This window comes from Siphateles boraxobius, unplaced genomic scaffold (genome assembly GCF_051911475.1).
Source record: "Siphateles boraxobius isolate OS27281-9 unplaced genomic scaffold, OSU_SipBor_1 102, whole genome shotgun sequence".
NCBI classification, from domain to species: domain Eukaryota; kingdom Metazoa; phylum Chordata; class Actinopteri; order Cypriniformes; family Leuciscidae; genus Siphateles; species Siphateles boraxobius.
The window spans coordinates 469,291-541,379 of record NW_027508703.1 but is presented as its reverse complement, the minus strand read 5'-3'; the positions used below and the strand labels follow the sequence as shown (position 1 = coordinate 541,379).

The 72,089-nt window shown below is 39.8% G+C and overlaps 1 protein-coding gene across 2 annotated transcripts; it reads left to right on the top strand.

Moving 5' to 3' along the window:
- The first annotated feature begins 30,023 nt into the window (after positions 1 to 30,023).
- On the top strand, positions 30,024 to 60,049 carry ldlrad3 (low density lipoprotein receptor class A domain containing 3). Of its 2 annotated transcripts, none has more exons than XM_077245530.1 (6): positions 30,024 to 30,164; positions 42,983 to 43,129; positions 54,794 to 54,919; positions 55,365 to 55,499; positions 56,284 to 56,668; positions 58,928 to 60,049. In XM_077245530.1, exons 2-6 carry the CDS (start codon positions 43,042 to 43,044, stop codon positions 59,085 to 59,087), a joined length of 894 nt encoding a protein of 297 aa, XP_077101645.1. In that variant the 5' UTR covers positions 30,024 to 30,164; positions 42,983 to 43,041; the 3' UTR covers positions 59,088 to 60,049. The 2 variants fall into 2 exon arrangements, with proteins under 2 accessions (XP_077101645.1, XP_077101644.1); XM_077245529.1 differs by having other exon boundaries at positions 30,154 to 30,376.
- The last annotated feature ends 12,040 nt before the right edge of the window (positions 60,050 to 72,089 follow it).

Below are 72,089 nucleotides of genomic sequence, written 5' to 3'. Positions count from 1 at the left end.
TATTAAATAATAAATTAGTAATTGAGCAAATCCGAATAGAAATAAAAAGATATTTGGAGGAAAATAACAATGGAGAGGTGGACCCCTCTATACTATGGGATGCATTAAAAGCAGTGATTCGAGGAAAATTAATAGCTATTACAAGCACTCTTAAAAAAGAAAGGATAGCTCATTATGAGAAACTTATTTCAGAATTAAAACAATTGGAGTTAAAACATAAGCATAAATCAAATAAAGAGGTGTTGGCTCAAATGGGAGAATTGAGAAAGGAAGTTAACAGCTTGTTGCAGTCAGAAGTGGAGAAAAAGGCTAGATTCGTGAAACAAACTTACTATGAATCAGGACCGAGAGCACTTAAATTATTGGCAAGACGAATGCGGAAGCAACAAACTGATAATTTAATCTCCAAAATACGAGACCCCAAAACGAATCAAATTAAATGCGAACCGACAGATATTAGAAATATATTTAAGAAGTACTATGAAGAATTATACAAACAGACCTCTGGTATGAATGGAACCAAAACACAAGAATTCCTTAATACATTAGATATGCCCTCTATTGGTGAAGTACAAAATAAAAGTCTAACCGCAGAAATAACCACGGAGGAACTACAACAGGTCATGGGCAAATTCAAATCAGGCAAATCACCAGGGAGCGATGGTTTCCCTTCAGAGTGGTATAGAACTTACAACAAAGAACTGATGCCATTACTAAGGGACACGTTCAATTGGGTCATAAAAGAAGGGAAAACCCCTCCATCGTGGAAAGAGGCTATCATTTCTGTTATCCCCAAGGAGAAAAAAGACAGGGAATATTGTCAAAACTATAGACAATATTTTTTGTATTTTTCTATGTACATTTCCGAAATGCAATTTCCGAAATGCAAATTCCGAAATGCAATTTCCGAAATGCAATTTCTGTAAAGCTGCTTTGAGACAATGTGTATTGTGAAAAGCGCTATACAAATAAATTTGAATTGAATTGAATTGAATAGACCCATATCACTTCTTAATACAGACTATAAAATATTTAGCTCTATCTTGGCATCCAGAATACAATTGTTCTTACCAGACTTAATAGACGAAGACCAAACAGGTTTTGTTAAAGGTCGACAAACATACGACAATATACGAAGAACTCTCCATATAATAGATAAGGCTCATCGAAATAAATTACCTATAGGCCTAATCAGTCTTGATGCCGAGAAGGCCTTCGACAGGGTCAACTGGGAATTTCTTTACTTAGCATTAGAAAAGTTGGGTTTTAATGACAAATCTATCCAGTGTATCAAGTCATTATATCAGAACCCAACAGCTAGAGTAAGAGTAAACGGGTCTCTATCAGATAGATTCCTCCTGGAAAGAGGAACTAGACAGGGTTGCTGTCTTAGTCCCTCTCTATTTGCCATCTATATAGAGCCACTGGCTCAATTAATCAGACAGCACTTGTTGATTCCAGGGGTCGAAATTAACGGCATGGAACATAAAATTTGTCTTTTTGCAGACGATGTTATGATCTATTTAACTGAACCCAAAAAACATTTCATAAACCTTATGCAAGTATTAGAGCAATTTAATGAATATGCTGGATACAAATTAAATGTAACAAAACCCAAATTCTTATGCTTAATTGTAAACCAAACACGCAACTCAAACAAAACTATGACATTAATTGGGACGCAAAATGTATAAAATACCTAGGTATAAATATGACTAAAGACTTAACAAAATTGTATAGGGCCAACTACGATCTAATTACTAATAATATAAAGAGTGACATTGAGAGGTGGTCCACATATCCCATGAGCTTCAGTGATAGGATAAAAGGAATAAAAATGAATGTCTTACCACGCCTGCTGTATTTGTTTCAATCCCTCCCAGTGGAAATCCCACCAAAGCAATTCTTTGAATGGGACAAAATAATATCCAGGTATATATGGGGGGGTAAAAGACCCAGAGTGCGCTATTCAACACTCCAATTACCTAGAGAGAAAGGTGGCATGGCTCTTCCAAGTCTTAAAAATGATTACTGTGCAGCACAGTTCCCTTTCAAGGGAACTCGAGCTGCGTTGAGACGCGGTGGGAACGCTCTGCGTGATTGCGTCGTGAAGCACGTGTATAATCAGTCCAATGGAAGAGCGAGACGTCATAGGCGGTGACGTCATAGACCAGGAAGCTATAAAGCACACCAGAAAACAGACCGCGACAGCTTCTGTTGCCTTCAGCAAGCGATCTGTGTATTCTGTCCTTGTCATATTTATTGTTGTCTGTCAAGTTGCAATATATATATATTATGGCAAAAGAGAGCAAGCAGCTTTTGTGTTGTTCCCTGCCCACGTTATATCACGGGTGGGGACACACACATCAGCTTTTTGTTACTATTTGGGAGTGGAGCATGCCACAGTCAGTTCTCGAGGGGGCTGACTGTGAGCATTGCGAGAAACTGTCCGTGAGGACGCTCCGCTCCCGCCGGGCGTTCTTCGAGGAGGACGGTTCGGTTCGCGCTCCCCGCGCGGGTCCCGCTGTTGCCGATGCACGGCGGCGACTCGCATTTTGGGGTTCGCAAACGGATCTGACAGCGGGGGTTGGGACGGGCTCTGCCCTATCTCAGCTTTCACCTGCCAGATCCAGTGCTGGCGATTTCCAGTTCCGAGGAATTGGTATCGTTAGTGTTTTGTTTAGAAAAAGAGAACAAAACAAATAAAGATATTAAGAAAAGGCAGATGTTTGAGTTTTCAATAAATGAATAAATAAGTCAGCTCATAACTCTGTTGAATAAAGAGGAGCTTTAAAAGGAGGTTTATCTAGTGTTGTTGCTAGTTAAATATTTTCTGGCCAGCTGAACTTTATGAGAGTGAAAATAAGGAGTTTATTAGATGAAATAAATCTAAAAACAGAAAAACTCTGTATCTCAGCCTCCTCGTCGGGGACTGCCGTTTTTCCCTATCTCCACACCACACTGAGGTGTCAAGATCGTGGAATAAGTCGGTTTCTATTTTATGTGTTTAATGCCCTACGTCTAACTATAGTAATGCTATGGGTATTAAGTATCATGGTATGACAGTGCCTCGGGTTAAAGAGACGCTTGCAAGTTTTCTCTCTCCCGAGTCGGCGTCATAATTTTTAACCCCGACGTTACCCACCAGCCATCTAAATAAAAAATTTTTTAGGCAACGCTGGTGGGTAAATTATTAAGACATGGATGAATGTGAGGTTGTCAGCACTGACGCTATTCGAGAATTTCGTCGTGCAAAAACAGATAAACTATACTGGGGAGGGACGGTTTCGAGAAATCGTTTCTCCTCTGCGTCCTCTGGGTGGCGACTCTCTGAGGAGGGTCGCACACGGCCAGTTCGGTTGTTTTCCTGCTGGTGGCCACGGACTGATATATATATATATATATATATATATATATATACACGTTTTTCTGATTTAAAAGTAAAGAAAAATAAGATAAAATTATGTCTGTTCTTCTGATGCTCCGCTTTCAAGAAACTAAGAATAAACCGTTCAGCGGCGTTCCAGAGGTTTCTTCCTCACCAATCTATGTTCCTGAGACTGCTGGGCGGAGCAGTCTCAGTCTACTAAGCTCCTCGCAGCACAGCGAGCATCGCCATTTGGGCTCCTCCACAATCAAAGGGGACTTGGGTGGCGGTAGCAGTCTAGCCAGTTAGAGATATGCAAGATCTGAGGACTATTTTATCTCTAAAAAAGCTTGGACAATAGGAAGCCCTGATGCCGAGGCTATCAGGCTTCTAAAGGGTGGTCCCCTCCGGGGTAGGGATGGTTTTTGAGAAAATCGTTTCTCCTCGGCGCCCTCTGGGGTGCGACTCTCTGAGGAGGGTCGCAGCGCTGCCAGTTCGGTTTTCCTGCCGGTTCGCCGTTCAGGACACCAAGGTGTCAGTGTCCCCAAACGATCCTCCGAGGGGGGTCGTAGAGCAGTCAGTTCGGTTTCCCTGCCGGTTCGCCGTTTCAGGGTGCCGAGGTGCCTGCTTTTTCCAATGATCCTCCGAGGAGGGTCATTGGAACTAAGTTATTTAAAGGGAGGCAAGATCTGAGGACTGTCATCTCTAATAAAGCTTCTGAGGGCTCCTCCGGGGCAGGGACGGTTTTGAGAAATCGTTTCTCCTCGGCGCCCTCTGGGGTGCGACTCTCTGAGGAGGGTCGCAGCGCTGCCAGTTCGGTTGTTCCCTGCCGGTTCGCCGTTCAGGGCACCGAGGTGTCAGCGTCCCCATACGATCCTCCGAGGAGGGTCGTAGAACGGTCAGTTCGGTCGTTCCCTGCCGGTTCGCCGCTTCAGGGCACCGTACTGACTGTTCAACCAAATCCAGAGGCCAGTCTTGAGAGACTGGTTCCCCTAGTAGAATTTCTGGCAGCGTGGAAACTACTGCCACATATTTCTCGGTGGGTCCTGCACACTATAGAAAAGGGTTCAGAATTCGGTTCTTGTCCGCCCAGATTTCTAGGGGTCCTCCCCACTGTGGTGGACCCCGAGCAGGCTTTGGTTATGGAGCAGGAAGTACTGACACTTCTGCAAAAGGAGCTGTAGAAGGGGTTCCTCCTCCCGGCAGACAGTCAGGGTTTTACTGCCATTACTTCATTGTTCCGAAAGAGGATGAGGGGTTGCGTCCTACTCTAGACCTGCGTCAATTAAACAGCATATTATGCTTACGCTAAATATGATTGTGTCACAGATTCAGTCCGAGGACTGGTTTGTCACAATAGAGTTAAAGGACGCTTACTTATCTATCCATCCTCATCACAGGAGGTTCCTGAGGTTTGCTTTCAGGGGCGAAGCATACCAGTATCGGGTTCTTCCATTCGGCCTAGGTTATCACCCCACACCTTTTACAATATGCGTAGATGCAGCTCTGGCTCCTCTGAGATTCCAGGGCATTCGCGTATTAAATTATATCGACGATTGGTTGATTTTTAGCTCAGTCCGAGCTTTTGGCAGTTCAACATCGAGATGTCGTTCTGTCCCACATAAGGAGGTTGGGGTTGCGGCTCAACACCAAAAAGAGTGTACTCCTCCCAGCTTGAGGACCACTTTCTAGGTGTATTATGGGATTCGACAACAATGCAAGCACGTCTGTCTCCTGCACGTATTTCTGCGATTCTCACAGCCGTAAAGAATGTAAAACTAGGTCAGTCACTCACTGCAAACAGTCTCTGAGACTGTTGGGGCTCATGGTAGTTGCGTCTAACGTAGTTACTTTTGGCCTTCTGTACATGAGACCCCTGCAGTGGTGGCTCGGGACCAAGGGGTTTTCTCCGAGGGGAAATCCGTTTTTCGCATGATCAAGGTCACGCGGCTATGCCTTCGTGCCTCGGTCATGTGGAAGAAACCTTGGTTCCTCGCCCAGGGCCCAGTGCTGGGTGCTTCTTGTCGACGCGTCACGCTATCGACGGATGCTTCCCTCACAGGATGGGGGGGCGGTCATGAGTGGCCGCTCGGTGAACGGTCTTTGGCTGGGGCTCATGGCAGTTGCGTCCAACGTAGTTACTTTTGGCCTTCTGTACATGAGACCCCTGCAGTGGTGGCTCGGGACCAAGGGGTTTTCTCCGAGGGGAAATCCGTTTTCGCATGATCAAGGTCACGCGGCTATGCCTTCGTGCCTCGGTCATGTGGAAGAACCTTGGTTCCTCGCCCAGGCCCAGTGTTGGGGGCTTCTTGTCAACGCATAATGCTATCGACGGATGTTTCCCTCACAAGTCGGGGGCAATCATGAGTGGTTGGTCGGCGAAGGGTCCGGACAACACACTGATGGTCTCGTATATCAGAGCAGATATCCTGTTGAGGCAGGGGCTGTGGCCCGGGGAATGGAGACTTCACCCCGAGGTGGTGGAGCTTCTTAGGGAGAACTTCGGTCAAACTACAAGTCGACCTTTCGCATCGCTTGTACAATGCATTGCCCTTGTGTTTCTCCCTCACGCATCCAGCTCCGCTTGGACTGGATGTAAAGTAATAGGTGTGGTTGCCACTACACCTATACGCTTTTCCCGATATCTTTGCTCCTGGGAGCTCTGGAGTTGTGGATACTGTGGGCTCGGCCTCTGAGGGGGCCCAGCTCATAGATTCAGGTTTCTCGACCGAGGTCGTGGAGACCATACTCCAGTCTAGAGCTCCCTCCACGAGAAGACTAATATGCTGTTCTCTGCCTGGTGCAGAGAACGCCTTCTGAATCTCGTTTCTGCCCTTTTTGGTACAGTACTTGATTTCTGTAATGAATGTTTCTTTGCTGGGCTATCTCTGAGGAGAGATCCCTAATTTCGTCTTCTCCGTGGTACATGAGGCTGAGGCCTGCACGTACTTGGATTTGCACCTGGTTGGTGGTAGTATTTCTTCACCCCAGATCGGGTTGTATTTCTAGGTCCCTACTAAATGTGCGGTCATTTGTGCTCCAGGCCTTCTGTCCTCCACCTTTAATACCCCAGATCAGGAAAATCTTAAATGTGTTATGCCCTGTCCGGGCTTTGGATGCTTAGGTCCACAGAGCTGCTCAGTGGCGTTTATCAGAACAATTATTTGTCTGCTTTGGGTAACCTAAGATAGGTTGCCCTGCATCTAAACAGATAATGAGCAAGTGGGTAGTTGAGGCTATCTCACTTGCTTATGAAGCGGCCGGACAGCGTTCACCTGTGGCTGTTCAGGCCCATTCTACTAGGAGTATGGCTGCCTCTAGGCTCTAATTTCGGGTGTTTCCCTTCAGGATATTTGTAATGCGGCAGGCTGGTCCTCACCTCATACATTTGTCAGATTTTATGACCTTCACCTCTCCACTCCCGGGGCTAGGTTGCTTGCTTCTAGTGTGCGCAAGGACTTCACACAGAACGGGCATTTGTCTTATGGCGTAGTGGGTATGGGGTTCCCACCGCGTCTCAACGCAGCTCGAGTTCCCTTGAAAGGGAACGTCTCAGGTTACGTATGTAACCCTGGTTCCCTGAGAGGGAACGAGACGCTGCGTTCTCCCGCCATACTTCCTGTATGCCCTGATCGACTTGCTTCAGGCTTTTTCAGAAGCTGTCGCGGTCTGTTTTCTGGTGTGCTTTATAGCTTCCTGGTCTATGACGTCACCGCCTATGACGTCTCGCTCTTCCATTGGACTGATTATACACGTGCTTCACGACGCAATCACGCAGAGCGTTCCCACCGCGTCTCAACGCAGCGTCTCGTTCCCTCTCAGGGAACCAGGGTTACATACGTAACCTGAGACGTTGCGTCCCATCTTATATTGGTGTACCTCTAGTTACATAGCCAAGTGGAAAAACATAGAAACACATATACAAGATCTTCAAGTTCAGTCACTTATAGGGGAGAGTAAAATCCATGGTTATATTAAAGACAAACTGGACCCAATAACAACATTCTCATTGAAGGTATGGCATTCTATTGTTAAACAATTCAAATTGGAGAAAGAAATTGGAATACTTAGGTGGATTACTCAGGATGAGGAATTTAAGTCAGGAAGGGATGACCCAATATTTCAACAGTGGAGGGATAGGGGAATAACAGCATTGTGCTGTGTAATTACAGAGGGTGAAATTAGAAGTTTCCAGGACATAAAGGAGAACTTTGGAATAAGAAATCAGGATTTATTTAGATACTTCCAGTTAAGGGACTACTACAACAAAAAAAGGAAAGTTAAAGTAAATGATATCCATCCCCTTACTAAAATGATGATGGACGCCTATGAGCATGAGCATACACTACCCAGAATAATTTCTTATTTGTATGAAGTGTTGATGTGTAGCGGCCCGTCCTCTACATTATATATAAAATTGAAATGGGATAAAGAACTAAATATTGAAATAACAGAAACGGATTGGTATGACTTGTGGTCAATACACCAAACTACTACCAGTTCACAAATATGGAGGGAGTTTTGCTGGAAGTGCCTTATCCGCTTCTTTATAACACCTAAGATCAGAAACAAACAAGTCTCCGGACAACAAGCTTGCTGGAGGCAGTGTGGACAGTTAGAAGCGGATCACACACACATTTTTTGGAGCTGTGAGAAAATCCAGTCCTTTTGGGACGATGTGCAGGTAGTTTTGTCGGAAGTGTTTGGATTTAAAATACCTAGAACCTCTATGTTTCTACTAATGGGAAATATTAAAGGCATAGTCCCTAAAAGTGATCAATACTTATGTAAGATCCTTCTTGCGGCTTGCAAAAAAACTATAACTAGGAACTGGCTTAAAGATACTACTTTGAAGTGTAAACAATGGTTTGGAATTATTGAAGAAATCATGGTTATGGAAGAACTTACATATATTTTAAAGATGAAAAAAGGTGCTTTTAAAAGGGACTGGGAAAAGTGGTTGATATATAAAGAATGTAAAGACATCTTTAGCTAAGTAAACAGTAATGGCAGAATGGTTAACCTCACCAGTTTGGCTTTGTTGTTCAGTGTTTCCTTTTCTTTCTTTCTTTCTTTCTTTCTTTCTTTCTTTTATTTATTCTTTTTTATTTATTTATTTATTTTTTATTTATTTTTATTTTTTATAGGGGGGTTAGTGCATACATATAATTTTAGGTATGCAGGTATACAATGATTTATATTTGAGAATATGCGTGGATATTGTGACAAAGTTGTATAAGTATAAAGCTGTCTAAGCCATGTAGCATACAACTGCGATGTATTTATGCATAATTCCTTCTCCTCCCTTCTGTTTATATTGTTTTTGCTTTATTTGTCATCCTGTATTAAAAAAAAATAAAAAAATAAAATAACACACAGATACAGTCCTTAAATACAACAATGTTAAAAATACATTCAAATCATTTAGTAACACATTTAGGCTTATAGTAATTCGTGCCGAACTTGAAAAGTAATGCTAACAATATTCAGGCCTACTATTAGGCCATGTGTTGTAGCCATTAACTAAGTGCATTTAGTTTCATATTTGTTAAAAAATAATAATGTTATTTTTCCCCATCTATGTTGATTATGAAAAGTGAACATAGGCTAAGATAGAATGCGCAATATATCGGGAGACATGCTCAGACATGATTTTGGCCACTTAATTAAGTTTTGTTTTGTAGAAAGCCTTTCTTTAAAGTGAATTTCGTATCTTTCGTAAAATTGTATCTTAATTTTAATATTTTTTTCATCAACCAATTGCCTGGATTTAATAAATAAGAAGCAAATAGCAGACAATATAATCATGAGTCATGACATGGAGGCGCGGGCGCGGTCCCTTGCATTGCGCGTGAACTGGAGCGCATCTCATCACAAATTAACCGAAACTCAGTATATGCCTCACAGACATGAGAAATATATCTATAAAGAAAGCTTGAAATGTCTTTAAACAAAACAATTATAAACGAAAAGAAATAGGCTACTCTCTCTATAGGCGCGTTCACTACGGAGATGGTGATCATCAATTTCATCTTTGCAGACACAACACTAGTTTATTAATAGAAATAAAATACAAATTTATTTTTAAAAATGGCGTTTATCCCGTTTTGGAAAAGAGCTCCTCATATCTTTTAGTTTGTCAGTGCGTTTTGTGGTGTTAGGAATTGTTTTTCTGCGCATTTCCGCACTAACTCAAAACGTGCGTACATGTACACCACCTCCTGACCTGGCGTAGGATTTGAGCGTGCCATACGCCAACGTCCATATTGATAAATATCAGTCACCGTGGTTTTGGGTGTACGCCAGGTGTACGCTGGAAATTTGGTGTACGCACTTTTGATAAATGAGGGCCACTGTGTGTAAAACTGAATTTCCATTAAGTTTTCACTTGAGCTATATTTGTGCTAGTTTGTGTTTAATTTGTGTTTAGATACAGTAATTCTGTTCATTTTTCAGGATTAACAGTTCACTTCAGTTGATATGTTATTCAATATTAAGTTTTGTTTAGTTAAAAAAAATTTATTTTTTTTTTTAATTGTTTTTTTATTTTTATTATTGGGCTTATTTTTGTTAATAATAATTTTATAATGAAATATATTTTATTTATTTTGAAGATATATTTATTTTCTTTGTTTTACAAGACATTTATTGTGTTTATAAACAGACAGTTTGTTCATTATATCACATTCAGTCATACTGACTTCTGTCCCTCCAGCATCTGTCAGACGCTAAGGTGTTTTTGGCAGTTAAACTTCTCTCCTTCTGTCTTCCACTGTTAATCTAAAATTCTCATTCAAGCCATTAAACATGCCATGTTTTTTCATACATTACCAGTTTATTCATCTTTTCAATCCAATTCAAAAGAGTTAGATCCTTCACTTTTCCAAGTATTCATAGTGAATTCATTTTTCATACATTTTCAAATCTTGTCTATTGATTCATATTCCATTTAAACCTTAAGATGTTTCATATTTTTCATACATTAAGAGTTTTATTCAAAATGTAAATATCATTCATACTAATTAGATGCTTTTCCACTTTTTCTACGAATTATAACACCATGGGAGTAGAAGGGAACAAAAATATTGTCAGCCAACAATACTACAATTAAAAAAGACAATAAAACAACACCAACAGTGCTGTTAGCTACTGCCATTGTCTGGACTGGCACCCACAACTCTAGCATACCTGGCATATTTTAACAGAAAATATTAAAACTATTGAAACTAATATATTATTCAGGACAGAAATACATGCAGCCAATAAACTTTTGTCTCTGGGCTTGGAATTGGACTATACCGGAGTTTGCAAAATACTGACAATTTCAGTACAGCAAGCCTGAAATTTTATCTTTAGATCAGAAATGTGTTGGATTGCATTTTGTACAGATGTCTGTTGTTGCTGAGTGAGGATGAGTTGAGGTGGCTCTACATTAACAGCTGGGAACTCTTCTTCATCAAGTGTAGGCAGTGTTTGAATTCCATACTGCGCTAGGATGGCATCAATGTTTTGGTCGCTGTAGGGATTTTCCCCAAACACATTGTTGACAGCTGTGCTGTCTGTTGCAATGTTTTTGAGCATCCCCTCTGTCCAGAGTTGAGTTGGTGTACGATTATGTTCTGTTCGCAATGGATGGAGGTTCCAGGCCTGTCCAGTCTTTTTTGAATCTCGGGAAGATAAACAATATGCAATGAAAGTCTGTGGACATCATCATCTGGGTTTAGAATCTCTGAATCCTCTAGGGAGTACACTGTAAAAAATGATTTGTTGACACAACTTGACTTGGTCAAGTCATCTTGTTGCATTGACTCAGTTAAGTTTAGCCAACATTAGGAGTTAAGTTAACTCAACTTATATGTATTTGTTGAAATAACTTGCTGTAAATTGGGCCAACTTACCATATCAATTAATAAGCATTTGGATTTTTTTGTTAAGTAAACTTAAAAACATATTGGTTGAACTTAATTTTACATGTTTTCACAACCATTAACCAAGTCTAATTGACACAAAATAGTCATTTGTCCTCAACATCACAACTTAACTTTTTGAGTTTACTAGACTTCATTGCTTGCTTTGACAATAAGTTCTAGATATCTACCCGGAACCAGATTTTTTTATGAAATCAACACAACTGCAAAATTTAAACTCTCAGCATTTATTTTTTAAACGGATGCACTGCACCCAAAAACAGACTTGACTTGCAAAGATATGAAAACATCACAAGAAAAAGATAGTAGTACAAATAACTCTCCTTGTCATTATCAGATATTTTCATAGCAGGAACAAGTGTACATGAAGAATTCACTATAAGCTGTGTTTAACAACTTCAAATAAAACAGTGTCTTCAATTCCCAATCAAACGTCGGACATGACAAGGAAAGAGAAGCAGGACAAGGCAACAAGAAAACAGTCTGTTTGAAAAAAATTCTAAAATACCAATGTTAAAATATACAGCTCACAGAAACACGTGCGAACTTCTCTATGCACAGACCCATTTTAGAGCCAAAATAGTACAAATAACACTCCTTGTCATTATCAGATATTTTCCTTACAGGAACAAGTGTACATGAAGAATTTACTATAAGGTGTGTTTAACAACTTCAAATAAAACAGTGTCTTCAATTCCCAATCAAACGTCAAACATGATAAGGAAAGAGGAAGCAGGACAAGGTAACAAGAAAACAGTCTGTTTGAAAAAAATTAAAGAATACCAATGTTACACTTAAAACAATGAGTCTAAAATAACAATGGTCTTAAACTTTAAAACAGTGTAAGTGCTAATAGTAGCAAGAAGGAGAAAATAGTTTATCTTATCTCAGCAACTTGCTCTTCAAAGAGTGAATTCTAGCGGTGCAAGAGTCTGATCCAACTCCAATGAACAGGCGCTGTATCACTTCAAAAGTGAATTTTAATTCCTTTGGGTAGTCAAGGTTTAATGCGTACACAAGGCCCATCAGGTTCAGAAAAGCATTAGGTATGTCACTCAGGTGACGCATCACCACTTCTTCCTCAATCACCAGGGCAACATCATTGTAGAATTCTGGGAGAGGCTCCAACACATTTTCCACGACCACTAGGATTCCGATCACCACACCCTTGATCACATCCTCTTCTCGGTCACTGGGCTTTGTAGAAAGAAAACAAAATTAAGGTACTATTACTTAAAACCAATTTCACAAGCAATTTAAAGTCCCCAGACCCCTGCAAATTAAGAGATCTAATGTTCAATTTTCCCTTGTTTTGCTTTAAAGGTTTCAGCATACCTCGCACATCTTCATGAATTTTGAAGGAGTCTCTCGCATGTACCATGGCAGGCCAAGCAATGCTGCGGTCCTCATCCTTTGGTTTGTTGTCTGTAAAATATAGAATGGTTAAAGTACCTGCTTTATTGGTTCAATCCTTTGTTTTTCTTTTCATTTATCCTTTCACCCCCTCCCTCTGTCTTGAAAAATAGAAACATTAATTTCAAATATGTACTTTTTGTATACTTTTGTTGTAAATAAATCACCAGTGATGTGGTACAACAACAGTTGTTTGTTACCTTTTTGTTCAGCACCAAAATAAGATTTAATAGTAGATGTAACCAGCTCATGTCACTTAAACCAGGAGTGTCTAAGGGTGCTTTCACACTGGGCTCGTTCGCTGTGGTCTGGACTCCGAGCCCAAGCGCAAATGTTCCTGGCGACCCCCGCAGTGTTGGTCTGGTTTCACACTCAACTGGATTCTATCGAACCCTGGTGCGTTATTACGTCATCACAAACGTGCATGACGCATGATAGAAAATAACGCGGGTCAATATATAGTTTTTTTTATTAATTCGGTGCTATTATGCGCAGCTGAGTGAACAACACAGGTTTACGGTGTAAACTACAGTTTTGAAAGGGGCACCTCACTGACTCTCTCTTTTTAATGTGTGTTGTAAGATGAGCAAAATACTGTGAAATACTGCAAGCCTCTGAAAAATTACACAGGTCACAGTTCACATTTGATGTTGCTTTAAGCAATTTTGAGGACGCTTGAAGACATTGACTATGTTCGAAGGTTAAATGCTTCTTCAGAGACAGTTCACTCCTAAATGTGCATACACAATCTTTATAGATGCATGGGAGTGGACAGTGACTTGCCTGATGACAGTGTTTAAGCTTGTAGTGTGTGATTAGGGCACGCTGGTTGGGCGAGGAAAATCTGCAAATCTTGCAACACCACCTCATTGATTTCTGCTTCCACTCTGCTTGCACTATACTGATCCTGCAAATAAAAAAATAAAACAGTAAAACTCCATCCAAGTACACATACATGTTACATACAGAAATATTCACTGAACATAGGGCTGCACAACTATTCAAATATCTAATTGCGATTACGGATGCCACGATAATGTAATTGTTCAAACAAGAACGCAGCACAATAGGAACTACCAGTGATGCAAGTGTACACTGAAATAAAAAGTCTCTCCCCTTGCAGCAGTTATACTGCGCTAGTAGCGCACACTCTTTAATTGCACCCTGTGTATCACTTGCGTGATTTTTTGCCCCAAACCACTTCAGCGGAAATCCCGCCCTGCAGCCGATTTCATTGGTTTAGGTAACAGTGACGGGTAGGTTTAGGGATCAGTGTTTGGTGTAGGCGATCAGTACAGTGATTGACATGACCAATGAAAACTTTAGAATCGGCTGCAGGGCGGGATTTCCACTGAAGTGGTTTGGGGAAAAAAATCAGGTATCTATCACTTCAATACATATAAAGCACAAAAGAAACTATGAGCATGCAACGTCGATACGTTGCAAATTAGAAAGTCACAAAATAAAAGTAAAATACCACATGTTACTACCAGTACGTTGTGTTAGCTAAGAAGGATTTGCATGCAGGTAATTATGATGTTTATTATATTAATCAGGAGCAGTTTTCGTGTTGTATTAACAGTTTTTGTTAGCATTGTGTATTTACCATGGTAAGTGTTGTTTCCATAACCCCAAAATGCCAATTTATGTTCACTTTGTATATAGCCTGATATTAACTTTGTATAAAATAATAAATATTATTTTTAAAAGACTGTGGTAAATCCAACATTGTATTAACAAACTAGTTTGTGACTGCTATTAAATAGCTTAACCTTGTTAAGCGTTTATTTATCAGTATTAGTCATATTCTTACAATTTATGTTTATGTTAAGTAAAGGGGAACAGTACTTGTTTGAGTCTACAAATTTTGCGTAAATACATTTATTATAATTGGCATAAAAAATTACCATGGGAAAATGTGGGTGCCATGGGCAAACGAGTTGAGAACCACTGTGATAAAGCTAGGCTATTCAAAATATCATTCAATAATTTGTAATTAATAATCACCCATTATAATTTTAAGGGAATAGGCTAATCGACAATTATGATTTTTGTCATAATCGTGCAGCCCTAAAACATCTTAATTCCCAAATACAATTATGAGAATTTTTATTAAACTTTTTATTTCTATATCTGGTGATGTATTTAATGTTACACTTATGATGTTGCTGTCAATATAAAATTGAGCAGTGCTGTAAATATAGCTTATATTATGTGAAAATGTTTTATATAAATAACGTAATCCTGAAATTCATGATTCTTCAGGGCTTCACAGGTAACACAATAGACATAAAAGTTTAATTATGTGATTATGAACTACAAAAAGTTGACATTATATTAATACAAAATCATGGCAATATATAGGCCTACAGAAGACGCACCATTTGCATGTGCTCAAAAACATTATGCTAGCCTGTGTCATTTGAAAAAAATAACAACTGGGCGTATAACATAAGTAAATCAAGCATTTTTATTTTTATTCGTAATGGTAAACATAAATATGGACTGGTGGCGGAGCTTCAGGCATTAACGTTATCATTCTGTGTTTCTAACGATAATGAGATTCGATCAAGAACATGCTAAAAAGTAACTTATATGTACACTTTTTTTTTAATCTATTTACCAACATTAACTTATACAAGTCAAAGACGACTTCTCTTTCTGGTCACGTCTCGACAGCAGCTCGGTGTCTAACACTAAAATGTGCAACAGCAAAAATGTGCGTGCCAGTGCGTGTGGCTCCTGATTAACGTTAACTTACTTATCAAGTTGTCTTAGTTTGTCAAATGTGATAGCCTGAAATCAATACGCGGTCGGTGAGCGCAAACGAAACAAGCTTAATTTTTACATGAAAGAAAGAACAAGGTATACTTACTATGAAAATCCATCTGTAGTCGTTCAAATAAGAGCTCCTTCGTCTTCTTTTTTCTCGCATCAGCAACTCGTGTCGTGATTTCGCGGATTTCGTCCTCTCGTGCAGAAAATGGCGATGGCGCGTCTGGGGCAAATTCGTTAAAATAGTACGTCATCATGACGTAGAGATTCTGGCACATGCGCATGAGGCAGAAAATTGAAAGAACCTATGTTTTGTTGTTATATGAACACGTTATTATAAGTTTTAAATTTCCCTTCAAGTTGAGGTTGTTATAACTCATCCTATTGTGTAGTGAGACACTGCAAGTTGACAGGACATGATTTTACTTGTCCACCTGACTAAAACTCAGAATCACTTTTTACAGTGTAGAACATAAGGTAAAAGTGTTGCAACACATGCAAAAATACATCACGCCAAAGGCGTTCAATTCTCTGATTGTGAACGGATTGTCCGGTTATGAAACCTCTGTGTTCTAGTCCTTGAACTAGATGCAAACAAAGGATGCCGGCGTGTAGAAAGCCACAAGGATGTTTTCACCCCCATGGTCAGATCTGACTCTTGACGGTAGAGCATAGAGGCATGTTGCTTTCAAAAACTGAGAAAGCACTGTTGTGGCACGATTGTCTGTGCTGCAGTTGAGGTAAGTAATCAGACGGGAGTAGCCATCAATTGCACCATGAATCACAAAGCCCCATCTAGAAAGTTGAAAAACAAACATTAATTGAAAATGATGATACTATTGACAGTAGTCTGGAAACAATATAGCAGTAAACTCCAGTGTTTCACTTGCTGAAGTTCTTTTCGAAATATAAAAAAGTATGACAAGTCTGGTAATAATAACCTTATGAGACGCATGTTCCCATCAATGTGCCACAAACTATTGGGATAGGGTACATGATAAACACGTCTTGCAACTGTCCGGCTCCATCTCCTTGCAGCAGCAGTAGGATTCACCCGTGTCAACATCTCACGCACCCTGGACAGTTTAACAAGCACACCCTGTGCGCGCAACAGGGCTCTTATCATCTGAAACAGGATTTTGAAAACATCAAAGAAATTGACATGATATTCACAAAACAATGGCACACAGATGTGAATTAAATACAGCCTTTAAGATAAAGACCACCAATTACCTCATTTCCAGAATTAGGATATTGGCTCTGAAGTTGCCTCACATGTTGTTCTAGTTCACCATCATCTATTGCAGACAACATACTTCTAACAGGTATACCCAGCAACTTTGACTTATTTGAGTATTTCAGCAGTTTTTGCAATTGTATGGCCTTGCTTCAGCAGAAATTCAATGTGTTCTCTGGTAACATCAATGGCTGGTCGGCCTCTTCTCCCTACAAAAAGAAAAAGTCAACTAAGTTTAAGTGTTTAAGCAGCATTGGACTGTTTATTTTTTTGTCATTTATAGTATATATCAGCATACCAATTCTCATACATGTATTGAAATTGCATATTGTTAATGAATAGGCCAGCAGGCTACACTGGAAATGGAGAGACTTGTGGAATTGCAAAAATACAGTATTGCTGTGACCAGTGGCAGTGGTGTAAGACCAATACATTTAATGATTGCATAAATAAGCACATGGATACATAGCCTACAGTAAATCAATACATATAAAGAATTATTGCTAATAGCCATAAACCTGAATGTGCAGCATGGTTGTTTTATCGAAATGTTTAGTTTTCTGATAATATAATTCACATATTAAAGTGTGGCAATACATTATATAACAATTATATTAATACTAATTATAAAAATAACAAGAGTTGCTTGATGCAAGTAGATGGTGGTCTAATTATTGTATGGTTTCTATGCTACAATGTCATATATGACATCACTAGGTAGCCGGAAAGAAAGAAAGAAAGAAAGAAAGAAAGAAAGAGAGAGAGAGAGAGAAAAAGAAAGAAAGAGTGAGAGAAAGAAAAAAAAGAGAGAGAAAAAGAAAGAATGAAAGAAAGAGAGATAGAGAGAAAGAAAGATAGAGAGAGAGAGAAAGAAAGAGAGAGAAATAAAGAGAGGGAAAGAGAAAAAGAAGGAAAGAGAGAAAGAAAGAGAAAGAAAGAGGGAGAAAGAATGAATGAATGAATGAAAGAGAGCGAAAGAGAGATAGAGAGAGAGAGAAAGAAAGGAGAAAAAGAATGAAAGAAAGAAAGAAAGAAAGAAAATTAAAGAATGAATGAAAGAGAGAGAGAAAGAAAGAAAGATACTCAAGCGCGTTCTCTCTCGCAGCTGTTTTGGCGGCTGGCTTGATCGTGTATTTTCAAACCGCGGCTGACTTGACCGCAGTCACCGGCGAACCCTTCTACTGTCTATGGGTGAGCCTCAAGAAACCAATATAGATGTTAAAAATTGCCAGATTTCCCATTTAACGTAAATAAATATAATAGATGAATGCAATGATTGATGACTCACCTGAACTAATGCGCCTGACAGAGAAACGTCGGTCTTCCCCAGCATGGAAATTTGCATCTATTAGAGTTTTCAGTTGAGCCAAACTGCTTTTGAGTTCATTGTTTGTGTCTGGTAATAGCAAATGTTCAATTCTTCCGAGATTTCTTTCACAGTTTTCAATAGAACGACGTTCCCTCTCTCCACAAATCCCCTGTGTGAGGGCTCGTTAAATTTCATGCCATTTTCTGGTGTTTTTTTCGATTACAGCCAACGCCATGACTGCTTCTTTCTTCTCCCATTCATAGAATCGAACACACTTCTTCTTTGATTACGTATTTATATCTAAAATAGAGCAACATCATAGTCATAATGACGTTTGAGATATCTTTAACTTTCATTCTGACTAGGCAAAACTGAATTACAGATATCTGCAATTGTCATTTAAGATGTGTGACGAGTTGAATGTCGTTTTTAATTACGTCATTACAGATATCTGTAATTCAGTTTTGCCTAGTCAAAACTGAATTACAGATATCTCTATCTGTCGTTTCGACTAGTCACAATTACGTCACAGATATCTTGAATGACAATTCCAACTATCCAAAATGTAATTAGGACTAGTCAGAAAGACGTTGTTGATATCTACAATGTTAATTCCGGTTAGTCAAACTTAGCTTTTAAATGTTAAAATGGCTTGCCATAGTTCCCAGACCCACGTCTCAATTACCCCTTTTCCACCAAAGCGTTTTGAGAGCCGGTTCGGAGCCGGTGCCTGCACGCGAACCAGTTCTTTGTGTTTCGACAGCCAAAGAACCGGTTCTCGGCCAGGAAAACTGGTTCCAAAGCGGCACCAACTCTTTGCTGGACTAGAACCAGAGAACCGTTCTTTTACCACGTCATGCTTACGGCGGGGCTGGAGGCGGGTTTAGATGTGTCCTAAACATCTTTTCTGACCGCAAAGCCAGGAGAAACATTTGCAGAAACACGATGTAGTCCGCCATTGTAATTGTTATGCTTGAAGTTGGCGCAAGCGTTTCTAGCTTTTTTATTATTTTTTTATTGAAAACATTATGTAAGCAAAGAAGAAAACAGTCACAAAATAGAACAAATAAACGGAGAGAAAAAAAAGACAAGACAGGTGTACATAACTAATCAGAAAAGATTACATATCAAAGGAAAAGATTAAAAGACTTACATATTTCAATTGTTTTTAAAGCCTTCTTGGTTCACGAGTTAGAGATAATCCCAAAGTAATGTTGTACTTGCAAGCGTTTCTAGCTGAGACGTAAAGCGACGTACACAGTGACGTAACGACGTCGTTCGCTGGGCGCTCTAGAAGTGGAAAAACAAACAGGTTCTGAGGAGGTTCGCAAGTTGAACCAACTCCGAACCGACTTTGAACCAGCACCAGTTCCGAACCCGTTCTTTTTTGGTGGAAAAGGGGTAAATGAGACTCGGTCTGACGTTAGCCAGGCTAGATGACACCCAGGTTTAAAACATTCAAAACATTATGTTAATGTGGTGGCTGTGTCCTTTCTCTCTCTATGTATTTCTGAGATAAAAAAATTGGATGTCTAGAAATGTTCTATGTCTAAACAGTGACAAGACGAAGGTCTGCTCATTGGTTCACCTCACCAGCTACGTTAGGCTAGGTCTGCAACTTTAAGTGTAGATGGTTCCACACTGCAATTTTAAACAAAATAAAAAAATTTGGGGGTGATATTTGATGCTAATCTAACGTTTGTTCCTCATGTTCAGAACACTTGTCAAGACATAATTTTTTCATCTTAAAAATATTGCCAGACTACGTCCTATTGTCACTCCCAGTGGCTGAAAAGTTCATTAACGTCCTTGTACTCTCTGGCATCAATTATTGCAATGCTTTGCTGGCCGGGTTTTCAAAAGATACCCTTAATGAATTACTATTGGTTCAAAATTCTGCTGCTTGAATCCTGTCTGGAAACAGGAGAAGGGATCATATATCACTCCAGTACTGGAATCTTTACACTGGCTCCCTGTCAGATTCCGTGTTGATTTAAAATACTTATGCTTACTTGTAAGGCTTGCATGGACTGGCACCTCATTATCTCTCTGAGCCTTTAACCCTTTACACACCAGCATGTGATCTTCGCTCCTCGGAAGCTGGCCTTTAATTGTATCGCTGACTCGTTTAAAATCCATGGGTAATAGGGCTTTTTCTTCAATTGCTCCAGAACTTTGTAATTCCCTGCCAGCTGAGATTAGGCAAGCTGAATCCCTTAGTGTTTTTAAATCGTCCCTTAAAACTTATTTGTTTAGGGTAGCTTTTACATGATGGTTTGTAATTGTCATATTATTATTATTATTATTATATTGGACTTTTGATAATATGTTTTATTTGGTATTTTATTTATTTATTTATTTCATTTTTTCTTTCATTAACGCATTGTTTGTATTATTGTATGTTTTATCTTATTTCTATTCTTGTGAAGTGCTTTGAGATTTTACTTTTAAAGCCGCTATAGAAAATAAAGTTTATCATTATTATTATTATTATATAAGGTTTTATTTTTTATTTTTGAGTTGTAAAGAAATAAGGTCTCTGACCAGCATAACTGCATAAAACACTACTTTAAAACAGTAGCATAAAACAGTACTTTTTAAAACTATTTTAATTTAATAAAAACTGTTTGATAAAGCAAAATAGTCAACAAATGATAGATTAAAATACCACGTGGTAGATAAACAACAAATGGTATCTGATATTGTATCATTTGGCTTATTTATGTAGCTCTTACTTTGAAAAGACAACTTTAATTTGAAAGGAAACTGGGCACTGGGCATGATGCCAACTGTCAGTTAAAACAGTGCTTAAAAACAATTTCAGAAAAACTGTTTGATAAAGCAAAACATTCAACAAATGGTAGACAATTATAGATAAATGTATATAGATAACAAATGACATCTGAAAATTGTATTATTTGGCTTATTTTAGTAGCTCTTACGTTCGTGAAGGTGAAGCAATGGCATTGATTCAGGCAGTAGAGGTGCAAACTCAGCTGCCCCAACTGACTCGTACCGGCTCTTTAGACGAGTGTTACTTTGCAATTCGATGAGTTCCAACTCTAAGTGCTCAGACGCAGTGTCAACATAAACTGCTAATGAGACAGATTACCTTGGAGCATCTGGCCCTCCCACAGATGCAGTTTCATGTGAAACGCCTTTACGGAGTCTCGCATTTCAATGATCAGCTGTTTTCGACCCAGGAGTTTTACATTAAAGGGTTAGTTCGCTCATTTAAGACATAAGACAAGTTGTATGCAATCCTTACCAGCACTATAGTGCATACACACTGACCCACTCTGTTGTCACCTCCCTGGTCAGAGTTCTGGCCGCTGGAAGTTTTTCAATAAAGTAATCCCGGTTATTTTCCGGGGCCACAAAACTGTGCGTTTTTACGTGAAAAAATGATTTGCGTTTCAAAGCTTGATTAATTTACCACACAAAAAACACGCCGGTCAAAATGTCATACCTCAGTTTTAATCGGCACTATTTTCTATCCATTTCTATCAATCCGCGCTGCTGTCAACGTCAACAGTGCGCACGTTCCGATCAGCTGTTGGTAGCGCGACTCGCTGACAACATGTCTGACTGCGAAACTTCTGATGATGAAACCAATTTTAGCACAATGTCAGACGGATCAGGGATACCTTTATGAACCGGAGTATACAAGATCAAATCAAATGTTATTGATTGCAACAGAAAACCTCAATTGTGTGTGTGTTCAATCAAATAGTTTTCTCAGCAAATTGTACCAATATCCCTATATACTGTTTTTATATTAGACATCTTTTCACGTGTTTTATAATGGAATCTAAACATCAGCTTGTTTACCGTACAGTTTAGACATGGGATCATAAAGTTAGTAAATAGAGCTTACCCGTGGTACTGGTAGGCTACAGCAAAACATTTTTTTTCCTTTTCCTCCTTGGTTGGGGATGTAATCGTCTTCGCTGAAGTGAGCACTACACACACGAAAATCCTTTATTCTGGATATTTTAGCTCCCGCAGAGTAGCCGATGGCAGCCAGCCAAAGCTGTCTCATAGTTATATTCGAAACAGGAAAACGATGGAATCTGAACTTTGATCCCGGCACATCCTTGTGGTCACAGCCTGGGAATTAACAAGTTTGCACCAATGTTAATTTAATACTTTTTATGTCGTTGTCAATCGATTGTATAAAAAACACTATGGAACAGCTGATCGGAACGTGCGCACTGTTGACGTTGCAGCAGCGCGGATTGATAGAAATGGATAGAAAATAGTGCCGATTAAAACTGAGGTATGACATTTGACCGGCGTGTTTTTTGTGTGGTAAATTAATCAAGCTTTGAAACGCAAATCATTTTTTCACGTAAAAACGCACAGTTTTGTGGCCCCGGAAAATAACCGGGATTACTTTATTGAAAAACTTCCAGCGGCCAGAACTCTGACCAGGGAGGTGACAACAGAGTGGGTCAGTGTGTATGCACTATAGTGCTGGTAAGGATTGCATACAACTTCATGTCTTAAATGGGCGAACTAACCTTTTAAGAGTGTTGAGGTGCTCTGTTATGTCACACAAATATGACAAGTCAAACAGCCATTTTTCATCCTCAAGCGCAGGGATGACATTTTGTTTATTTTCCATGAAACTAGTGTTCTCAATGCGGCAATCATAAAATCTTTGCAACACTTTACCCCGACTAAGCCAGCGGACCTCTGTGTAGTATGGCGCATCCTCGTGCACCCAACACCTTTCCACAGAGGGCCTCCTGGTGATTGACGCAGTGGTAGACGGTGAGGTTTTCTCCCGTGTGCCTCACCTTTTCTCGTACCAAACCGACCAAACCACGGACCTCCCCGCACATGGCAGGCGCACCATCAGTTGTCAGCTCAATAGAGTTTATTCCACTGCAATTCCGTGTCATTGACGCACTGCTGAGAAGATGTCCTGTCCAGATGATGTTCCGTGAATTGCTCTTAAATCCAAAAGTTCATCAATTACGGAAAACCTATCATCTACCCCTCGAATGAATATAGAGAGCTGGCCAGTGTCCGTTCTGTCTGCACTCTCATCTATAGCCAATATATAGCCAATATGCAACAAAGTCCTTAGCTTTTTCTTTTAGCTGGATCTTTAAGTAGGAGCCCAGCTCATCCACACGACTAGCCATGGTGTTTCGGGAAAAGCTGGTGTTGGCAAAGGCTTACTTTTTGTCTGGGCTCACAACACCACATACCTTTTCAATACAGTTTTTAATAAATTCTCCCTCTGTGAACAGCCTGCATGCTCTTGCTATCTCCTCTGCAATTATGAAGCTTGCCTTCACAGCTATCTCACCTTGACTGTTCATGTGAGTAAACATGTTTTCCTGTACCTGAAGCTTGTGTTTTAGTTTTTTACTTACTCATGTTTTGTGTGTTCTGTTCTTTGACACAACAAGGACCTTTGAAATAACTGGGTGTGCGTTTCATTGAAAATGTGCACCATAGAAAATTTTGTCAACCAATCAGATTCAAGCATTCAACAGCCCCATAGTATAACTGTAAACAGCGTAAATGCTGTCTGACTTTAAAGAGGCTAGCACAATGGCTAAAAAAAGAAAAGTGGACTGCGAATATCGACAATTCCAACCAAGATGGGAAACCGAATATTTATTCTGTGAATACAAAGAAAATGTAATGTGTCTCATATGTCAAGAGTCACACGTGGCTTTTTAAAGAATATAATCTAAGAAGGCATTTCAAAACAAAACATGATCAATATGATAACGTGGACATGGAACTACGGCTGCTTAACAAGGGCAGCTTTTCCTTTAAATAACTCAGGCCTGAAGAGGGCAGATAATCCAAACACACGAGTGGAAATAACAATTGAGCCAGCATTTCTGGAGGGACTGCTTTTACCTGCGCACCTGGCAGAGAAGCATGGGTATAACATGTTTGGGGTTAGCTTTTGCTTGATTCCTCAACCTACAAACAAGAAAAAAACAGCTCATTGTTCAACCCTAAAGACGCAACTGGTATGTAATGTTTGGAATGATTTATTATGTTGCATGCAGTGCTTAGCACAAATTCCATGTTTAATTCTGGTAGGAGTGGTGGCTCCTTTTATTGTGAATTTTTCCTGACTGCAGATAATGTGGCAGTTGAAGTAATTGCTTGAAGTGCTAGATTAAATTGAAATGTTTGAACATTTACTTTATTCAAAGCCATGCTTTGTTGCTGTGTCATGCATTGTTTATTGTGTAAAGTAATTCATGTTTATTTTCTGTTTCATATTATCAACCTATTCCCCATTCCTTAGTCCCTAATCCTATGTCATTCAATTAATTTCAACTACTCTATTCAACAATTCAGCTGTTTCAACATATTCAACCAATGGTATCAAAACCATCTGGAAGAAAAATAAAGCATTAAAAAGGAATTGAGTTGTCCCTTTGCATCCTTCATGTGTTGAGCAAGCCGTTTTCAAGTTTGGGCAGAGCTGAACTAATTACAACACCTAGGCAACTTGACTTCCTTTTAGCCAACAACAGCAAAATAACCAAAACTCACAGCAATTTTATGAATTGTGATCTGTCTGTATTATGTATTTGTCTTTTATTATGGTCTGTATATTTATTTTAATGGTTGGTGAGCCAAAGACAATTTTCCACCTTGGTAGACAATAAAGATATTACAATTACAATATGTGACCAAGCAAATAAATATAGTAAACAGTAGGATAAAAAAAGACAAATTATTTCAATGTTTTTGCCACAAAATTTACGTTTTTTTATGCAGAGACAGCACATGCTCTCTCTCCCACCCAAACGTACACACACATACGGACACACACTCACACATAAACTTGTTGTTAGCACTGATCTGACGATTTTATCAGTAAAATAGTTTAACAACCTAAAAGCTACAAGATAGTTATCCTGGAGCGGATAAAAGTACAGTCTTACTATAGGAGAACCGCAGCTGCCGAACACTGTTTCTGTCAGGGGGATCTGAACAGAGGACTCAAAGGTGAACAGAGTTTATTAGAACCTTGAGAATATAACCACAAAGGTTAGTGACACAAGTGCCCAAATGGTAAGGTGAAGTGAGGGATCTCCAGAGTTGTCCGTAATGCTCCTTGGACACACAGGCTGAGAAGACCACCTCTGAAGCAGCGCCCACCTTGGACGGGAAACGAGACGAGAGAGAACAGCCAGGAAATGATCAGCTGTCACTCCTCGACTAAGCGTCCTGGGCACAGTGGTGAACAAGGTGAGACGTGAAACACAACCAGAACAGATGCAAAACAAAACCTAAAACGATCTACTGAAAACCAGGGGCAGAAACAGCAGAGAATATAAAGGAAAATAGAACAAGCGACAGGTGTGGGAAATCAGCTCGTGATCAGTGCGCAGAATGAGCACTAATTGCCCAGAACACGAGCTGCAGAAAAAGACAGGACAAACACAGACAACAGTGATGCACCCTGAACCGTAGCAGTACCCAAGCCATGGGCGGCCACCAAAACCGCTGCTTAAATAAACTGCACGTGCAAGTCGCTCCTGGGTGGCAAGCTAGTTCGGATGAGTGACCCCACTGTAGGACACTAATTCGGACCGATTCCGGCACAAACAACAGGCTCTCAGGGCAACCCGTGGGAACTGTGATGTTGCGCAGCTGTGATCGGGAGGCAGAATTGTCACTGGGAGGGTGGGTTTAGCCTCAGCCTCAAAGATCCGTGAAAGCGCGTCGGGCTTACCATTCTTGGCTCCCGGGCGATAAGAGATGTTGTAACAGTTCCAGAGTGTTTTCACTATTACTGGCTGAGTTAGAAAGCCCAAAAGGCATGACCAAATATTCAAAGTGCCCTTTGGGGTTGTTAAAGGCGGCCTTGCATTCATCCCATCCCTAATCTGAACTAGATAAGATCCTTCTTCCCCACAAAGAAGTGCCCCGTCCCAGCCGGAGAGGAAAAGAGCCGGATGATGCCAGCTACCTGAGAATCATGTATATATTTCTCCATGGCCTCCTTCTAACGTCTGGAAAGATAGTAAAGCCGCCCCCAAGGAGGAAAAGTACCAGGTAACAGATCTATAACACGGTCGTACGGGCGGTGCGGAGGAAGAGATGAAGCTCAGGACTTACTGAAAACCGCTCTCAAGTCATGGTAAGCCTCTGGTACATTCGCCAGGCTCACTGGCTCCTCCTGCAACACAGAACAAGATATAACAAGGAAAACGCAGAACCCAAACATTGGGATAAACAGAAAGGGCTCCATGCCAACACAGAGTTAAGAGCCCAGTCAATGTGAGGATTATGCTTGACCAGCCAGGTGTGTCCCAGAACCACTGGAGCTGAGGGAGAGTGAATAAGGACACAGTGAATCTCCTCAGCATGATTGCCTGAAAGAGTGAGTTTAATAAGCTTAGTGGAATGGGTAAACCTAGTGAGATGAGTGCCACAGAGAGTCCTGGCTGAAATAGGTTCGGCCAGAGGAATAGGTGAGACGCCTAGACGTGCAGCCAGTCCGGTGTCCATGAAATCGCTTCAGAAGAAGTGGAAGAGTGAATTATACAGGCTCATCTACAAATCCATGTATCAGAATGGTAATGCATTTTATGTATCGCTCTGTAACGTCGGACACATAACCATAATGTGTATGATTAGCCTTCGGCTTGACTGTTATCAAACAGCTAATCATGTGTTACTAATGTTACACAAACCATGTTTCCGTTCGCCATCTCAGAGTCAGACTAAAAATCAGCATTGAAAATCATAGAAAGTCAGTGAGAAAAGCCCCACCCCATTCGTAGGATGGGTCACATGTTTGTGACGGTAGGAAGCAGGACGGTCTCAAACTGTGTTTTTGAGACTGTCTTTGCTTCACAGCAGTTTCAAGGAGAAAATACTCAGCAACGGTGTTGACATGAATTTGCACATGATTTGTCTTGAAAACACTCCATAGACAAACAACATTAAAACTTTTTTGAAAAAATTGGGGGTCAGTAAGATTTTTAATGTTTTTAAAAGAAGTCTCTTCTGCTCACCAAGGCTGCATTTATTTGATTAAAAATACATAACAAACCCAGTAATATTGTGAAATATTATTTCAATTGTAAAACCGCTGTTTTCTATGGGAATATATTGTAAAGAGTAATTTTAAATCCAGTCTTCAGTGTCACATGATCCTTCAGAAATCATTCTAATATGATGATTTGATGCTCAAGAAACATTTCTCATTATTATCAATGTTGAAAACAGTTATTTACATTTTTATATCAGGTTTCGATGAATACGTTTCGATGTTATAGCGAAATGTTTGGATAGTATGATGGATATTATGGATGGATATTATTCAGTTCAAATCACATTTATTTATATAGCCTATGCTATACAGACTGAGTCAAAGCAGTGTCACAAAAGGCAGATTCAACAAATGTTAATGTTGAAAAAATTCAATGAAACAAATTAAATTTAAGCTGTGATGCAGCTCTACAGAAGACAGTAGTTTCATTATTCAGCTCAGTTCAGTTCACTGTTGATTCAGTTCAGTTCAATAACTGTGTGTGTGTGTGTGAGAGAGAGAGAGAGAGAGAGAGAGAGAGAGAGAGAGAGAGAGAGAGAGAGAGAGAGAGAGTGTGAGAGAGAGTGTGAGAGTGTGAGAGAGAGAGAGAGAGTGTGAGAGAGAGTGTGAGAGAGAGTGTGAGAGAGAGAGAGAGAGAGAGAGAGAGAGAGAGAGTGTGAGAGAGAGTGTGAGAGAGAGTGTGAGAGAGAGTGTGAGAGAGAGAGAGAGAGAGAGAGAGAGAGAGAGTGTGAGAGAGAGTGTGAGAGAGAGTGTGAGAGAGAGAGAGTGTGTGTGTGTGAGTAATATAAACCACTTCTATATTTAACCCCTTAAGTGTCGCCTTTTTTAAAATAGAAATTAAAATGCACATTCCCAACTTAAATGTTGTGTTTATTGTATTAATTTTACACTGCAAGTGACAACTCAGAAAGGATTAAATTAATCACAACAATTTGTGACATTTTATTTTAATAATGAAAGAAGCACAAAAAAAGTATGACAAAGCCCCAAAACAGACAATTAATTGTCAAACAAATTTCACAATCATGTCTTACCCTGTGTACAGAAGACAATATCTGATCATGTCAGTGCAGTCAGATCAATAATATTACTGTAACTGTCTTTAGCACTTTGTTTTACAGTCCTGTTTCGCATGAACATACTATGTACTTATTGTAGTAATGACACTAACTAGGTACTAACCCTGAACCTACCCCTAAACCTAAACTTAACCCATGTAGTTACCTTACACTACTCATTACTTTTGTGGTAAGAACACTGTCAGTACATTGAAAGTGCACGTACTGTAAAATGAAATGTTACCAACTAATCAAGGAACACAAACAACCCTTGTGAGAAACCAGACTCAGTCGGATCATTTCTCCTCTGGTCAACGAATGAACACTATTATGATTATGATTATGATTCAGGCAGCATCACAAGACTGTGGACTGATAGATTTACATTTTTGAATAACCTCTGGATAATAATGAGACAGACTAATATTAGCATAGATACCCCTCCTCTTAACACGGACATCGGATGTTCCTGGTTCTGGTTGATTTTAATTTTTTGGCCTAATAATCCTTTTATGGATTTGATGTAATAGTGAGCCAGGTTAAAGAGAGTGTGTCTTTAATCTAGATTTAACCTGAACAAGGCTATGACGACTGTTCTAGGCCGCTAAACAAGAAAGTGAAAAAGACAAAAAAGAATGCTATTTAAAGGCAGTTAGCATGTGAACAGGCCATCTAAAATAACCACCCCATTTTATAGCCGATTAATGTCTTTAAATACTATGTAATAACATTTAAATTAATAATTTGCCGCAATGCACTTGTTGTGTACATGTATGTTTTTGCATTGTACTTATATTTTAAAAATTTTTATTAAAAATAAAATACCTGCATGTAATTATATCTGTAATTACATCTATAATGACACTGTTAACCCCTTAAACCCACACATACAGTAAACCTGAGTAACACTTAAGAATAGTGCCGTCATGAGTAATGCACTAACATTCTAGTAACTTATATTAACTAACTAAAAACTCTGATTAACACATTAGTAGGTAGTAGCGCTCAGTTGAATGAGGTAGTTCATGATTAGCTAATCAACTATTTTTTTCATACCTCCCAGATAACTACTATATACAGGTTCATAATTAGCATGAATAATGCACAATTTGTAATAAAAGATGATGGTAACCCACTAGTAATGACTCAAGGGTTACTACATCCTTCTAAAAGAACTACTAATAATTTGGATCAGTATTGTAAAGTAAAAAACATAATAACTACCTAACATTGACTGAAGTCATTGTAAGCTTTTGAGATTTTTGTAACATTTTGAATAGTAATTCCTTCCGATGGATTTGGTAACACTTTAGTCATTACTCGTGTGTTACCATGATCTTCACTTTAGATAACTGATCCAAATAATTAGTAGTTCCTTTAGAAAGATGTAATAACACTTGAGTCATTACTAATGGGTTACCATTAACTTATCTTATACATTATGCAATATAATATTAATTATGAACCTATATAGAGTAGTTTAGTAGTCTTCAGTGAGGTATGAAAAATAGTAATTAGTTACTGATTAGCTAATTAGGCTACTTATAAGTTAATCAGAGTTTCTTGTTAGTTAATAGCAGTCACTAGAATGTTAGCCTAATAGTGCATTAGTTATTTTTTCCTGTGTAGTTATTCATTAATGAAGGAACAGTAATTACCTAAACCTGTGCTAATCTTAGGCCTACCTGTGTCCTCCTCAATAACAGAACATGTGATTTACAGTACATCAACACTATAAGTACATTTAACTTAATTGTATTTATTTTTTTAAAATTTAGGCTAAGTACATAGTAGTTAAAGCACATATAATGTGACTTTCTCTAATAATTCGTTTATGGTCCAGTAAAGTAATGTTATTTTAAAGAAAAAGGTCAGGAAAGTACAATAGATGTTTGCGGGTATATGAAGTCTGTAGATTTAAATGAGTTTGTGCTTTTTTTTGAGATCCATGTCTCCGCCTTTCTGCTGCTCCACTCCAGCATGTTTTCTCCTCCTCCTCCTCCTCCTCCTCCTCCCTTCTTCACAGTGAGTCAGGGCTGTCCCGTACACACGGCCACGAGCACACACACGGACACGAGCACACACACGGACACGGACACACAGCACACACTGAAGGTTTTTGCGTTAGATCCAGCGAGCTGTTGCCCCGCTGCGGGCCGGTCCGTCGGGAACGATGTGGGTTTGGTACTTTCTGCTCGGTTCGGGCTCGGGTTCGGGAACGGGCTCGGGATCAGTCGGTGAGTCGCTACGCCAGGCTTCATCCATTGTTTCTCTGAATGTCCTCCTGTAGCGCCATTAGCACAGCAGTTGTTGTAGTGTTTCAGCAGCGCTCGGGCATCGCAGCTGTTGCATTCTCCTACAAACGCACTTTATGTGGCAGCTTGTAACTTTTGTAGCATTAAGTAACGGGTTAGTGAAGCCGGCATCAATGTGCACGCGCTGCTCGCTCCCGGGGACTTGTTTTCCTTTTAAACGGTTCGTTATGTGAAGCAGAGAGAGTTTGTGATTTACTGGGTGTTCGCAAGAGTTGATATGCGTAGAGTAATGAGCTCGTGCAGCTAAAACATTTATAAATAAAACAGTTTTAGACAGGGGCGTCATGCAAGCAAAAATTCTGGGGGGGCACAATCTGAGACGTTGCAATTGTTTTCTGACGGGTGATATGGATCATGTTAGGAGGGGTCAGCGGGTTTCTCCCCCTGAAATTTTTTAAATTCTGGCTGCTAAACATACCATTTCAATGCAGTTTGGGAGGGACAGAAATACTTTAACGGAGCTAGCAGCAACCCTCCTCTATCTGAGAAGTTAAAGTATCTATTTTGTAAGTTTATGTAAAAGACAGGTTGATGAAAGAACTGAAAGCTCAAAATCAAAAGCTTTTGAAGTCTACTTCATTAAAGCATGTTTACACACACACTTACTGTACACTTAAAGGCCTACTACACATGATTTTAAAAACAGTACCATTGCAGTTTTTATGTTATGATTTTGAATTGGTATGTGACCTAAGAACGATCTCACATTAAAGGTACATAAAGGTGCTGAGGTCTGACTTTGTGGTACTCTGAAATTAAGTTATTTTAATATTAATATGTGATTAAGGACTTTGAAAGAAGTTTGACAGATTTCAGTGCTGAATAAGGTTAACACTACCCTGTTTATTTGAAAATGGTTAATATTTGACAGAAATGTAAAAAAGTTATCAAATCAAATGTAATATGTAACATTACTTTAGTAAAATAATTGAAATACTGTAGTTACACTGCTCATTATTATATTTTAAATAAGGAACTTGTAAAGAGTAATTTATGAGCTAACAGAAAAGCTAGTAACTAGTAACTTGTACATTTAACCTACTTTGGCTTATTGGCTTTGTATGGCAGGCAGTAACGTTAGCCAACTAGTTTACGGTTAGACTAGGCTAGCTATCGATAACGTTACACTGACACAATTTAAATTAATGCTCTGAATTCGCAGCTAATATCAAATCCATAACTTTTTGATCAAGTTAAAATTTCCAGGTTAACCACAAATACTCCCACTACCTTTTAATATCATCCGATAACTAATTCAATGCCGATTTTTTGCTTTGCCCACTTACCACTTCAAGACCATCTGTAAAACATTGCCAGCTCGACGTGCGAGACGAGTGAGTTGCTTGAACATACACAGCAAAGATTCTAGAGCGCTATGCACGTAGCGCTCTAGAATCTTTGCTGTGTATGTTCAAGCAATTTGATATAATTACTAGACTAGATTTGATATACACAGACACCATATTATGAAAAAGGGGCGGGCTGAGGCTGACCGATTTATTACACATCCAGGAGAATACATTTGAGTCGTTAAAGGCTCTGGTAATTATGGAGCATAATAGGAATAAAGTTGTGACAAAAAAATTACCAGGGAGGAAAAATCTGAGGGGGCACGTGCCCTCACTTTGAATGGGCATGACGCCACTGGTTTTAGAGTTTATTTGTTTGAAGCTCGTCAAATAGGCATTATGGCTTTCTTCAGTGACAATCCTATCATATTCTTAAACACGGCCATGACGTTGCAGGAATAATTTTCAAAACAGTAAATGAGATCTAGTGTGTGAGCATATACTGGGGTGTGTGTATTTGATGAAGGTCACCTGAACGTTGGCCAGAATAAACAATAACCTACTATTTAGACTAATCAAATAGACTAAAAGGAGTTGCAAAAATGTTTTAGATTTTGATAACACAGCATTAGGGTTAAATATGTTGCAAACATTACCAGCTTCTTGTGCCTAAACTATCAAGCAACATGAAGTAGAATGGTTTTATTGGAGCAGAAATCTTTCAGTGGTCTGACAGATCCAGATCAGTTTTATGTTTGAAATATTTTGGCATGTAACGACTTAAAGTACTCTTTTCTTCTCAAAGTTGCTGTCAGTTGGACAGCCGTATCATGAAAGAGATTTCTGAGACAAGCTTTTCAACCCGATCTCCTCACACTGCGCATCTGTAGTTCCTGCTTTCATATGACAGGCTCTTTTATATGCAAACATTACCTTTTACACGCATGATTTCTCAATTCACAACACATTTACAAACATTTTCCTTGCGTCTGATATGCAGTATCCAGTTACATTTCATTAATCGATCACAGGAAGTGGCAGAACTTTTAAACCCCACTGATGACAAACACAACACAAATGAACCAAATGGATTTTAAATCAATAAAGTAAGAGGATTTATTATTATTATTATTATTATTTCATATTTATTTGTCCGGGACTATGCATAAAACACTGTTATCTCACAAAGAAGAGATACTTTGGTACAGATTTACTTGCTAATTTCCTTCTACAGTCCCTGGACAAGTAAATAATGCAAATACAATTACAGAAATACTTGAAAATACATGTACACTGTGCCGTATCTATGCATAGGCATGTGCTTATTACAACTATATTGAGGAGAATATACATATGTACATACATACATACATATGCAAATTATTATTATTATTTCTCTCTAATGCTAAAACTCAGTAGGACAATTACTATCTAAATGAAGGCAATTTTAAATATTGGGCAGAAATCTTGTGTTTTCATATTTCGTAATGTTTTCCCCCTAAATCATTTGCATTGTTAGCCCTTTACTTCTGTCTGTGGGTTTTGCAAATATTTAACCAATGAAACATTTAAAAAGAACCTGCGACTCATAAACCTCATAAATCCATTTGGTCCTCAAATTAGCTATGTTTCCATCCGGCTATTACGTGCACTTTGGGATATTGCATAAATAACTGCTGGATGGAAACGCCAAGATGGGCATAAATTCTAAAAATGTGCATAAAAAAACATACGTGCTTGTTTGTGTTGGATAAACAACCACATTGCATAGACTACGATCATTTGCAGAATAAATTCCTCGATGCACTTCATAAAGTCATGTGACTGGGACGAAGGGACAGCATAACTGGATAATCTAATGCTGTAATCCACACTCTATAGAATTAGTTAATCTCGGCATCTTTAATAGTTAAACATTTTAAATGAAGTAAAAAATCTTCAAATGAGTTCCACATGTAATAATTACCTTGTATGCAAGACACACTCTTTTAATCAGCATGTAAATCGGAGAGATAAAATCATGGTAGAAAATGCCCTGCTCTGAATTATGACCGTTTTTGTTGTAAAAATACTAGTAGCATTACAAGTGTACACCTCAGGAAACATGATACAATTAAAACATGCAGTTCATGATGCCTTTAGGAAAGAAAATGATTAAACTTAAGTTCTTTAACGATTATTATTGGACAGACTTAACAACTTTCCAATGGTAAGTTTAAAAACAGTGCAACCTTAGCTGATAAGTTAGTGCATAGCTATTTACCACAGTGAAAGCTACTGGTTATGGGATACACCTACGGGTTGTATTAAATGTCATCAATGTAATCATTTTGATAATGTTGTGACAGGACAAACTTTTCTAGATGTAAAAACATATAGGATCTGTTTGATTTATGAACTGTTAAACCACCCATGTTCCTTATAGATTGAAGTGCAAGGTTATATTGGTAGAGCAAAAAAATATTTCTTGATTAATTGGCCATACACAAATATGCCATGAGGGACAATGAATTCTAAGGAGAGATTGATTACTATGGATTACTGTAATGCATTAATTTAAAATGTTTAGCCATAGGATATTTCAAGATATCGATCGATATTACAATTAGGAAAGGGAAAAGAGAACAAAACCGTAACCAAAGAGAGACTTTTTGGATTTATAAACTTAAGGCTAATAAATATCCAGGATTAAATGAGGACTTAGACTTTTTTTTTTAGATGTTGTTGTTTTTGAGTATAAAACCGAGTTGTATTAGTGCACGTTTAAGGAAATGTTAGTCACGTGACAGCTGTTAATTAATCGTGTGACTTAAAGAATATTATTTTCACCTGTGGTAAGTTTGTTGTGTTACCCTCTCCTGAGGAAGGCCTGTGCGGATACTCGTACGACAATTCTTTTAACTTTTGTATGTAGTCATGAGACAAAGGCGCTTTACTGGAAAAGAGTGCCATGGTGAACCCAGTGATAAACCCTAGACCATCTTTACTTCACATTTCCACTTTCCAAAAAATCTCTCTATTATGTCCGTCTTGTTGTTGACTCTGATGGGTTTATGCTCTGGAAGCTTCAGCTGCTCCTGTGCTTTTAGAGTATGCAGGTATTTACATAATGACATTGCAATATTATCTTATAGATATGTTATTTATTTTTATGTAATAATTGAATGTGAATAATATATTACTTTATATTAATATTTTATTATATTTTAGTTGATTGCATGTAGTACAGCTTTGCTTATCATCATTCCTTTGTATATGTTTAAACATACTAACAAATACAATATGCATGAAATGAGCTGTCAAGGAGAGGTATGGCTCGGGTGTTCTGCTGGACCATAAATCAGTTGTTGTGGCAAGATGTGAAACTTTCCACGGTTAATTCGCCAGAGACAGTGAATGACATGAATCATACAATTTATGTAGAGCCGTTTGACTAAAAAATGTCCGTCCAGGCAGTGTGTTTCTGAGGTCTAAAGTATTCAAAAGATGCTTGAAACTCTCTCTCTCAACCTCTTGAATTGGAACCTTGTCTTTTGCGATGTAATTGGTGACAGCTTTATGTCGTAAGTTACTTTTTTGCCCAAGTTTGCTGTGTGTTTTGTGAGGTTACCCTGGATGTACAGCTGACTCCCGAAGCTTTTCAAATTTGTTATATTGTGCAATTCGCAGACTTGATCATAATCTGCCTGATATGGAAGAGACTGAAGCAATGTTTCTCGCATCGCTGCATTATTGACATGGACTCGCTGAAGTTATACTCATGTGACTGACTCAAGAACAAGTTCAGGGGCCTCATGTACAAAGACTTGCGTTGAATTCATACTAAAACATTGCGTACGGACAAAGCTGTAAATGTGCGTACGCACAAAAAAAAACAGATGTATGAATCTCTGCGTACGAAGGATCCCACGCATATTCTCTTTGTACATCCCAATTAACGTAAAAATGAGCGCACATGCACGAGCACAACGCCCCACCCAGTCTCCTCCCTTAATTAAATACATTTAAATATGGTAATGAGTCCACTTTGGCAAAAGAAAGGAGTAAGAAAATGGCTAAAGCAAGCGGCAAGAAGTGAAACTTTACAGAAAGTGAATCGGAGGTGCCATTATCGGAGGTAGAAACGAGAAAAACAAATATTTGGAACTTTGTCCTCCGGAATTAATAACAAAAGGAAAAAATATGAGTGGGCGAGTTTGGCTGATGCCGTCAATGCGGTGGGATCTGAAAGTCGCACTGTAAATGGACTTAAAAAGAAATGGTCTGATATAAAGCTGGACATTAAATGGAGAACTGCTGCGCACCGACAAAGTGTGGGCAGAACAGGCAGTGGTAAAGGGGTCGATGAACTCACACCCTTTGAGCAGAGTTGCCTCAATTATGGGTGACACTTTACTCTCTGGAGTAGTATCTGCTGCTGTGGGAGACTCGGATTTACTACAGGACTGCCACGAAGGTAAACAATATTATCTGCACATTCATTGAATGGAAATGTTTCCGATTTATATGCAAATTCTTCTTCAGATGGCGCCTTTATAGCAATGTGTGTGCAGTCGATCGCTCCGATTACATTAGGAAAACCGGCTCTCGCTGCGAATTGCGTTTTAATGTTTGGCTGGTCAACTGCATCATATGGGAACCTTATACCTGGTAGACATGCGGATGATCCCGACCCATACCGCTGGCATTGCGCGGCTCAAAGACGACTGGCTTATTCCTGAGCGGTCTGCCAGTTCCCTTTGGAAAGAACCAGTTGCCAGGAAAGCAAGTGTTGTCAGCACCTGCAAGGGAACGGGTATTGCGTGGGTCCTCGCTGTCTCTCTCTCTAGATTCGGACCCAACTCAGCACAGAGCTCCAAGAGGATAGCCCTTGGAAATCTGAAACGGCTGATAAGCCAGTCATCATCCTGGGCCAGAAAATCATTGTGGTCCCTAAAAACTCGTTCTCTTCGGATTCTGCCATTAGCAATGTCCTCTAATAAGGCCAAAGCTGCCATTGCCATAGACTAAGGGTTGTATCAATTTGCATATGTTTTTATATGTTCTTACTTAATCGCATAATTGATAAAATATTCCCATAAGGCTCGTGTGACAATATATGTAAATTATTTTATAAATTGCAAATTAATAGCAATGCTTCCCACAGGTGGTAGTGCGATAGACTTGTAGAACAATTCGCTGTGTAATGTTTGCAACTTAACTTCATTGCCTGTAAGATTCGCCAACGGACAAAAACTATGAGAAATGTACGTACGCCAGACATGAAATTGGCGTGGAGGAACGCACATTCTCACGTTAATTTCACTGTTAGTACATCCGACCGTGAGCGTGAAAGCTGGCGTAAGCAAAGATTTTGTGCGTACGCAAGATTGATACATGAGGCCCCAGATGATAACTGCACTCCAAGGAGATCAAGAGAAGATCAAGCACCACAGCTGGCCATAATATACTTCTGATAATCTCTGAATGTCCTCACTTGGCTCTTTGTTCTCATTGTTTTAAAGCTATCAGGTTATTGGTAACATGCTTGTTGCTAAGGTTATCCTTCTATTGCTTCTAGTCGTTTTCAGTAAAATGCTTGTGCTCGGCTTATACGATCATATTGGCAATGTGCGTTATTTATCTGTTGTCATTGGCAACTGGCTTGTCGCTGCAACATACTGTGCCTTAAAGTGATAGTTCGCCCAAAAATGACAATTCTGTCAGTAATTACTCTCCCTCATGTTGTTCAACCCCGTAAGACTTTCCTTCATCTTCGGAACACAAATCAAGATATTTTTGATGAAATCGGAGAGCTGGTGAGAACTGAAGATGACGCTTATGTTTATGTTTTAATGAAAACAAAACAGAGGTTATGCTTTTTACTCCTGGTGGTACTTACGAATCACTAAATTTTGATCTTGGTGAATTGAATCCACTAGTGAACCCTTATGTTACAAATCTAGGTTTCACTATTGATTGTGATTTTAAATTAGATAAACAGATCAACTTGGGAATTAGATCGAGTTTTTTCCTATTTAGACAACTCACCAAGGTGAAATAATTTCTGTCTTCTAGAGACTTTCAAAGACTTCTCCATATTTTTATCTCATCGCGTTTAGATTATTGTAACGGCCATTAGTCAGGCCTCTCTCTCTCGACTGCAGAGGGTCCAGAGCTCGCTTGTTGACAGGTACACAAAAGCATGAACATATTACACCTGTTCTTTCCTCTCTTCACTGGTTGCCAGTCTATTTTAGAATTAACTTCAAAATGTTGATTTTTGTTTTTAAATCGCTTCATGGCCTTGCTCCTAAGTATATGTCAGATCTGATTAGGCAATACGCTCCGTCAAGAGCGCTTGGGTCCGCTGACCATTTGCTTTTAGTTGTCCCACGGGTGAAACTAAAAAGCAGGGGTGAAAGAGCATTTGCAGTATCAGGACCGAAGCTCTGGAATAGTTTGCCCCTGTATATCAGACAGGCTCAAACCCTTGCTATTTTTAAATAGAATCTTAAAACGTACTACTACAGCTTGGCATTTGACGCTGTCACGATGTGGGTTTGTGTCCTGTCATGTTCTTTGGTTCCCTGTCTTGTTCATTAGTTTTCCCAGGTGTTTCTGATTTTCCCACGCCCCCTTGTTATCCTGTTAGCTCGTTTGTCCCTGATTATTTAAGCCCTGTGTTTCTGCCCTGTCTTTGTGAGTTGTTATATGTTTCAGGATTAACGTGAGTGTGGGTCGTTCCCTGTGTAAAGTTTTCTTGTTCCACGTTCTGAGTCTCTGTTTGAGTTTATAGTTTGTTTAAATAAAGCGTGTACACTGCGTTTGGATCCAGACTCATATCTGCCTTCACCGCATCACGTTACAGAACAACTCACCGCAAAATGGAACCAGCAGTTGCTCCAGCAGTCTCTCCCATAGTCGTCAGCAACCGGGCCCTGAGAGAATATCTCTCGGTAATGTTTCAAGTGAACCAGTCCGTCCAAAGCTATGCTAAGGACTTCCTCTCCATTTGCCATCTCGGAACGCTCGATGAAATCCAGCTCATAGGCCTGTTTCGGAACGGGCTGGATTACCGGATTGCTCGATGGATGCCGAGCAACATTACCGATTGGACTCTGGACCGGTACATTGCTGAGGCTTGCTTCGTGGACTGTTCCATAGCCATGTTCCCGTCCTATCCGGCCGAGCCAGCTCCTCACTGCAGTCTTACCAAACCCGCGACTCACGTATGCCCACTCGAGCCCGTATTCCGCACAGGTCCTGTTGGATTGGCCAATCCGGAGACCGCGGAGGTTCCGCCGGCCGAGCCAAGTGAGTCAAGTGCCACCGAGTCTGCCGTGTCAAGTGAGTCAACTGCCGAGTCAAGTACCGCCGAATCAAGTGAGTCAAGTGCCCCCGATTCAAGTGAGTCAAGTGCCGCCGAGTCAAGTGAGTCAAGTGCCGCCAAGTCAAGTGAGTCAAGTGCCGCCAAGTCAAGTGAGTCGAGTTCCAAGTCAAGTGAGTCGAGTTCCAAGTCAAGTGAGTCGAGTTCCAAGTCAAGTGAGTCGAGTTCCAAGTCAAGTGAGTCGAGTTCCAAGTCAAGTGAGTCGAGTTCCAAGTCAAGTGAGTCGAGTTCCAAGTCAAGTGAGTCGAGTTCCAAGTCAAGTGAGTCAAGTTCCAAGTCAAGTGAGTCAAGTGAGTCAAGGTCCAAGTCAAGTGAGTCAAGTTCCAAGTCAAGTGAATCCAGCCAAGTGAAAGTTTCAAGCCCAGTGAAGCGCCGTCGCAGGAGGAGGAGGACTCGTTTTGCTCGCCAGGCTCCGGAGGGCGTTCCCAGATGCCTCGCCCTGCCGGCCCCGCCTCTGCGCCTCGCCCTGCCGGCCCCGCCTCTGCGCCTCGCCCTGCCGGCCCCGCCTCTGCGCCTCGCCCTGCCGGCCCCGCCTCTGCGCCTCGCCCTGCCTGCGCCCTTCAAGCTCCGGGAGGGCTTTCCTGAACCCGTGGATTTCCCCAAGTATTTTTTGGGGGGGGGCCAAGGGTCCGGTGAGGAGACCATGAGGGCTGCGCCGCCATGGTCGTCTGCAGGGGCTTCACCTCCATGGCCGCCATCACGTCCTGCTCCGCCCTGGCCTTCGCCTCGTCCTGCTCCGCCCTGGCCTTCGGTCCAGTCTGGTCCGCCCACGCTCTGCGGCCCAGGCCCGCCTTGCCTAGGTCCAGGTCCCGTTCCCCTGCATGGGCCTGGCCCCCCATCCCTCCCCCAAGACCGCCCTCCTGGACTTTTGTTTGTTTTATTGGGCTTCAGGAGCCGCCCTTAAGGGGGGGGTTATGTCACGATGTGGGTTTGTGTCCTGTCATGTTCTTTGGTTCCCAGTCTTGTTCATTAGTTTCTGATTTTCCCACGCCCCCTTGTTATCCTGTTAGCTCGTTTGTCCCTGATTATTTAAGCCCTGTGTTTCTGCCCTGTCTTTGTGAGTTGTTATATGTTTCAGGATTAACGTGAGTGTGGGTCGTTCCCTGTGTAAAGTTTTCTTGTTCCACGTTCTGAGTCTCTGTTTGAGTTTATAGTTTGTTTAAATAAAGTGTGTACACTGCGTTTGGATCCAGCCTCATATCTGAACTTTGTTGAACACTTGTTGTTTTTAAAAAGTGCTAAATAAATAAACTTTGACTTTGACGCTCACAATCATTTGATGGGAAAGTGTGAAAGGTAAGCCATTCATTTTGTGGCATTGGTAAGGTTCTTTTACGTTTTCTTGTTGGTTTCTCACGATTCGGACATCCAGGAAATGCTCACTGTTTAAAACCATTTTAAACACAGAGACCCATCGTGTCATCTCAGTTCTCGCGCATGCGTCGTGGCGCTCGTGAACTCACTCGAGGCCCACACCGTGGAACATGAATAGTTGAATAAAGGCTTTTTTTTTTTTTTTGATCACACAAAGTATTCTCGTCCCTTGATAAACTTAAGATTGAGCCACTGTAGTCACTTTAACAATGTCTTTACTAACTTTTCTGGACCGGCAGAATGAAATTGCTTAAAAGTGATCCAGCTCTCAGATTTAATCAAAAATATCTTCATTTGTTGTCCGAAGATGAACGAAGGTCTTACGGGGTTGAACAACATGAGGGAGAGTAATTACTGACAGAATTTATATTTTTGGGTGAACTATCCCTTTAACTTGAGTCAGGTCGCCTTTATTTATATAGCACATAAGGCACATATTCAAGCAGCTTCCAGTGATAGAAAGGAAATAACGTTCATGGTGCAAATGGAATCATTTCTGCTGTGGCGCAGCTCCAAAGAGACACAGTAAACAGTCGCTATTCAGTCGAGTCAGTTCAGTGTTGATTCTGTTTGGGTATCAGACACGCTTTCTCCATCCGGTTGTTATTGGAAACATGCTTGTTCTAAAAGCTTTATTTGCTATTGGAAACATGCTTGTTTTTAAGGCTATCTAGTTGTTATGGAAGGCAAATGTTATCAAATATGCGTGTTACTTCAGGCTTCTAATATTATACTATTATACTTCATATATACTAGTTTATACTATAACTAGTTTATTCAGGTACCAGCAACGCTTATCTTAAAGCTGTTGTTTAAAACTCTATGCTCTTTATGCTATCCGATTATATTGCACCATTCTGTGTTGAAGTTAGCAACATATTTGAGTCTTAAAGCTTGTGTAGAGTATCAGTAACATGCTTGTGCTTAAATACACAGTAGGCGCGTTTCACCGCAGAGGTCTGTTATTCAACACTGACAACATCGTAGTTTGATGATCCTGTGAGGAGTGTGGAATCATGGGAGTCGCCATCTTCACCTCCACAGCGATGGAATCTGTACGACGGTCGCAGAAATCATGTTCATGAATGAGGAAGCACACTGTATTCATAGCTTAGCTGCACACTGCATCTGACTCAGAGCTACAGGGTGTATGCTTCCCCGACTGGACTACACTAGTTTTACTACTAGTCTATGATTATACAACATGCTTGTTGTATCAGATTTTGCACCCGGGTTGGAGTGATGCTTTACCCATAAGATTGGACCTATAGTGCTCAACATATGCCGCTAACATCAAGATGTATTAACCATTCTATCGGCATCAGTTGTGTTGGGGGTATTTGGTGAGAAAAAAAGAAAGAAAAAAAACCCTCCTGTATTTTCTTGGTTTCTAAGTCTGCATGAACCGGAAGTTGCCACCGGCATTACTTCAGTATCGTGATGTACAGTATGTCCTGATGAAGAGGATAATTGACAGGAAATCTCTCATCTCTAGCTCACAGCAGTTGTCTGTTGCAGGGAAACAGTTAAGGATATTTTTGCCCAAGTGGTCAACTGATGCCTTAGAGAAGGAACACTATTCCAGAAGGGAAGCATACCTATTTTGAGTAAAGATTATTAGAGAAGGAAGACCATTCCAGAAGAGAAGCATACCTATTTTGAGTAAAGATTATTGAAGACAACTTGCAAGGATGAAGGTTTACCACAAGACTACAGCCAACAAGCATGCACATCTGCTCCTGCATGCTCCTTCAGTATTATCAGCAGCTGTGGCGTTTCTCAGGAGCTAATTACCCTCCTCCCTCCCCAGCTCCACCTCTCGTCCCCTGTGAATCAGACTTATTTCTCGAATTATGTTGTACATTAAAATATTAACATTAATGATATCTGCAATACATTTATGTTGGTTCTGTTCGGTGTACCCTATCACTGCTCTCCCTGCTCTTATTCAAGCTAGGCTGCATGGATGCGCAGGGAGTTCTTGCCCAGGACAGAACCATACCGCCAATCCAATCCAAGTTCAAGAGAGTGAATCAGAGAGCGAGAGAGAGAATGCCTTGGCTTTTGCCACCATTCAAATTTAAACACAGCACCCTTTTTTGTACCATGAGATTACAACAACCCAAATCACATAAATAGATCACTGAATAAGACAATAATATTTGTGTATGACTGACGGCTCGTGTCTTAAGTGGGGTTTTCCCCAGCGCTGGCTGGGTTACATCGACGACACCTGCTGCTTACTTCCCTTTGGGCCTTTAAAAGAAGCAAGACTGATGGCAGAGAGGGCGGCATATTTAATAAATTTACTTTTGTAATTCGTTTGGTTGTTTCGTTTTGCACACATCACTATGCTACAGCACATTAAATTCCCATGCATTCATTTAGCATTACACAACTGATGCCTGTGTCTGGAATCTTGTTTCTAGAATTCGTTTCACCAGTCATATAATCTTCAATGTAAAGATTGTAAATACAATCGTCTCTTGTCTTCAGATTGCCAGCTTCTTCCTGGAAATAACTTTACGACAGAGTGCAACATTCCAGGAAGCTTTATGTGTGGGGATGGCGAATGTATTCCTGGAGGTTCTCAGTGCGACGGCTTTCCAGACTGCGTCGACAAGAGTGACGAGAAGGGTTGCCGTAAGTCTTACTGTCACCGCACACGGAGCTGGACAATTATGAATGTTTATGCCTGCCTTGGCTCACAAAATCATTGCTTATGCACCAATTAGCTCAAAGGGAGTTATGTATAATTAATTGTGATAAATATTGGCATTAGCTGTATGAATTAACTTTTGTAGCGGAGTTAATATTACAAACAAGTAGTCTGCTTGTCCACAGAATGTTCAGTGTAATCCTATATAAAGACTTTTTTCCTGGCTATCGTAATTCACTTTTCTTATTACACAGTACTCGGAAATGCTTTATTCTGATTGGTCAGATGCAACATTATGAGGTCAGTTATTCCCCAATAATGACTGTCATCAATAGCAATGCTGTATAATGACCAATCATCCGGGTTTTTGAGGCCGGTGGTTCATTCATGTCTCGAATCACACCGCAGATGCGCTCTCTGGTTTCATTCAAACGCAGTTGCTGCCATCTGTCGCCTGATTTTTAAATTAATTTGGAGGATTTGGAGTAAAATGAAATGAGGATTTGGAGAAATAGTAGGTCTCTGGTAATATTGTTGTAGTGTTTGTCTTGTTGCCTGAATCATTGTTTTGCACACAATGGGAATTAATAAATACAACATGCTAATGATTGAACTAAAATGAAGAAAGGAATGAATAAAAAAAATGTCAACCCTTTTTTTAATTCTTGGACACAAAATCTTTATTCTGCATGTAATGCAGGGCTTCAATGTATGGGGAAATATGTGTTAAAAGATAATGAAAGATAATATAGTATGTGAGTGACGTATTGAAATGTTAAGCAAATAATTAAATGTAAATTTCAGTTTGTATTTGTGACAAATATTATATAATGCAAATAAATCCATGTATTAGAAAACGTAAGTTTGAATATTAATGCAATATTTATCTATTAATGTGATCATAGATAGACTTTTTTCATATGTGGTTCCAAGTGAAGAAGTTGAACATTTTGTTAATCAGGCAATGAAAGGAACTACTGTATGTAAACAGTGCAGGTCCACAATCCTGACATGTGAGGGATTGGTTTGCTGCTAAATCTGTTCAAACACTTTAATGTTCAATCTTATCGGGTGTAATAGAATAGATTAACATGCTTTAATGTTCAAAAAACAAATTTTTCACATACTGTACATTTGCAGCAGCTCCTCTATTCCCAGTCTGTCTGAAACACGCTGTCTATAAAGCCCCATCCTTCTGAAAAGTTCAGAGTCCTCTGATTGGCCAGCTGACCCAGTGTGTTGTGATTGGCCAAACACCTCAATAATGTGTGGGAAATGAAACCATGTTGTGAGCTTCAGCTTCCAAGACTTCTTAAGCATTTTTAACCACACAGTTATTAATGTTGTCGGATTTATCGTATCAGTTCGAGTCTGAGTCGGATTCCAGGCCTCCAAACTGAGACCATTTTTCCTGCCGGTGCGACCCAAACTTCGTTAGAGGTCGCTCTAGCATGACCACAGCGTTGCCTGACATCAGATGGCAAATGAAATGAACGGGTAATGAAACTTTGCTACTCATTTCTGCTTCATGGGCCGTATATAAATTCGGACCAAAAATAGGTCAGCCGTTACTACACAGCCCTGGGAGATCTAGTGAAGAAACCCATTGAATTTGCCACAGAATTAATAACATTGCTGAATTGTAACCCTTAAAACTCATATTTGATCACCAAAATAACATCTTTAAAAAAAAAAAAAATCCTTGAAAGAAAATTCTTCATGCCTTAAAAATATCTTGAATGCAACTCGACACCCTTGCCTCATTTAGTATGCGCGGATCAATGCATATGCAAATGAGCCCCGCCTCCACTCACTCAGCTCAGAGATCCACTCGTTGACGATCACACGTTGATCTGATTGGTTACAAGGTCGTTTGTGACGTCAGAAACACCAGCGATTTCAAAGCGTGTTCTTGAGACTGTCTTTGGTTCACTGCAGTTTTAAGGAGAAAATACTCAGCAATGCTGTCGACTTATGGATTTACTACATTAAAAAGTTGATTTTCACCACAGGCGGAACTCTAAAAATAAAACAGACATTAAATTACCATTGTAACCAGTATGTGGCTGAAGAGCTATTAGCTATTTCCACTCCCTAATATATATATATATATATATATATATATATATATATATATATATATATATATATATATATATATATAGTACATTTTGCTTTTGAATGAATATTTAGACACTATGAATGATGTTTTTTTTATCTACATCTTAACTCAAGCTCAGCGCTTAATTGTCAGCCTCTCAGTGCTACCAAATCAGGGGCGCAGTGAACGTAAAATGAAACTGCACATTGTATTTCTTTAAGTTAAGTCTATTAGCAAGGCATTTGTCATTAATACAGTAAAAATGCAGGGAAATGTGAATAGCTGGTTGATTTAAGGTGAGCCCCTAAATGTTCTGCTTGTGCTCCTAAATCTTCCAGTTAGGGGGTAGAGCGCTCCTAGACAGAAAAGTTAGTCTGGAGCCCTGGATTCTGAGAATGCAGATGATCAAGCTGATCTATCAGAACCAACTTTTGGGTTGTACTGCTCAGGACCAGCTTTATAAATGAATTTGTTTTTCTTTTGCTTTCACATCCAAACACACAGTGTCTCCGCGTCATGACGACAACACTTCAGTTCACCGAAACCTTGCGTTCTACCTTGCGTATGCCTGGGAATTTTGCTAAAATGTTTGAGGAAGTAATGTCTGGACTTGGATCGAGGTGTTTTAGGCAGGTCTGGATCAGTGTTCTCTGGTAGATAGAATACATCACTTTGTGGGAGACTATGAGCTTTGTTATTTTGCAGATTTCATACATTCACAAACAGATAAAGTCACACTAAAGGAAAAGGAAAACATTTAAAGGCATCATATGACCCATTTAATACTCTTTAGAGATTTTGAACATAGCCTTTAAGCTGTCTTTAGGAAAACTTAAATTTCTGCCCTACATAGGTACCTTCTCCAGAAAGCTTCTAGCCTATTTAGAAATTATTTTATTTTAGCTCATTTAGGTCTAGAACATATAGAGCCCAATTTTTTGTCAATGCCAATAGTCTAAAGGAGTCGAGGTGTGTGTGTGTTTTATTCCTGCATATTGCCCAAATTAACGACTTCAGGTCCTCGATTATTTCATGAAGGAGGGATTTGAAGAGCATTCACTAGGGCTCAGTTTGATGGCTGCATCAGTGGAGAAAGGTGTGCTACATTTTTATTGGTTTTGTGTGGGTAAAAACAAACTAATGTGCAACGGCATCAGATAAGGACTCTAGGACATCAGCCAGACACCTCTCAGAAGGTGAGGAGACTACCCCAGTCCCAAGCCCATGAAGGACAGGACTTCTTTTTGGTCTGTGTGCAGTTTCTGCCCTTCATCAATCTTGAAACGTATTCCTAAGGTTTAAATATAACAATTCTCTGGCCCAGAGGCAGAAGACATACAGACACATGTCCAACAAGGTTAAGCTCAGGAGAGCAAACCTTCACTTCAACACTTCAAGGTTCCTTCGTCTTTGCGTTCCAGATTGTTAAGGACCTTCTGCGCGCACTTCAGCACCTCATCTGCATGTTTCAGGTTTTAGGACCATGTTGGTGCTCCAGGAGATCCGCATCCCGCAGAGCTTTGTGTTCAAGGCTGTTGAAACGGATTCCAGCACAGCCAGTGGAAGACGTCACCGCCATCGAACTGCTCACTCGACTACGTGGAACATAAACACCACTTTACCAAACCTCTTTCCAGAGACCTTGGTATTGTTGTATATTATCAGTATATGATTTTTTTAATGGATGTTAGATGTTATAAAGCTGATGCCAGTTAATTAAAATGCTAAATCTTTCATTTATTTGTTTGCATAATAAGGTTGTTCACCTTATTAGTTTCAGAGAAGCAACAGTTTATCTTTACATAAGATAACATATTCTTGTGTATCTTTTTCTTAATATAATTAATTTATTACACTTGTGTCTCCTTTGATAGTACAGGAAGAGGCTCTATAAATTATGGAATATTTCACAAATCCTTCAGATTATTCAGCTGACACAAATTCACTTCATTTTACATTGTTTTATTTATTCAACAGTCCTCTTCTTTACTGTTAACATGAAATTAAAGGGAGGAATGAGTAATCAGACACTCTCACATTCAATCTGAGCGACGTATGACCATCATTAATGTGGTGGCACGTGTGGGAATCACTACAGCTGGGAAGAACATCTTGGACACCTCAGATAGATGTTAAATAGGATAAAGACTGCTGACCTCACCATCCGCACTTACAAGTGTGCCCTGGCTAAAACAGAGACCTAGGACCTATGGTTTGTACTAGGGCTTACGGTTATCTGGCCTCAACTTGGGAAGAACTGTGAGAGGCCCGTAATCGTCATGTGCGATATGTCTCGACTACATTCACAGGGGTTCTCAACTCTGGCCCTTCACATCCACTTTCCTGCAGAGATTAGCTCCAACCTTGATTAAACTCGCCTGCCTGTCTTACTAGTAATCCTGAAGACCTTCACTTCATGATGTTTGAATGAATGAATGAGGCATTTATATAGCGCTTTCATATGTACTACTGTACACTTTACAATCATATCAGGAGAACTTTCCTCAACCACCAGTGTGAGCATCCACTTGGATGATGCGATGACAACCACAGTACAACGGCACTAGTGCGCTCACCACACACACACACACACACACACACACACACACACACACACACACACACACACACACACACACACACACACACACACACACACACACACACACCAGCTTAAAATATTTAAGATATTTAAACTTATGAAGCCTAGAATGCTTTTGCCTAGAATGATCCCGAAATTCAGTATATGGGGCAGAAATGCCCCTCTACAATGTCTAATATTTCTATATGATACAGTTAAGCAGTATCAAATGAGCAAGAGTGCTGTTTTCCCCTAACATCAGCACAATTGCAAATGTGATATTGATTTTATACAACAGTTCAATACTGTGCAAGCTCTTAGATGAATAAAAAGGACTCAAACTTTAAATTGATTGCAGCGTTGCAGTAAAGTGAAGTTGATTGCATATTTTCGGATGTATTATATGTTGAATTATGATTTTTTTTTTAAAATGGTGCCGCAGAATGTGATGTCATATGACCGCTGCAGTGTCTATAGAAATTTTGCAGCTTCATTTGATTAATTCTCTAATGAATCAGCCGTGTGAATGAATCTGTTGAACAAAAGACATAACTCATTTTAAATCATTTAAAATATTTTAATTAAAAATAATTTATATTTTAAATATTTTAAAAATATATATATAAAACATTAATTTCATAGCATCATGTATGTAATTGTAATTGCTGTGTAAATCAGCTTCTTTTCCACTTCTGCAGTGTGAAAACAAATTTTCTTGATAGTGATTTCATTTGGTTGGTTAAAGCCTAAAGTGAGCCTTATTATTCTACCTGAATTTATAAATGTAAGAATTTGACATAAAAGATGATGCATACATCTAATAATATTAGAAAAAATTGCCCTTGTAAAGGTAAAAATGCCCCTGTAAATAAATTTAAGTTGGCAAATATCACCCTTAATATAAAAGTTAATTTCTGTAACTGCTGATGTACACAAGCCAGTCAAGATACCAGCACAAAATCACACTCAGCAAAATATTGTTTAATTATCGCTATTGTCTGTCATTTTAATGAACAGGTTCGTAAAAAATGTCATAATTTATTATTACACGTAATTTTAGCAGCTTCTGTTTTTGTTCAAATTTAAATGTTTATTTATGGACATACAAGATGAGCGTATATAGATTATGCATTTATTTACTTATGAAGAGAACAGATGAACATAGATTGCGTCACTTTTCATGTTCAACACTCGAAGCAGATGAGTATTTGTTTTTGACAGCGGAGGCCACTAAAACACCTTTGACCTTTGTGTCTGAACAGGGACATATGTGGCAATTACACGTGGCGGTGAACGCACCATTTTGTGTAACTTTGTGTGTGGCTCCTCTTCCGAAATGCATGAGCATTTTTCTACCCAAAGAGTAAAAAACAAAACTAGGTTTAAGCGTTATTTTTGTGTAACACATGTTGTTAAAATTACTTTTACATCAAGAAAAAAAAATAGAAACACTAGAAAACAACAACAACACTGTCTCAGCCTCTACATGGAGATGGAGCAGATGTCGCTTAAATGATCTGCTTCAATTAAATGTCCTGTGACACCCGGCTTGGCCACATTCAAAATAACTTGATGAACTATGTACATTATGCATTCTCCTTAAAGATGCAGTGTGTGATTTCTAGCGGCTTCTAGTGGTGAGTTTACGAATTGCAACCAACGACAGGAAAATACGTCATCGTCTGAGACAGCAGAGAGTAGCAGGTCAGCAATGAGGTTTCTTTGCAAGGATAAATTAAGAAATTATGTTTACTTGATTATTCAGTAAAACTATGTTATTGCGAATATTATTGTTACTAGTTCATCATTGTGTCAGTGTTTTATTCGCTGAACTAAGCTTGCTTCCTTGCACGAAGAGCAACATAGTAACGAAACGCATTTGTCCGTTTAGGGCCACCGTAGAAACATGACGGCGCATTTCAATGATCGGGAACCCGCGGTGTGTGTAGACAGAAACTGCTCATCTAAGGTAATACAAATATAACGGTTCATTAAGTAAGGTCTTTATACACCACTGGAAACTTTTTCTTCAAGGTAGTGTGTTCGCTGTAGCGCTGTGTGTTCGCTGTAGCGCTGTGTGTTCGCTGTAGCGCTCTGTGTTCGCTGTAGCGCTGTGTGTTCGCTGTAGCGCTCTGTGTTCGCTGTAGCGCTGTGTGTTCGCTGTAGCGCTGTGTGTTCTCTGTAGCGCTGTGTGTTCGCTGTAGCGCTCTGTGTTCGCTGTAGCGCTGTGTGTTCGCTGTAGTGCTCTGTGTTCGCTGTAGCGCTGTGTGTTCTCTGTAGCGCTGTGTGTTCGCTGTAGCGCTCTGTGTTCGCTGTAGCGCTGTGTGTTCACTGTAGCGCTCTGTGTTCGCTGTAGCGCTGTGTGTTCGCTGTAGCGCTGTGTGTTCTCTGTAGCGCTGTGTGTTCGCTGTAGCGCTGTGTGTTCGCTGTAGCGCTGTGTGTTCGCTGTAGCGCTGTGTGTTCTCTGTAGCGCTGTGTGTTCGCTGTAGCGCTCTGTGTTCGCTGTAGCGCTGTGTGTTCGCTGTAGCGCTGTGTGTTCGCTGTAGCGCTGTGTGTTCGCTGTAGCGCTGTGTGTTCGCTGTAGCGCTGTGTGTTCGCTGTAGCGCTGTGTGTTCTCTGTAGCGCTGTGTGTTCGCTGTAGCGCTCTGTGTTCGCTGTAGCGCTGTGTGTTCGCTGTAGCGCTGTGTGTTCGCTGTAGTGCTCTGTGTTCGCTGGAGTGCTCTGTGTTCGCTGTAGCGCTGTGTGTTCGCTGTAGTGCTCTGTGTTCGCTGTAGTGCTCTGTGTTCGCTGTAGCGCTCTGTGTTCGCTGTAGCGCTCTGTGTTCGCTGTCGGCTACGCTAGAAACATGATCACACAATATGTCGACCTCCATAGAAGGGTGCGCCCGCGGTTATGGAGATATAAATGATCATTCTAAGGTAATAAAAACATAACGGTTCATTATGCAAGGTCTTTATACACAACTGAAATCATAGTTATGGATCTTATATTGCATTTCTGAAAATAGATCCTCAGAAATATTACACAATGCACCTTTAGGTGAGAAAACAACAAACGAACATTCGCCCCAACAGTCTTTTTGCACCTAAAGCAGATATATCCTATCTTAAATGTGTATTTCTTCACTCACAACAAGCAGCTCTCGGGTGCTTTTTAAATTTCAGACATAGGCCTATCTTTGGTATCATTGCTTTAAGTGATTTTTCATCAAGCAGCAGGAGGGTTTCTTTGTCAATTTGTTCATCTGTAAAGAGAAAAAGAGTGAAGAAAAGAGACAAGAAGAGAAGAATATAAGAAAACTGGCCTACCCAGAGGCCCAATGGGTTATAATGAAGTGCATTTCACTTTACCCTTAAAGCATCCAAGTTCCATTCTTTCAGCTTCTCCTGTACAAAATTATCCATTATTTTCAGCTGTTATTCTGCACCCAGTCAGTGGGAGAATGGGCAAAGTGGCAGGGGCTGTTTTAAGCAGGCATCACGTTTTTTGAAAGTAAAATCCCTCCGATTAAACAGAATATTGTTGACTTAGGCTCGTCTGTTCAGCCGAGCGTCAGAAGCTTAGGTCTTGTTTTTGATTCTACGATCTACCACTCTAAACAATTAGTCAGAAACTGTTTCTTCCAAGTAAGGAATATATCCAGATTAAGAATGCTGGTGTCAAGGGGCGAGTTAGAGATGATTATTCATACTTTTATCTCCTCTCGTTTAGATTACTGTAACAGTCTTTTTACTTGTTTGAGCAAGAAGGAGCTTTACCGTCTCCAGGCTGTTCAGAACTTTGCTGCAAGGCTTTTAACTCACTTTAAACAAAAGAGCACACATCACACCTGTGTTAGCAGCACCAGGCATGAGAACAGGTCAGGGGTAAAAAAGGTGAGAAGGATGCGGCAGCAAAAATCCAATCAACTTATATATATATATATATATATATATATACACACATATATATATACACCCCCCCCCCCCAAAAAAAAATAAGTAAAAAAAAGATAAATGTAATGAGTGAGTAGGAACGAGTGAGAGTTAACAGATGAGATTGAGCAAAACAAAACGAATGGGCCGCCCATATACGAGTTTTATTGGCCGTTAAGACAAAACACATAACAAAAAAGTATGAGATGTATCGGCCCAAAAAGCACGTCAGCCCACCGGGAATCTCCCGGTAGTCCCGATGGCATTAGCCTACATGCCTGGACGTCACACAAAACAAAATCCTACCTGTAGCCTTTCACCATCCACTTATTAAGCTGCTGTCGCATCAATTTACGTGCCATCTCCTTTCCCCTCTTTTCTTTTTTTAGCCCCGACAGCTTTTTTGCGTTATCCATCTTTTTCGACGACAACTCACTACTCGTTCCTGCTCGGTCAGCGCTCACGGCGCCCGCGCCCACTCGCGATAATATCCCTCCCTCTTCTATGTCAAAATAATGACACTGGCAACATCGCTGTCTGTATCTGACAGGACAGTTAACATTGTAAGCTAACTTACCTCAGGCTTGCTTGCCCCCCCCCAATAAATATTTTCTCATCGGATCTGCACAAATCACATAGGTGACCCATTTTGGTTTTAAAACGGCGAATTTCGCCGAAAGGTGAGGAGTTTTCATGCCTGAGCAGCACTTCACTGGTTACCTGTCCAGTACAGAATTCAATTTAAAATCCTAGTCCTTACTTTTAGAGCCCTGCACGGTCTAGTTCCCCCCTACATCTATCAGCTGTTGATACAGCTTCATACTCCGACCCGCAGTTTGAGGTCGTCAGGTCAGAGGTTGTTAGTGGTTCCCCACACTCATTTTAAAACCAGAGGGGATCGCTCATTTCAAGCAGTGGCACCTAGACTGTGGAATGCTTTACCTCCTTTTCTACGTTGTGTGAATTCCGTTGATTCTTTTAAAAAGCAACTAAAGACACTGCTATTCAAGCAGGCTTTTAGTTAGACGTGGGTTTTTTATGGTCTTTTGCTTCTATGTTTTCATTGTCTTTTAATATTTTTTTTCTCCTATGCATTGTATTGTACTTTTTTGTATTGTATAACATTATGCTGTGAAGCACTTTGTGATTTTTATCTGTGAAAAGTGCTATACAAATACATTTTACTTACTTACTTTTTTTAAAACATTAAAAATGAGACAGAATGGTCTGTATATCAAACAGATGCAAATATGAGAAATTCTAATACACTTAACTTTCGAGACAATTTTGCACTAGGGATACACCAATAAGATTTTTTTGGCCGATACAGATATTTTCCATTTGCTTCTGTCATTGAAACACATCGCTCTTTTGATAATATTTTGAATGATCAAAGGTCAAAAACACATCCATTAAAGGGATCGTTCACCCAAAAATAGAAATTCTGTCATTAATTACTCACCCTCATGTCATTCCAAACCCCTAAGACCTTAATTCATCTTCAAAACAAAAATTAAGATATTTTTGATGAAATCGAGTGCTTTAAATGACCACGTTAAATGCCAGAAAGGTAGTAAAGACATCATTAAAATAGTCCATGCGACTACAGTGGTTTAATCTTAAAGGACAAGTTCGGTATTTTACACTTAAAGCCCTGTTTTAAGATTGTTTCTGATGAAATAGAACGGTTAAGATTGAAATTTGGACACATGCTGCTGTCCTAGTGCTGAGCGGTTTGACCAAAAATTTATATAACGTTTTATTTTCAAAATTATGCCGGATTTCCGGTTTATGACGGGTTTTTTTTTTCATGCATAATCAGGTGTTCAAAGCATTTTCTACTGGTTGTGAGAGGAATTACTGCAGTAAATTGACTTGTAGGATGTCTAGTTTACTGTCATTAGTCAATATTGTAGAATATAATAGTGCCAGTATAATCTAAAATTTTTATATCTTAACGTTCTAATAACGTTCTTATAACCAGGAAATAATGTTAATACAACGTTTATATAACGGGAGAATTGAACTTTATGACGTTTGAATGTGATGTTCTTATACCCAAGCAAGAACGTTAATACAACGTTTACATAACGGGAGACTTGAACGTTTGAATAAAGTTCTTATAACCAAGAAATAACGTTAATACAACGTCTAAAACACTGGACGTTTTGAATGTTCCTAGAAAGAAATAACGTTTTTATAACTTAATGGGAACGTTATGAAAATGTTCTTATAACCTAAAATTGTCAGCTGGGGAAGAGGAGAGATACGCGATTGCACTGAACATGTATTAAGTGCAGGATTCTCTGAGTGAGCCCAGAGAAAATAGACCTATTCTAGCAAGAGCAGCGTGTATCTGAGAGGGCGGCACATTATATTCAGAGCGCGAGCAGAGAGATTCGCACTCGCGCATTATATTAATGTACTTTCGCGCTACAATAATGCGCTCTCGACATTTGACAGGAAAATAACGCCATAGTTCTGCAGCATCCATCTGCTGTTTACCCTCGCCTCGCAGTCGCTGCTTAGAAGTGCAACATTGTAAAGGGTCCGTCTGAAACAGTGTCGCGCGGTGTAACGTTCGTTCCGAACTTTGTGTAATTAAATACATCGGTATGGCGGTATATTAAAAATTTATATCACAACAAAAATATACACCGGTTTTCGGTATGAACCGGTATACCGCCCAGCACTATGCTGTCCCGAGAATTTTCGGTTTCTGTGTTAGCACCCCCCCACCTATACAATGGTTTCATAGGGGCACTGGAACAATCATTCATAAAACGCATTAAACTTTAGTTTACAAAGACGTGAAACTCACTGAGTGGTCTGGGGTGTTCACTGATATGCTCACGCAAAAATCGCTGCTAAAGATGCTTTCCAAGATAATTATATAAACCCTATTTGTAACACAAGTCCTGTCTGTGGGACTTGTCAAGCTTATTTATTTTGTGTATTAATACAATGGTGTGTGTAACCCAAATGACTGCTCAGCCAAATACAGAGACCCACATTTTTCCCCCCTTTATATCTCTCTCTCGCCTCCTCACAGTGAAGATGAAGTCAAAGTGTGCACCCACATTCTTTGCTTGTGCAAACGGGGTCCACTGCATTATTGGCCGCTTCCAGTGTAATGGCTTCAGGGACTGTCCTGATGGCAGTGATGAAGAAAACTGCAGTGAGTATCCAATGCTCCGAAACATCAACCATGGGTTTAAGTCAAGGAACAAAACCACTTTAAATGATTAGTTTAGGCCTATATATTACTTCATTAAAGAGCTGTAATTGATTTTTTTAATGATGTATTATTGTGGAATAATTGTATTTTATGTGGGTCGAGCCCCCCACTGGGTTTAACAGGTTAATCTTCAGTTATTACTCACTTTATTGGAAGGATGTTCAATTAGATTTGGGTGAGGTTAGTAGGTTTACTTCACGTTTTGCTTATTAAACAACTGTTTGGCAATACATTTACTTAAGAAATAAATTCAAATGAGCTATTCAAAGTAACATTAAATATACAATTAAATTAAATATTTATTTTATTTATTATACTAGAATAAAGATAGCATGTACAAATCTATGAAATAATCTGTAAGGTAATCTGTAAATCTCTCCCACAGCTGCTAACCCTCTGGTGTGTTCATCTGCACGCTTCCACTGTCGTAACGGCCGGTGTGTGGATCGCAGTTTTCTCTGCAATGGACAGGATAACTGTCAAGATAACAGTGATGAAGAGAACTGCCTTACAACAGCAGGTACAGACACACACTAACACATCTGCATGCTGAATCTTTCAATGACCTTTCAAAAGGCTTTAGCTTATATGTTTGAATTACCTTTGTAACGAAAAAGTACCCGGATACTCTCTCTATTTAATGAGTTTGGCTGTGTCCATAATTCCAGTGAAAAATCTTCATAAGCATAGATGTTCCTGACTGTAACCAAAGGTCATAGGCTCAGTTCCTAGGGAATACAAGAACTGCTACAATGCATACTTCAATGTTTTAAGTTGATTTGAATGCATGTGTCTGCCAAAAGTCATGCGTTCACTGAATGAATAATTTAAAATTTACAGTAATTAGAGAAAGGCTAAACTGTGCAAATGTAGACTTAGTATAGCCACACTATATTTTTTTTGGTAATACTATACAATAACAGGGCATGAATAATCATGTGCCAATACCTGAATTAATAGTTACTTGTACAATGAACTCATGAATTTTTCATATCTTCACTAATCATGAGTTCATGTTGAAGTAACTATTAATTCAGGTATTGGTACAGTACATGATTATTAATGCCCTGTTGTTGTAAAGTGTTACCCTTTTTTTAAAGAAATGTACACAAAATGTATATAAAAAACAACAACTGATTAACACAGTAATCTGTTATATCAGGGTGTATATCATGGGAATTTACCCAAGCGTACCTCTTTATGATTGTGTATGTTTGATTGTATGTATGTTCCAGTTTATTTACTTGGCTAATAATGTAAAATAATCTTTGAAATAATGTAAAATCATTCCCGATTCCTCCTAGAATACCCAGGACAAGACGTTGTGACTCTGGACTATCGACTACACTATTACCCCAGTATCACATACGCAGTGATTGGCAGTGCCGTGATCTTTGTGCTGGTAGTGGCACTGCTGGCCCTCGTCCTGCACCATCAGAGAAAGAGAAGTGTCCTGCTGCCACACGGGGTCTACAGAGGCGCCTGCCACCGGCCACTCCTGCTGTCCCGGCTCGTCATAGTGGACAGAGAACACGTCCGTCCTGGAGGCCACGACCTTTCACCCCAGTGTCCGTCCCCGTCAGAGACGTTCAGCTCAGTCCACAGTCTCCAGATGCTCTCTCATTCACAATATCCCAGAACTGCCATAGACTGTCCTCCAACATACTCGCAGGCTGTGCTGGATGTTGGGTATGCTTATAAATACTACAAATTAAATATGTCAAGCTTTTCCAATTAAATATGTCAAGCTTTTACCACATTCAACAGTCATCAACTAGTGGCTGAGCGATATGGATTTTTTGATGGCCAATGCCAGTATTTTACAGAGCAAGATGGCCAATGACCAACTGTAGCTGTATGAGCTATATGATAAAGTTTTATAGCATATTCCTTTCTATAACTAATAACAGAATCGGCTAAAACAGAATAACACAACATCAGCTGATGTCGATAATTAAAAAATGGCAAATACCAGCAAAGACATTTTTTCAGAAACAAAACCTAGAAAAATCTTGTAGTAGTTCATAATCTTGACAAAGCCTTTCTAAAAGTTAAAATAATGTTGGATGGATGGATATATAGATGGATATAACTATAGATAGATGGATATATGATAGATAGATATATGGATGGATGGATAGATGGATTGATTGATAGATATGGAAGATAGATGGATAGATTGATAGATGGAAGATAGATAGATAGATGGATTGCCAGATATGGAAGATAGATAGATAGATTGATAGATGGATTGACAGATAGATTAGATAGATGGATTGATAGATAGATATGGAAGATAGATAGATAGATTGATAGATGGATTGACAGATAGATTAGATAGATGGATTGATAGATAGATATGGAACATAGATAGATAGATTGATAGATGGATTGGCAGATAGATTAGATAGATGGATTGATAGATAGATATGGAAGATAGATAGATAGATGGAAGATAGATAGATCGATAGATAGATGGATTGACAGATATGGAAGATAGATAGATAGATTAGATAGATGGATTGATAGATAGATATGGAAGATAGATAGATAGTTTGATAGATGGATTGACAGATAGATTAGATAGATGGATTGATAGATAGATATGGAAGATAGATAGATAGATTGATAGATGGAAGATAGATAGATCGATAGATAGATGGATTGACAGATATGGAAGATAGATAGATAGAGATCTACATGGTACTCATGAAGTGTTTCAGTCCGGTTTTAAATCCCTCCAAAAAAAAAAAAAAAAATAGAAACTGCACTGTTGAAGGTCTTTAATGACTTGTTACTTACTACTGACTCAGGGGACTGCGCAATTTAACTTTTTTTAGAGCTTTCGGCAGCATTTGATACTGTAGACCGATACGATCCTGATTACATACTTACAATAATGTGTTGGTATTAAGGGCACTGCGTTGGCATGGTTTAGATCCTATTTGTCTGAAAGAACTTTCTCAGTTAGTTGTGAAGCCCTATGCAAAACATTCCAAAGCGACTTACAATTGCTATATATTTCAGAGGTCGCACGCCTCTGGAGCAACTAGGGGTTAAGTGTCTTGCTCAGGGACACATTGGTGTCTCACAGTGGATTCGAACCCGGGTCTCTCACACCAAAGGCATGTGTCTTATCCACTGCGCCATCACCACCCCTTTAATCACCATCACCACCCCTTTAAATTGGACAAACATATTAACTCGGTAGTTAAATCTATTTTTTCCCAATTGAGACAACTCACCAAGGTGAAATCTTTCATGTCCTTTAAAGACTTTCAAAGACTTGTTCATATTTTAATTTCAACTCGTCTGGATTATTGTAATGGCCTCTACAGGTATTAGTCAGGCCTCTCTCTCCAGACTGCAGATGGTCCAGAATGCGGCAGCTCGTCTGTTGACGGATACACGGAAACGGGAACACATTACCCCTGTTCTCGCCTCTCTTCACTGGTTTCATTTCAGGATTCATTTTAAGATTTTGGTGTTTGTTTTTAAATCTCTTAATGGTTTTGCACCTAAATATGTTTCTGACCTCATCAAACTGTATGCTCCGCTAAAATCACTTAGGTCTGCTGACCATTTACTTTAAGTTGTCCCACGGGTAAAGTTCCAGAGCAGGGGTGACAGAGCATTTGCTGTGGCGGCCCTGAAGCTCTGGAATAGTTTGTCCCTCTACATTAGACAGGCTCAAACACTTGCTGTTTTTAAATCTAGCCTAAAAACGTATTTTTATAGTCTGGCATTTGACGCTATGTGAGAGTTGCCTTATGTGTCTTATTGTTATATTCTGCGCTGTTGACTGTATCATTGATATGTGATGCGTGTACAGCACTTTGATAAACACTTGCTGTTTTTAAAAAGTGCTTTATAAATAAACTTTGACCATAATCATACACCTCCTGTTATTAAGCTCAACACTCTCTCTGTCTTTATTTCTCTCTCCAGCCGACCGTCATGGTTTGACCTCCCACCTCCTCCTTACCCTCCAGAGACTGAGACTGAGAGAGAACCACCAGTCTATGAATCACCAGACTCAGCCAGAGCGGTAGCGTCTCAAACCTGGACCAGCAACACCAGCACTGAGTCTCAGCAGCCAGCGCTGTAAACCCAGAGGACGGGGACTGCTCGAGCATCATGCAGATCTTTGTGCCAGTGTTCAGAAAGACCAGCGGTGATGATGGCGATGTTAGCAGGATTCACAAAGCACTTGTAGGGCATGTTAGTGGCACCATCTGGTGGCCAATGAACTGCATTACTCTTATCATAACCAATGACATTTGCAGTCAAAAAAAGCTCTATACAGATGGTACTCACCCAGCTTTTTACTACTGTTGCAATTTGACCAGAGTAATGCAACAAGACTTTCACTCATTCCTGTGAGATTTACATAAAGTGTGGGGACAGTTGATATACTATTTAATTATTGCCCATGTACATAGAGTTCAGTGTTTGCATTCCCTGTGAGTTTGAGGGCTCTATGCCTCGTCTTTCTTTATGTTAATGAACATGTACTTCAAGAATGTTATGCTCTAATTGTGCTTTATGCTCTTAACATACAGCACTGGGAACAGTTGTTATATGTAATGACTGCTCTCTTCTATCTCTGATCCAGACAGATTTTCAGTAAACCTGCAGCTCTTTCTAAACACCCTGATTATGATATCTTAATAAAAATAAGTTGTTAACATATGGCGGAAATATGGCACAACACCAGAACAAAAGAATTACATGATGAACTGATGAACCTTTTTCTGCGGCAGCAGTCAAGTGTAACGAACTGTCCAAAACAATGCATAAATGAGTTGGATTTCCCATCTTTGAATGTGCAGTTGGCAGTGTTTCTCCTGCTAATCACAGAGGCTGCATCACATACGCATGAAATTGCATACTTCCCTACTATATAGTAGGTGGAAAACAGTTTGTGACTAAAGAACGATTTCTGAATTCACAGTGTCATGACCGGCTCAAAGCCGTGGCAAATGAAGGAGGACACACTGTGTCCGACACAGTCTGTTTGGTATGATATTTACAAAATATTTATTAAATAAAATAAAAAAATTAACACAATTTCTAATCAGACACATGATCAATCTAAGTGACAGACAGAACCAAATTTAAATAAATAACAAGATCAAAATAAAGAAACAAAGACCAGAATCAAGAACAAAGTAACCAGGAGCAAGCTCACACCACCCCAACAAAACCTAAGCTTTATAGAGGGAAGAACATGTGGACATCGTTCACTTGATGAGGTCTCCCAGCCCCACCCACTGGCGGCCGTAACAGGAAGAACAGGAGACCTATCACCAGCCAAAAAAAAAAAAAAGAAAAGAACAGAGAGACAAAAAGAGGGAATCGTAAATCCTATGACACTTAGACTATATGGATATGAGATGAGGCATCAGCAGTTACACTAAACAAAGTTATAAACGCAACACTTTTGTTTTTGCCACCATTTTGATACACGAAAGCGGGAACACATTACCCCTGTTCTTGCCTCTCTTCACTGGTTTCATTTCAGGATTCATTTTAAGATTTTGGTGTTTGTTTTTATAAAAAAAAATAATAATAATTAACACAATTTCTAATCAGACACATCATCAATCTAAGTGACAGACAGAACCAAATTTAAATAAATACCAAGATCAAAATAAAGAAACAAAGACCAGAATCAAGAACAAAGTAACCAGGAGCAAGTTCACACCACCCCAACAAAACCTAAGCTTTATAGATGGAAGAAGAGGTGGACATCGTTCACTTGATGAGGTCTCCCAGCCCCACCCACCCACTGGCGGCCGTAGCAGGAAGAACAGGAGACCTATCACACCACACTAAATCTGTGTCATGTATACCTCACAAGTGTGGCATATCAAGATGCTGATTAGACAGCATAATTATTGCACAGGTGTGCCTTAGGCTGGCCACAATAAAAGGCCACTCTAAAATGTGCAGTTTTATCACAAAGCACTATGCCACAGATGTCGCAAGTTTTGAGGGAGCGTGCAATTGGCATGATGACTGCATTAATGTCCACCAGAGCTTTTGCTCGTGAATTGAATGTTCATTTCTCTACCATAAGCCGCTTCCAAAGGTGTTTCAGAGAATTTGGCAGTACATCAAACCAGCCTCACAACCGCAGACCACGTGTAACCACACCAGCCCAAGACCTGTTGTGAACTTTTTCTTTGTAGAAAAGTTAGAAGCTCAGACCAGGAGACGGAGGAAGTTTTCCAAGCAGAAGTTCTTTATTGCTTGTCGTTGCTGCAGTCATTCCAACATCGTCTGACTTCTTGAGTCAAACATTGTAATATATATACATTATAAGAGGGAGGGATTACATTGTGATGGTGGAAACTCGTATACAAGTTTAGGAACCTGTATTAAAAGAGAGAGGGAAAAACTTATTCAAACCCTGAGACTCCAGAACAGGAGTGACAGGACTCTCTCTTGCTAAGACAAAAGCTCGCGAGAGTCTCCAAGAGTTTCATTTAACTTACAATAGAAAGAAAACCCGTCTGACAGCTGTAGACATAGACACAGAATAAGACAGGAGTTTCGTGCTCCACAGCTGAATGCTAAATTCAATTTACAGAACTTTCTCAGTTTATATATGAAACTAAATTAAACATTTGACAAAGTTGTATTCCTTCAACCTCCACATCCAGCATCTTCACCTCCAAGATCATCTGAGACCAGCAATCCGGACAGCTGCTGTAACAAACTTCACAAACTGTCAGAAACCATCTCAGGGAAGCTCATCTGCATGCTCGTCATCCTAATCGGGGTCTCGACCTGACTGCAGTTTGTCGTCATAACCGACTTGAGTTTGGCAAATGCTCACATTCTATGGCGTCTGGCACTTTGGAGAGGTGTTCTCTTCACGGATGAATCCTGGTTTTCACTGTACAGGGCAGATGGCAGACAGCGTGTATGGAGTCGTGTGGGTGAGCGGTTTGCTGAAGTCAACGCTGTGGATCGAGTGGCCCATGGTGGCGGTGAGGTTATGGTAGGGGCAGGCGTATGTTATGGACGATGAACACAGTTGCATTTTATTGATGGCATTTTGAATGCACAGAGATACCGTGACGAGATCCTGAGGCCCATTGTTGTGCTATTCATCCATGACCATCCCCTCATGTTGCAGCATGATGATACACGGCCCCATGTTGGAGGATATGTACACAATTCCTGGAAGCTGAAAACATCCCAGTTCTTGCATGGCCAGCATACTCACCGGACATGTCACCCATTGAGTAGGTTTGGGATGCTCTGGATCGGCGTATACGACAGCGTGTTCCAGGTCCTGCCAATATCCAGCAACTTCACACGGCCATTGAAGAGGAGCGGACCAACATTACACGGTACAATCAACAACCTGATCAACTCTATGCGAAGGAGAGGTGTTCCACTGCGTGAGGCAAATGGTGGTCACACCAGATACTGACTGGTTTTCGGATTTTATCTTCTTTAAAAAGCATGATTTTGTTTTTATATTGTAATGTTACAATGTTAGGCCTATTTGATTTGACCTTTTTTTTTGCATGATGCTACACAGTTATATTCACTGTTTGTTTGCATAGCCTTCAATATGAACATTGTTTGTAGGACAATTTCTGGATGTGAAAGAACATTTATGTATAATTATATGGTTTTGTTTCAGTAAAGTGTATACTTTTTTTTCTTGATTTACCCCGAAAGAATGGAAGTGAAATGTGACAACATGCCCAATATTGTACATTGTAACATGACCATATGACTCTATGATCTAATAAAAAAAATGCAAGACAAACTAAAATATTTTGTCAATAAAATAAAATGATTAACTTTTTCAAAGAAAATAATGGCTTTTTTTAATCATTAAAAATAAACTAATTTTTTAGTTTGACAACAAACACACTGAAAAACACAGCTATAGCCTGCAGCATTGTTAAAAACATAATTAGGCTAATAACTTATGAACATTGACTGTCTGTCTTTATTCACCTCTTTCTCAGTGTCACAACGCAGTGTCACAACATGCCCCAAGTGTTTAAACCCGGCTAGTGTCTTCTCCTGTTAGATTAGCATTAAAGAACGATCTCAACTGTTAAATAACATATATAAGATTAAAATAATCAGATTAAACAGAGACAGAGTTTTTAAACACAATAAAACAGAGATGTTTTTTTCTCTATAGTGTTGATATGGTAACTAGTAAATACAGTAAGCTACACATGTTTGGTCATCCTGACATGTGTGGAAAGTTTTAAACCATGTGTGTTACAACTAGATGAACAACAAGGTGAGGTATCAACAAGATACAACAAGATGCTCATCACGTATCGCCATTCAGCCCAAAGATGCAGAGATTATTTGTTTGGCATTATATCGCTCTGGCATGCTTTAAGTGCTGAATTTTTTTTTCTTTTTAGCTAAGCAGTAATGATACATTGTTATATAGCCTATGTTTTAATGATTATTTAAAAATTAGTAGGCTTCATATTCAGTCCTGCATTAGCCTACTAATTTGGTTTGTTGGTGACCCCCCACATTTTTTTAGCACCAGCCGCCACTCAGATAACAATTTCTGGTTCCCAAAACGTTCCCAGAACAGACATCCTAACGCTTTCTGTTGGTTAGCCAGGAAAGTTCACTTTACGTAAATAGAACGTTCCCTGTTGGTTTAGAGAACGTTCCCTTGATCTCGAGTCAGTTAGCGTAGTGTGATAGCGTAGAGCTACGTCACACGTAGGCTCACTATTGGCTGACGCTGGTCATGTGTGTGATGCGTGTGACGTACAACTCAGAAGCGCTGCGCTGTTACACTAGTGAACTCACTCGAGGCCCAGAGAGAAGGAAATCAATAGTTTTAATAAGTCGTTATTTTTGTTATTTTTTTGCACACAAAAAGTATTCTCGTCGCTTGATAAACTTAAGATTGAGCCACTGTAGTCACTTGGACTATTTTAACGATGTCTTTAATAACTTTTCGAGGAACAAGTTTCAATCCCTTAGAAATCTATGGAGGAGTGATCCAGCTCTCAGATTTAATCACAAATATCTTAATTCGTGTTCCGAAGATGAACGAAGGTCTTACGGGGTTGAACAACAGGAGGGAGAGTAAATACTGACAGAATTTTCATTTTTGGCTGCCCCATCGGTAACACTTTATTTGAAGGGGTGTGCATAAGACTGACATGACACTGTCATAAACATGCAGGAGTGAATGTTTTTATGAATGTTTATGACTGTTGTCATTAAGTGTCATTTGGTAAATTATGACACTTTTAATGCAAAGTTGACATTGTTTAAAATGTCTTTGTTATGACAACTTGACATTAACCAAGAAATCATAACTGGTCCAAAGTGTTCCACTTTACTTGAGGTAAGGGGAAATATTAATGACACTGTTGTTAAAGCATTTGACAATGTAATAACCCTTAATGACATCTTTATAACTAGTACAATGTGTTCCACTTTACTTGAGGACAAGTAAAATATTCATGTCACAGTTATAATGGTGTCATGACAACCAAAGTTAAAACATACCATATCATATGACAGGGTAATGTCATGTTAAAGCAAAGCTAAATAACTTCTTTAAGTTTGATAATTAGACCTATTATGACATATTTGTGACAGGTTGACAGGTTATGATTTCTTGGTTAATGTCAAGTTGTCATAATCAAGACATTTTAAACAATGTCAACTTTGCATTAAAAGTGTCATAATTTACCGAATGACACTTAAAGACAAGTCATAAACATTCACAAAGACTCCTTCATGTTCATGACAGGTGTTATGTCATGTTTATCACAGTTACCCCTTTTCCACCAAAGCATTTTGAGAGCCGGTTCGGAGCCGGTGCCTACTCGCGAACCGGTTCTTTGTGTTTCGACAGCCAAAGAACCGGTTCTCGGCCAGGAAAACTGGTTCCAAAGCGGCACCAACTCTTTGCTGGACTAGAACCAGAGAACCGTTCTTTTACCACCGTGTCATGCTTACGGCGGGGCTGGAGGCGGGTTTAGATGTGTCCTAAACATATTTTATGACCGCAAAGCCAGGAGAAACATTTGCAGAAACACGATGTAGTCCACCATTGTAATTATTATGCTTGAAGTTGGCGCAAGCGTTTCTAGCTTTTTTTAAATTTTATTTTTTTATTGAAAACATTATGTAAGCAAAGAAGAAAACAGTCAAAATATATAACAAATAAACGGAAAGAAAAAAAGACACAAGACAGAGGTACATAACTAATCAGAAATGATTACATATCAAAGGAAAAGATTAAAAGACTTACTTATTTCAATTGTTTTTAAAGCCTTCATGGTACACAAGTTAGAGATAATCCCAAAATAATGTACTTGCTAGCGTTTCTGTATGGCGACGTACACAGTGACGTAACGACGTCGTTCGCTGGGCGCTCTAGTCAGTGGGAAAACAAACCGGTTCTGAGAAGGTTCGCAAGTTGAACCAACTCCGAACTAACTTTGAACCAGCACCAGTTCCGAACCAGTTCTTTTTTGGTGGAAAAGGGGTAAGTGTCATGTCAGTCTTATGCACACCCCTTCAAATAAAGTGTTACCCATGCGGGTAACACCAAAACTGTACTCTGATTCGGCTATAGCTAAACTCATCAGCTGCGGTCGCACAAAAGCTGAAGCGCTGGTCACAAACGTCCTGGCACCCCTCGCATCTGACTTCACCCAGAGCCTCGAGTCAAAAGATATATTCTTTTCCATTGCAACAGATGCCTCTAATAAAGGCAATGTGAAAACATTCCCGATCTCTGTGAGATTCTGGACTCCTGAGCAGGGCATCCAGAACAGAGTTCTTGATTTCTTTGAACAGGCAGCTGAGAACGCAGATGCTGTCACTGACACCTTACTAAATACATTAAAGGAACACAAACTTCCATACACAAGCATCCATAACATTTCGGCCTACTCGGCTGACAATGTGGCACTGAATTACGTCAGAAAACAATCCATTTATCAAAATCTAAAAAAAATCAACAGCAAGATCCTGTCCTCAAACTACCCAGCTCACATTATACACAATGCAGTAAAACGTGCCAGCAATGCCCTGCAAACTGATGTGGAGATGATTGTGATAAAATCATTCAACCATTTCAGCAGTTCTGCCAAGAGAGTTTCCACCCTCAAAGAAATGTTTGAATTTCCTCACATGGAATACCATACGTTGTTGCGCCACGTCCCTACACGCTGGTAGAGTCTGCTCCCTGCAATTGACAGACTTGTCAACACCTAGCCGGCTGTGCGGAGCTACTTTTTGTCGCTGGGACAGGAGGAGTGCCCCCGTGTCCTCTGGGATGCGCTCCGGGGTAACGAGCATGGAGAGGAAGACGAATGTATCGAGCTGGAGGTCACTCTCTTCTTCTTGCAAAATACATTAAAGATATTCATTGGTGCTGTGCTGAGTCCTGAGAGTGACAGTCTCACCTCAGCTGAAGTGTATGCACTGTATGCATGATGTTTCAATCTCAAGGAAAAGCAAGAAATCAGCTACCAGAAATGAACTGCAGCTGTATCCTCCCTTCAGATGGAGGATAAGCTTGACCTGGATGAGCTCAACAACAAAAGCTGTGTTCTGAAAGAGATATTGCCTCATCTGGAGATACACAGTCACCCTGTAGATTAGCTTTGAGCTCAGTGAATGTTGTTACGTCCCTGCGTTTCCCTTGCTCGCCTGCTGGGGGCGGTGTTCTTCCGGAGGGCGTGGGAGATCGCACACTCCTGTTACCTGCTCTCGATTTGATTGTGGAGAGGATAAAACTTTGGATTCCACCCTCTCCACGCCACTTCGTCCAGGGGATTGGCAGCCTCTGGAGGAGTCACTTGTTCTTGCGACATTTATATTTGTTTACAGACCATACCAAGCTTTTTCTTATTCCCCATCTGGATTATGATTTTGTCCCCTTATGATTTTGAACCCTAGACTTTGTTATCTTAAGTTGTTTACACTTTTGTTGTAAGCTAATAAAACTTCTTGCAAGTAATTTTCTTGTACTTGTATCCCTTTATGCACGGTCGAAACGAGCTGGCCGTAACATAAATTGGAGTCTCGTCCGCAATCCTATGGGGGTAGGAAACGTTGGTTAGTATGGGTTGTATGTGTGTATGTTTTTGTGAATGGATTCCTTTATAAATGAGAACTCTGGTGAGTTAGAGTGTTTCCAGCTGGATTGTGAATACAATCCTTCCGACGGAGCACTGTTTGTTGTTTTGTTTTGTTATTTTGTCTTTCTTGTTTTTGGAGGTTATCCTGGGTGGAGATTAACTCTCTGTAGGGGGTACGCTTCCGGACTTTCAGTTTGACTGATTGTCGCGGAGTTCAGCGTTTAATGTCGCCTCGAGCCCGGTACATCTCTGAAGACCAGGTAGGATTTAGTTAGTGTTTTTCTGAGTTAGGAGCTGGAGTTTTCTCATATTGTAAACGGTAAATCCATTTTGCAAAAATAAATGAGGATAAATTGTCGCTTTTGTGTATAGTGCGGTTTATTTTCGCGCGTACACTGTGTTTTGACTTGTGGGAAGTCTTTAGAAGTTTTTTGCGTTGCGTAATACAGTGACGTAGTGTTTTGAAGTAGTGGCTTATGGGAGTTGTATTTAGGGTAAACAGCGTTTCACGTGTGGTAGTTAGTGGTCTCGTTTTTTGATTGTGCGTATACATATACGAACAAAATGTCTTCGGTGATAGAAGATTTCTTTGCGTGTCCATCAGAAGCTTTGCTTGAGAGTTGTACAAAGGAGCAGTTGGTGCAAATCGCCGAACGCTTCAGTGTCGATTTTACTTCTCAAGAAAAGAGGCTGAAGGAAACAATGGTGACTACTCTAAAGCGGTCACTTGTTGATAGAGGAGTTATAGAGGTAAGCACTGAGTTAATTACTCCCAGTGAATCGTTTGTGTCTACTCCTGCTGAGGTTTATAGTGAAAGTGAGACGAAATTTCCAGAATTGTCTTTGCAAGAGAAGCAATTGTGTTTAGATGCCGCGAAAATTCGTTCTGAACGCGATGATCGCGCTATGAAAGAGCGAGCGGTAGAGAGAGGATTCGAAGAGAGAAAATTAAATCATCAGTTAGATATGAGGAAAATGGAGCTTGATTTAGAAGAGAGAACGCTTCAGTTAGAGAAGGAACATGAAGAGAGAACGCTTCAGTTAGAGAGGGAACGTGACGAGAGAGCATTTGAGATAAAAAAGTTGGAGTTAGAATTAGCAGCAAAGACAGCTTAAGCTTCACAAGCGAATGTGCCTCCTGTTCCACAACAGCATGCGAATGCAGGTGAACCTGTGTTTGATGTACACAGAAATATGAGGTTAGTGCCGCCATTTTCTGAAAAGGAAGTGGATAAATATTTCTATCACTTTGAACGTGTTGCTTTATCCATGAAATGGCCGAAAAGCTTTTGGACTTTATTATTACAGTGTGTGTTCACAGGTAAAGCTCGGGAAGTTTATTCAGCACTCTCATTGGAACAGAGTGGTGAGTATGATGTTGTGAAATCTGCTGTGTTACATGCATATGAACTCGTGCCTGAGGCATATCGTCAGAAATTTAGGACTTTGAGTAAAGCTGATGAATGTACTCATGTTGAATTTGCCAGAGAAAAAGAGAACTTATTTGATCGTTGGTGCACTTCAATGAAAGTTACAACTAAAGAGCAGTTAAGGGAATTAGTACTCTTAGAGGAGTTCAAACATTGTGTTCCTCATGTTGTAGCTACACATCTCACTGAACATAAGGTGAATACACTTTCTGAAGCCGCTATCTTGGTTGATGAATTTGTGTTAACCCATCATGGGTCATTCAGTTCAGTTGGTATTAAAACTCACAATATGAGTAAGTCTAAGTCTTGTTTTCAACCTAAGACAAAGTCTCCTGTGTTGAGTAGGAATATTAAGTCGACAGATGCTGAAAATTTTAGTAAACCTGTACTCTCACGAGACATGGTTTGCTTTTATTGTAAAAAGCCTGGTCATAAAATATCTGACTGTCAGATACTCAAGAAGAAAGAGAGATTGTCGAAATCTGTTGCTTTGGTTTCTACCTTAACAGTTACTGTTGACATTTGTGATGAGAAAGATTGTCATTTATCTGGTTCTAGTGATAAATTTGTTAATTAGGGTATAACTTCTGTTGATTATACACCCTTTATCACTGAGGGAAATGTGTCATTGCCTGGTTCAAATGAAACGGTGCCAGTGCGTCTTCTTCGAGATAAAGGGGCTGCGCAGTCGTTTCTGTTAGAGGGAATTTTACCCTTGACTTCTGAAACCGCTACTGGAACTCATGTACTAGTGCGAGGTTTTGAGATGAGGTTCGTTGAAGTGCCTTTGCATCGCATCCATCTTTCCTCTGCCGTTGTATCTGGTGAAGTAGTAGTTGGTGTTCGTGCTGCATTGCCAGTGCCTGGGATTACATTTATTCTGGGAAATGATTTAGCTGGTGGGAATGTTTGGGGAAGGAGTGATTTGGCAGCTCCGCCCATAATATTCTCAATACCTAGTAAAACTGATGTTGGAAATGGCAAAGAATTTCCTGATTTGTTTCCAGCATGTGCAGTTACTCGATCAATGGCTAAACCATTATCTGAAAGTCAAGTTGAAGTTCCACTGCATGACACCTTCTTTTATACTGTTAATAAAGGTGAGTCAGGATCTGATGTGTCTAAATGTCTTGGGCAAAGAGACCTGAAGTCCTGCTCTTCGTTGACTTCTGACCAGAAAGATTTGACAGTGCTGCAAAGTGACTCTGCGGATACATCTCAGGTTCTGTCCACTCCTGAGAAAACCAATGTTGATCTCTCTGATGGTGATGACTACTCTTTGACTTCTTTGTTGCAGATTTCTCGAGAGGATTTAATTCTTGTACTTGTATCCCTTTATGTACGGTCGAAACGAGCTGGCCGTAACATAAATTGGAGTCTCGTCCGCAATCCTATGGGGGTAGGAAACGTTGGTTAGTATGGGTTGTATGTGTGTATGTTTTTGTGAATGGATTCCTTTATAAATGAGAACTCTGGTGAGTTAGAGTGTTTCCAGCTGGATTATGAATACAATCCTTCCGACGGAGCACTGTTTGTTGTTTTGTTTTGTTATTTTGTCTTTCTTGTTTTTGGAGGTTATCCTGGGTGGAGATTAACTCTCTGTAGGGGGTACGCTTCCGGACTTTCAGTTTGACTGATTGTCGCGGAGTTCAGCGTTTAATGTCGCCTCGAGCCCGGTACATCTCTGAAGACCAGGTAGGATTTAGTTAGTGTTTTTCTGAGTTAGGAGCTGGAGTTTTCTCATATTGTAAACGGTAAATCCATTTTGCAAAAATAAATGAGGATAAATTGTCGCTTTTGTGTATAGTGCGGTTTATTTTCGCGCGTACACTGTGTTTTGACTTGTGGGAAGTCTTTAGAAGTTTTTTGCGTTGCGTAATACAGTGACGTAGTGTTTTGAAGTAGTGGCTTATGGGAGTTGTATTTAGGGTAAACAGTGTTTCACGTGTGGTAGTTAGTGGTCTCGTTTTTTGATTGTGCGTATACATATACGAACAAAATGTCTTCGGTGATAGAAGATTTCTTTGCGTGTCCATCAGAAGCTTTGCTTGAGAGTTGTACAAAGGAGCAGTTGGTGCAAATCGCCGAACGCTTCAGTGTCGATTTTACTTCTCAAGAAAAGAGGCTGAAGGAAACAATGGTGACTACTCTAAAGCGGTCACTTGTTGATAGAGGAGTTATAGAGGTAAGCACTGAGTTAATTACTCCCAGTGAATCGTTTGTGTCTACTCCTGCTGAGGTTTATAGTGAAAGTGAGACGAAATTTCCAGAATTGTCTTTGCAAGAGAAGCAATTGTGTTTAGATGCCGCGAAAGTTCGTTCTGAACGTGATGATCGCGCTATGAAAGAGCGAGCGGTAGAGAGAGGATTCGAAGAGAGAAAATTAAATCATCAGTTAGATATGAGGAAAATGGAGCTTGATTTAGAAGAGAGAACGCTTCAGTTAGAGAAGGAACATGAAGAGAGAACGCTTCAGTTAGAGAGGGAACGTGACGAGAGAGCATTTGAGATAAAAAAGTTGGAGTTAGAATTAGCAGCAAAGACAGCTTAAGCTTCACAAGCGAATGTGCCTCCTGTTCCACAACAGCATGCGAATGCAGGTGAACCTGTGTTTGATGTACACAGAAATATGAGGTTAGTGCCGCCATTTTCTGAAAAGGAAGTGGATAAATATTTCTATCACTTTGAACGTGTTGCTTTATCCATGAAATGGCCGAAAAGCTTTTGGACTTTATTATTACAGTGTGTGTTCACAGGTAAAGCTCGGGAAGTTTATTCAGCACTCTCATTGGAACAGAGTGGTGAGTATGATGTTGTGAAATCTGCTGTGTTACATGCATATGAACTCGTGCCTGAGGCATATCGTCAGAAATTTAGGACTTTGAGTAAAGCTGATGAATGTACTCATGTTGAATTTGCCAGAGAAAAAGAGAACTTATTTGATCGTTGGTGCACTTCAATGAAAGTTACAACTAAAGAGCAGTTAAGGGAATTAGTACTCTTAGAGGAGTTCAAACATTGTGTTCCTCATGTTGTAGCTACACATCTCACTGAACATAAGGTGAATACACTTTCTGAAGCCGCTATCTTGGCTGATGAATTTGTGTTAACCCATCATGGGTCATTCAGTTCAGTTGGTATTAAAACTCACAATATGAGTAAGTCTAAGTCTTGTTTTCAACCTAAGACAAAGTCTCCTGTGTTGAGTAGGAATATTAAGTCGACAGATGCTGAAAATTTTAGTAAACCTGTACTCTCACGAGACATGGTTTGCTTTTATTGTAAAAAGCCTGGTCATAAAATATCTGACTGTCAGATACTCAAGAAGAAAGAGAGATTGTCGAAATCTGTTGCTTTGGTTTCTACCTTAACAGTTACTGTTGACATTTGTGATGAGAAAGATTGTCATTTATCTGGTTCTAGTGATAAATTTGTTAATTAGGGTATAACTTCTGTTGATTATACACCCTTTATCACTGAGGGAAATGTGTCATTGCCTGGTTCAAATGAAACGGTGCCAGTGCGTCTTCTTCGAGATAAAGGGGCTGCGCAGTCGTT

What these genes read in the sequence shown, in the direction of transcription:
- ldlrad3 (XM_077245529.1), top strand. Translation starts at nt 30,313, where the DNA reads ATGTGGGTTTGGTACTTTCTGCTCGGTTCGGGCTCGGGTTCGGGAACG. An exon ending in GAGTGACGAGAAGGGTTGCC is followed by an intron (nt 43,130 to 54,793) that starts GTAAGTCTTACT and finishes GCCTCCTCACAG; the next exon opens with TGAAGATGAAGTCAAAGTGT. An exon ending in CAGGCTGTGCTGGATGTTGG is followed by an intron (nt 56,669 to 58,927) that starts GTATGCTTATAA and finishes TTCTCTCTCCAG; the next exon opens with CCGACCGTCATGGTTTGACC.